Source organism: Hesperophylax consimilis, chromosome 3 (genome assembly GCF_061612785.1).
Source record: "Hesperophylax consimilis isolate HC1 chromosome 3, BYU_Hcon_1.0, whole genome shotgun sequence".
Lineage (NCBI taxonomy): Eukaryota > Metazoa > Arthropoda > Insecta > Trichoptera > Limnephilidae > Hesperophylax > Hesperophylax consimilis.
The window spans coordinates 31,398,269-31,459,216 of NC_142838.1; the positions used below are offsets into that span (position 1 = coordinate 31,398,269).

Consider the following 60,948-nt stretch of genomic DNA (forward strand, 5'->3'; position numbering starts at 1 on the left):
GTGATTAGATTATTTTATTAAATTTATTTTTTTGATTAATTGACTTTTATTAGTGTTTTGTGTAATAATTAGATATATTTACCTTATCATGACGGAAATATGTAAATTAGGTGTTCGCTTACATTTCTACTTCTTCTGTATAAATCTGCTCCTGCAGAGTGCAAAAAGGATACCATACTGTGAAATACAGATTTTTACTCAATGCAGAAGATGGAATTTAATAATTTAACGAAAATTAAATTTGAGTCTTTTTAAAAATGTGTTCACATTTATAAACAACTTGGTGTTTGATTTTGAAAAATCGATCAGAAATTTTCTTTGAATGTTTTATTATTTGGTAGATTTCATCGAGTATTAAACGTGGATTTTTTTATGTGTGAAACCGCACAAGAGTCTCAACTGCTCCCAACCGTTTGCAGCGACTGAGAATATGGCATCCCCAATCGGGGAAGGTATGTTTAGGGCTGAAGATTGTGAAGTTAAGAAGCAAGGTCATTTAGTGGATAAATTCCTTATTTGAAATTTTAAAAAAAATGTTTGTATTATTTATAATTAACAGCGAAGGTATTGGTATTATGGTACGAACCTACCTACATACAAATCTTATGATTTTAGAGAATTTTTTCGTTTTGATTTATTAAATAAGAGAAAATTAGAAACACACTTTTTTGGACGTGAAATCTAATGTTCAGAGAGTTCTCCAGTAATACAATCACACAATTTATTATCTTTATAGATAAATATATAATGAAACCAATACATGCCTACACTTTGTTTTGGAGTCGGAAACGTCTGCCTTATGCGTAGATTTATTTATTTTTTAAGAAAGTTATTACTCCCTTTTTTATTTATTTATCGAACACTTACATATTGTTAAGATTAACTAATATACCCACACTACACAGAACATAGTAAATGATTTGTTGTGGTATTTGCCGTTACAGCTGTCGGGTCTTCAAACGGCAATCAGTGTAGTGTTCTGTTTATATTCTACTGCAAGATTACTGCAAAAAATTACTATTAGATAAAATGATGCCGGAGAAAATGCGTAAGGTGGATCGGATGTTTCTTTGTATTTGACTTAAGATATCGAATTCAATTCTCACCTCGACAGGGATTTTCCATTTCTACTTGTATATGAGGACGCTGTCAAACTCAAATGTTGATTTTTAGGTTAGCTAGATCTTTTAGAAATAGCTTTTCAGCAGTCGCATGTCGTAAGACGTAAGACTCTCTAAAATACCCTTATTTGCTGTCCGATCGTAGTTCTGTTAGGTCCCTCGCAGAGTCGGCCCGAGGCAGCTCGGCGCCTGGGGAAACCACTGTACAATGCGCCCACATGATAAATGTCATTTTTCGTGTTCAATTTTTAAAAGGATTAAAATTGTTAAATCCGGCTTGTTCAAAATCACTGGCGAAAAACTAAACGTGACTGATGCTAGTGCAGGCAAAGCTGTTCCGGCCTGCAGCCTGTATGGTGAAGATTGCCCTCATGATAGCCAACCTCTGTGAAAATTAATGAACATCAATAATACAATAGAAATTACTGGATGAAAATTAGCGCTTAATTGAAAATTGAAAATCATAAATAGGTATCGAAACTGATGTTCTTAATTAAATAGCCATTTGAAAGGATGGTCATATTTGACAGTATCCATTGGGCGTACAAGAAAATATTTTATTACTTTTGATTGGCTATGGACAGATAATTTTTGCAAGGTTCAAATCATCGTCAAAATACTATTTTTACCGGGTACTTATTTATTAGTAACTACTTATTATCGGGTGTCCTGCGAACTCTGGTTCAATGTAGGTATTCTGGAACTCGCATTTGCTTTGAATTTAAGTGTAATTATCAAAATAGGAACTGATTCTGTAAAGAATTGAGATAAACGATAAAGCACTTTAGTACCTAACTGTAATGTAATATTATTTAAAAAAAAATAATTTGTGTTGTCATTTTCAAAATTCGAACTGATTTGTAAAGAATTCAGGCTATCCCGTGATTATTCACGGGTCTCCACTAGTATTATTGTTTTTAATTTTGAAACCCTTAATTCATTGTGGAATTCCATTTTAATAAATTTAGGATTTTTTTCACCTTTATCTCTCACCAGTCTTTCTCTTTTTTCGGTGGAAGAAAGTTATAAAGGTGTTTTAATCTATAAAAAAAATGTCCAAATATTATTATTATTTAATACCGTCCGGTTGACCTCCTGGCCCTGATCCAAAAGCATTCGAACTACTCCGAACCGAACCCTTTACCAAGTCAAGTGTCTGCCGCCACCCGCCACTTGCCACCAGGCAGTGGACAAACTATTTGTCATCTTTCCATCGCCAGACATTTCCTAAATCTTAATGGCCACAGGACCTCAAGGTTATAGGATGTCAGTGCAAGACACATATGGAACTGGCAAATACACTTTCAAGCAGAAGTAAATCTTACATTTATTTATTTTTGCTATTTCAACCTTAATTAGAGTGTTACCCGTGTTGCCAACCTTGACTTTTAACTGATTAACTGATTCGGTTGAAAACCATATTATTTTTTTTAAAATTTAACATAATTTATTATAATTTATGATGTCTACGTTAAAGAGACCTGGATGAGATTGAATTACGAGTATAATACATTCAGATATTAAAACGATATGAAAATTAAATATAATATATTCAGGTATTAAACATAATATAATTTATAATGTCTACGTTGAAGAGACCTGGGTGAGATTGAAATATAATACATTCTGGTATTAAAACGATTTGAAAATGAAATATAATACATTCAGGTATAAAACGATATGAAAATTAATTATAATATATTCAGGTATTAAACATAATATAATTTATGATGTCTACGTTGAAGAAACCAGGATGAGATTGAAATATAATACAAAACGATTGATTAATCATTAAAACGATTTGAAAATGAAATATAATACATTCAGGTATTAAACTATATGAAAAGACACTTTTCCTTTACGTTTTGTGTTTTAAAATAGCTTTCCTCACCCATATCTTGTCAAAAGTAGACATTTTAATAATGATAATAATAATTGGATGCTTTGTTTTAGTGAAAAGATCAATAGCGTTTTTCACAGAGTTTTTTTCTTGAAACATCGTTATTTAATGGTTAATGGGGTATCTAAATACAATGTACTAGTATTACCGTCCCAGTATTAAACACGAAGTGCGCAACAATCATTATTTCAACCAAAATTATAAAACAACAACTTAATATTCTTTTAAATTATCGTACCGTGGTGATTATAATGTTGCAATAATAATTTTTTGTAATATAATATATATTATCCATCTTACTATCTATTTATATAAAGAAGAGTTCCTGTGATAGGCGGCGCACGGAAAAAAATGAATATTGCTAATTTATTAAGAATCTCTTCGAATTATTTGTAATCCGGTTAAAATTGGGATGTAAGCCTACCCTATGAATAATTTATTAGGTTTCCTGTTAAACTTTTAGTAAAAGAGGAATGTATTATCACGACGACGAAACACGTTTTAATATTACCAAGCCTAATGTGAACACGTTTTTCGATATACGAGGAATTCACTAAAAGTATATCAGGGAACGGCCTGCAATTTAATTTTTTACCGGATGACGGATAATTTGAAGAGATTTTTAATAACCCAACTTTACATTTTTTCTCTTTGCAGTCATGGGGCGGGTGAATTGGATTTGATGTTAATACAAATATACATTTTTATTCCAAGAAGAAAGTCACTGACTACGTTTGATTTCCAAAAAACTCTGTGTAAAGTTCGGACAACGCCGGGGACTTCAGCTAGTTGTAAAATTATTATTGTAGCATTTGAATGTTCTTCTCTGAAGATATTTTACGAATCCTGGTATTATTATAAATTAAGAATGTAAATTTCGTAATCAAATTGCTAAAACACACAAAGGTCTGAAAACCATAATTCTCTTTGCTCGGTGCGATTTCTGTTTACCCAAAGGATTTATGAAAATTTCATCTAAATCCTATGATCCTGCCGGAGATATACGGCTTGATACACTGAAGAGAAAATCCATTTCAAGTGCGTTGTGGTAAGTATGTAAGCTCAATTTTTATTTCTTCTTGTCAAATTGATAAAACTTTTTTTAAATAAATCGTTTTATTGACCTATCTACGACATATAATATATAATAATAACACCAAACAACATATAATATATAATACGTTAACAATGATGTATAAACTTCAAAATAATATGCTCCCAAATTATCTGCAAAGAAATGTTATCATGAAAATGTTCACAATTATCCTACGAGAAGACGCAGAGATTTTAGGCTTCCCAAAACTAAACTTTCATGCACACAAAACAGCGCGTTTTATAAAGGGCAAAAACTTTATAATAACCTACCAAATGTCATAAAGGAAGCCCCAAGCCTTAGCACTTTTCGTAGGACATGTGCTTTATATGTAAAAAATAATTTTTGATTGTTGAACTCACCAATATTATTTTAGTCACCTAGATATCTTATATACTATAATTTTGTGTATTTATCTTTTTCTTTTAAAATGTAATTGTTATTTCTTGTATTTTTTTATATTTTCCTACTAGATGTATGAAAAAATTTGAATACATCTAAATAAAGATTCAAAAACAAACAAAAATATGCGTCGCGCCCCTGATCCTGCTAGGCATATTTTTTTTACATTAACCCCTCACAGGAGGCCCTGAGGAAAATAATTTCCCTCAGGGACTATGTCATCTTTTGGGATGCTGTGGAAGGAGGGGAAATTCTGGTATGTGAAGTGAATGTGATGGGTAGGAATCTAGAGGTCAGTGTGTGGAGTAACGGACATATGAACATATCCCTCCCACTGCGGCGCAAGGCGATGAGACCAGTTGGAGAGGTCAAAGGGTCTCACCAAACCAGCCTCTCCCCATTTGAAACACCATGTAGCCAGTGTGCAGGCGCATCATCCTGAACACACTCAACCACTTGTGGTAACCTATATCAGAGGTGTTAGTTATCCAATAAATGGTTCCCGGGGCGGCCGTACCCGCCTCCCAAATACGCATACCATTTCAGACCTGGGAATTTATAAATAATAATAAAAGTCAATCGCAAGTAAATCAAATTTGCTTAATTAAATTGAGAACTGTCTGTATTTTGTTTGTTTTTTTTTTTTAATTTTTCGTGATAAAGTATTAAAGGTTTTCCATTGCATTGCACTATTCCTCCATAGCATCAGAAATTAATTTTATGAAATTATTTGCTGGCATTTTTGTTCTTTATATCTTTTTTTACTATTATACATCTATTTTATTTTACTAAATTATAATATGAACTAAGCTTGTCAATTTGACTGGCCTAAAACAGGATCCATTCCTAGTTGGCTAGTCAAAGTTTCCGCATGTTTTATTGTATGATTTTTATGTGAAATAATTTTTTTTTTTATGCTTCCGATTTTGTTGTCCAGGTTAAATCTTCCCCAAATAAAAAACTAAACCCTTCCACTCACTTTTCCACAAATGATCAGCTAATCAATCAACACAATGCAAGTGCATTATATAAGTAAAATAAATACAAAACAATACAAGAACAACAACACGTCAACTCACCAGATATCAAATGGGAAAAAATTCACCGTCTCCAGATATTTTCAGAGGGTTCGGCTCGGTAGAACTTCTAACAGGGCCTATAAATCCTACTGATCCCTCAACATAAATATTTAAAAAATCTTTTGTTATCCTACATGTATTCAAAATGACCGACTTTTGCATCTTTATATATAAATTTTTTGATAGATCTAATACGCCTAAATTTTTAATTAGAGAGCTAGGTATAATGCCAGTAGCCGAAATAACGAATGGTAATATTTTTATAGTCTGAGAATGCCAAATTCTTTTTATTTCATTTCCTAAATCTGTGTATTTTCTTATTTTTTCGCTAACAGATTTTTGAATATTACAGGAATTTGGTATAGCGACATCAATGATATAAGTTATTTTTTTAATTTTGTCATGTAAAACTATATCGGGTCTATTATGACTAATCGCTCGGTCTGTTAGTATAGTTTTATCATAATATATTTTATAAAATTCGTTTTCTAAAAATGAATTTGGTTCGTATTCATAATATGGTACTATATTACGGCAGTCAATCAAGTTATGTTTAGTTACCAAATTTTGGTGAATTATTTTTAAAACTTGATTGTGCCTAAATGTATACTCGGACGGTGCTAATATAGAACATCCCGATATAATATGTTCTATAGTTTCCGGAAAAGCCAAACATTTTCTACACAAATCATCTATTTGATTTTTATCTTTGATTATATGCTTTCTATAATTTTTAGTTTTAATGACTCTATCCTGAATGGCAAGCATAAATCCTTCTATTTCTGCGCTCAACTCTCCAATACTCAACCATTTGTTTGACGAAAATTTGTCAACATACGTTTGGTTGAGATAATTGAAGTGTTTTGCGTGTAAAATTTTATTTGACCAGGAATCTAATAATTTCTGGTTGGGATTTACAAAAATGTTGGCATTCTCATCGTATAAATTTAAAGGTTTAATATTTCTATCTGCTTTGCAAATTATTTTGTGCATTTCTGAGCTATGAGCTTTCCTATGGAAAAAAGTTCTTAGCATTTCTACCTGATTATGTTTCAAAGAAGTTATTTTGACTATACCTCTACCTCCTAAATTTCTAGGTAAATTAACTCGTTCTATAGCTGAATTTGGATGATGGCAATTAAACTTTGTTAGCGTATTATTATTATTATTATTATTATCATTTTTTTAAATAATCTTTGATGTTTGAACGTTCTTCCCACGAACTGGAGTCAACCGCGCTGATCCCAAATCCCAATTGGGTAGAACGAACATTTATTTCGTATATTAACTGCTATTATGTCATCCAATTTCAAAACATCAACATCGAGTCTATCTGCCGAGTATCAGCTCTATCGGATCTCGGGAAGTGGGTTAATTTCTACTTCAAAGATTTTCATTAATTCATTAACGAAAAAAAACTAAATTCAAATAGATGTGTTTAAAAATGTTCTTCCGCTAAAAAAAATGGTAGAATTAACTGCGAAATATAAACAAAGAACCCAACATTTATAAATTATCTCGCCAGGGCCTATGGGGTGCGCTGCGGATATTTTATTCACGTAAATCTTACCACTGCCAATAGAAAATTCCCAAATGCCTCGAAGTTTCAACGAAAAGTTCGACAACTCTTTTTGTTTGGAGTTTTTCTTTTTGTTAATTTCGATAGTCATCGGAAAAAAGGTAGAGAAGTTTTTGAATCCAAAACATATTCGTAGAAAAATGATTTATGTGTCTACACACAATGTTTTGTTTTGTTTTGTCGATGGTAGTTAATTAAAGGCATCAGAAATTGTACAGTAATGTTATTAAATAATGTAGTTCAACAATAATCAAGAGTTCATTGGTTCCCAACCTCTGATTTATAAATAAATTGAAAGTGTGTTATTTATTTAAGAAAATATATTATTTTTGTATCCAATTCGATTTTACGACACGTTTTTGTGAACATAGGTTTTAAGGCGATGCACTACTTCATGTAATATTTTAAATTGAGCCGCTATCAATAACAACCCTTACGTAGATAGCGATAAGGTTTAAATTCCCGCTTAACACCATCCGCCTGTTTTGAATTATGCAAGAAAAAAACATGGCCAAAAAGTGCCTTTTATTTTATTTTGTGGATGTTCAGGCATAAATATTAAAAAATTTTAGATCATTTTATAAATAACTAAATTTTCCACATTATACAATAAAATCATAACTGAAAATGGGTTCGTAAGTAGGAGATTTTGAACTTTAAAGCAGTTTTCATAGGCCTTTAAATTATTTTTTTCTGGCCTTATAAAAAGACTTATATAAAAAATACTCGATTATTTCAAAGTCCAAGATGTATTCTACTCGCAGTATTTAATTAAAGCATCTGAAACATTTCTAGGCGACCAAATTTTCAAACCAAAAACACATGATTTTGAATTACTACGTATGGCATCGCCTTAAGGGAACTTATATTTGTTTACAAGTAATTCTAAAATAGCATATATTACTGAATATAATATTAATAATCTTTATTACGTTAAACGAGGTTTTATGAAATTACTGTATAAGAAAGTTTTTCAAATATATACTCGGAAAAAAATGAGCATTGCTGATTTACTAAAATCCTGTTAAAATATATCAGGGCATTTCCTAATAAACTACTTAATAAAGTACTCTCATAATATATCGGATTACGTGTTCATGCAGCTGCGTTTATTCGGTTATCAGGTGAAGTTTAATATACTAACGGCCTCCGTGGTCGAGGGGCTCAAGGCTCTCGACTAGCAAGCCTGAGGTCGCGGGTTCAAATCACGGAGTGCGCAAGTAAATTGGTCAGTAAATTTAATTAACAAATTACTAATTTAAAATAATATATAGCATATTTGCGGCACGTTCCAGAGAGGAAGATACTCTCAGTATCGCCTTTGTGTAAGACCGCCATTCAGAATAGAAATGTTGCTTGAAATAGCTTTAGCTGTATTTGGTGACCAGATCTGAATAATCAAGTATTCTCCCACCTTCATCTTCCCCATTTATTCTCTCCCCACTACCTCCAGCCTAACAGCGTACCCCGATTGGGGTGCCGTAGTCTCTCTGGCTAAACACGGTTAGGAGCAGTTGGGTCTTTTGTCAATTCATTATTTAAAGGCCTGTAGTCCCGTTTTTATATTACGAATACGAATAATTTTCAATATTTTATATCAGTAAGTTTCTGGTATAAACTGTCAGTAATGAAAAAAATTATATTGCTACATATAGTATATTTGACAGTGACTGGATAAATCATCACAATGATAATTCATCACATCTTTAAAAAGTTATATAAAGTCATGGAAAGTGATGAAACAAAAACTTTATTAACTGGGTTAAGTAGGTAAGGTTAGGTTAGGTTAGGTTAAGTTAGGTTTAAATTTTTTTTTCATCGTTTCTAATGACGTTATATCATTTTTAAAAGTGTGTTGAATTGTCACTATGTTGAGTTATCATGGAACCTATTTGACTACTGATGACCTGGCCAGTCTCCAAAATAAAGAAGCAACTTTATTATATTTTATTTATTAGATAAATTAACAGTATTCCTTTTTAATCCATATATTTTTCTTTTCAATATATTTATACTATGCATACCATAGACATCCACAATTTGAATGTCTATGATGCATACCAAATCGCTATGACACGATTCATCGCTAGGAAAGACCATAAAACTTTTGATTAAATCTCGGTTGCTGGATGGTTTTCTAATCTGCTTCAGAGTTGTTGGATCGCGTCCGAATTGGAGACCATCGCATAATTTCGTTCACCTTCCAGTTTCGCTACCTGCAAGTAGCTCATAAAAGTCTAATATTGTAAATGAAATAGTGCAGCCATTCCGGGAGCTTTACCAATCTTCCCAGCATCCCCTTAGTTTCGGATAAACTGGGTTATTTATCCGGGTATAGCGAGATTCACTTAAAATTCATAAGAGACTGCGAGATTCTAGTTAAATTATTAATACAAAGAAAAGCAAGTAATTTAATTGATTTCATTTTTACAATTGTGGATTTTTGCAATTCATTGGTTAAACGACACCTCCCCCATAGGTCACCCCAAGTAGTTTGCTACGTTTGGGGACTTAGCAGAGGTGCCCGTGTTCGTGGGGTGAGGTTCGACCAGGTTTTAGTGGCGGGCCGGATCGGGAGAAACCGGTTGAGGGATACCCTTTGACCTCTCCAGCCGGACTCGCCGGACACAACGCCCTGCACTGCAGTGGGAGAGATGGACACATACGTCACTCATGACACCCTGACCCCTAGACTCCTGCACACCTCTTATACACTTTTCCTTCTCAGAACTTACTCTTCTTCCTTCCCTTAAAAAGGCCCTCCCCACTGCACCCTCAAGGATGACATAGGCCCTGAGGAAAATTATTTTCGCCGGAGCCTCCTGTGTGGTGTCCATTTTGTGACACTAAGCTGTAAACTAAATATCTGATGTCGTTAAATTACCTATGAATATAAGGATTAACAGATTTAGTACGAATATGGTGAGTTATAGACTAGTGTAGTATAGTATAGTTTAGTATAGTATAGTATAGTTATAGAGTTATATAATACCTTCGGTATTCTTCTGAATTTCATTTTCTTTATCTTAAACTTTAAAGTCGTTTTATATAGCAGGGTTTGCGCTATAAACTTATTCGTGGCAATCGTGTTATACCGTTTCTGCATAGTACCTATCTATTTCGAACAGGTTGAGGGAGTCTTCTGTCCGCTTTCCTCGAACAATTGACTTTCATACTCGTATTTGGATACTCATATTATATATTACGACGGCGCTACATAAAGCATAGAATTTCTCCGAAGGACGAGTTTAACGTGAACTTCTGGCGAGTTTCGTTTTTAAGACCACGTCCGCGAACCGTACCGAGCAAACTTAAATAAAACCGGACAAAAAAGACGATTTTTGTTGTTTGTTTTTGGGGTGTTATGCCGTGTTGCGCTAACTCCTTCTTTAGCCGACGTTTTGGACAGCGTTGCAGTGTCCATCATCAGGGCAGATCCGGTAGATCCGAAGATGATGAAGACGAAACAAACAACAAAAATGCTTTTGGCCGTGAGAATCTAAAAACTTACCAAAAAAGACGATAGTTGGCAGTGGGGACTTCTCTTATATATTTTTATTTACCGTACGTCATTTTCCTTAAATGTCTACAGAATAGTAGATAGTTCACTCACCTGTGCTTGTCATTGAACGTAGGTGCCTAAAAGTATAAAGAACTGCCAGGGCCGGCCCTGTGCAGGCGCAATTGGAGCCGTCCGTTCCGGGCGCAGACTTGCCAAGGCGCTGGTAATACCTAACACCTAATTCAGGGCCTTTGAGGTTTTAACTAGCGCCAGGCGCCATACACAAACCACAATATTAAAGAAATGCAAAACATAAAAAAATATATAAATCTAAAAACAAAAGAACATGAATAGAATACAATTTAAATGCACAATGTCATTTAATACAATCTTAAAACCTGTTAATTCGGTTGAATACAACATTAAAACCTATTAATTTTGTTGAATAGAATATTAAAACCTGTTCATTTTGTTGGATACAATATTAACACCCGTTATTTTTTTAATACAATATTAAAACCTGTTAATTTTGTTGAATACAATATGAAAACCCGTTAATTTTGTTGAATACAGTATTAAAACCTGTTAATTTTTTTTAGTTTTCTGTCGGGATAAAAAAAAATTACCGTAAAAGGGGCTTAGGTATATAATGGAGCCAACTCAAATACGCAATAAAAAGTTGCTTTTGGAAGTTAATATTCTTGGTTCAAATCTATTTTTAGAAGTTAACATTCTTGGTTCAAATCTATTTTTAGAAGTTAACATTCTTGGTTCAAATCTATTTTTAAATATAACAAAACTAGCTGACGTGTACCCGCGTTGCTTGGGGTTATTCTTAGCAGATAGACATATACCTTCGCAGACTTTTCTGTGGACCTTTTGAAGGAATACAATTCTATTATGTTGATGTATCTCATAAGATTTAGCCAGCGTTAGCAATGTAAGTATTATTAAGTAATATTAAGTGCAAAAATATATGTTTTAGTACTTGGTACAAAACATCGACTTTTCTCCACTTTCTATAAATATGCATGTATTATATACATATACAAACTTTGCGGAAGAAAATCTCTAAATGATTGATGATAACCCTATCAAAATCAAAAATGCGTAGTTTAGAAAAACTAAGGGCCAAAAATAGACAGACGCGGATATGAACTTTGTTGTATACTATTTAATTAATTAATTAATAAAGATTCAGAATTATGATTCGCAACTCACACGATACTCCGCATTATTGAAATACGTACAGCGTAATAACAAATTAATATACTAAACGGTAAACTCCTAAGTGTTAAACCTTACTTTCATCCATAGTAGAACAGTATTTGAGACATATTAATTGAACTCTGAAATATATAATTTCCTGAATCTAACTGAATCCCTGGAAAGCCTTCAGGTTTCAATTCAATTCTCATATTACCGGCCCTATTTACTCGACGATCTGAAAGAAATTAAATCATAAAGATAATTGTTTCACAAGACGTGAACTCGCTAAATATATTTTCTTTACCGCCTTTTGGAACTTTTAACGTGACTTTAAATATGACATATCTAACCTGTCGATGATAATTATTTACCGGTAGGTACCTATTATTCATTGGGAAATTTAATTATTAAATCTTATTTTAAAAAACTAAAAAGTTAACGAAACTGATTCAATTTAAGCTACATACATCGTAAATAAAATGAAAATGCAGCTCTTACTAACTAACTACTAACTGCTACCCTAACAAAAAAAACATTTTTTTATCGATTTTCATTTTTTAATTTATATTCGTAAATAAAAAATTAAAAGGTTTATTCAACTGCATAATTTCAAATTCTCAAAAATCTAAACTCGTGCTTAGTTTAAAAGATTCATCGCAAACATTTATACAATCTTATATTTTGACTGAAAATCAGAATCTAATACTTCGCATAAAATTTCCAAGGGCAATTGCAATACATTTTAGGGACTGCTAAAAATTTATCAAATTCCCAACCCATTACTGGACTTCAAATTAAGCAGAGTATTAAATACATAGTCAAATATCACCCTGGAATTCCAATATCCCATGAATATTTTAATTATGAAAGCACCTTTAATTAATCAACTCCACGTTTTTTGTACAATATTTCGAATATTGCTTTATTTAATCCGACTTCACAAAAGGATCTCCCTTTCTGTCATCCCATTTTTTTGTGTATTGTGCCCATTCAATTCGTGGCGTTTTAAATGGGTAGGTAATTATTAAATTTACCATACTGACCAACCCTGTCCATAGCAAAATAATATGATGATAAAATTAACCGATGCCGTTTTTTCAATATCTATCGGAATTGCCATGCAGCAAGATATAAAATAATACCAAAACAAATTCAAACGACTTTCTTTTGTTGCATTATTTTGGTAAATCGATTCTTCCTGAATTACATAACTACAATATTTATATGCAATTACTTATATTACCCCCACACACGCAGCGCCTCTTTTATGTAGCTACTAAGAGTATTCAAAAATATATTTTTTTTAATGTAAAAGCTGTGGAAAAAAATGAAGGAATTAAAATAACTATCCTAGGTACTTACCTACAAGCCGAAAATTGCTAGCCGAGACCCGTGAAGAATCATGGGATGTACCAATTTTGATAATTCCAATTCTGAAAAAGTTTTAGTTTTTGACCGATATCGTGATTTTCAAGTTTACTAGTGGTGTTCATTCGATATGTAAATTTCTGATTTGTGTCACTAAATTTGTCAACAAAAAATATTATTAGGTATATTATAAAGAAAATTTACAATATTTGTCTTGAAAAGTAATAATTCCGGAGCAAATATTTTATAAACATTTTCAGTTTCACAAATTCTACAATTATATATTTTTTACGGGTTTACGCTAGTAACAATAATAACGATAAGAAAAAAAAATCAATAGCCGTCTTATTACTGCGCATCTCCTATTTTATTTTACCACCAAGAAAAACCATATTTTTCAGATCAAAATTGTGTCATTATCAAAAATATATAATTTGTTTAAATTCAGGCCGTCCAATCGAACAATCAGAAACGGGAATCGTATCCACAACAGATTGCAAAATTAGACGATTTTGGATACGTCAGGATGGCCGAGCGGTCTAAGGCGCTGCGTTCAGGTCGCAGTCCACTTCTGTGGGCGTGGGTTCGAATCCCACTTCTGACAAACGTTTTTTTTATTATTTTAATGGTTTTTTATATAAAAATTAATTCAGTTTCTTCAATGACCAACTTCATTTGATCAACTACATTTTTTAAACTTTTTTATACACCTTTTAGGAATGTTTTTTTGGTATGTGCCATCTTAATATATTTTTAATGCGATGGGTGCGCAGATTATCAACCTAGAATTATTATCATTTTATTCTGTCCAAAATGGCAACGATATATATACATACTAGTAAAAACTTACACTTCGTTGCCAGACGCAGACATCCTACGAATACATCTTACAACATTTACAAATAAATAAACGGGGTAAATTCAAAAATAAATCGGGGGCTCAGGATCACATGGGCTTAACTACAAAAAATTGTGTTTTGATAGCCAGGTACTTCTCCAATTTCCTCTACCCCATTTCCTTCCCCTCCCCATACCGAAATAGCCCAAACTCTTTTTTATCACAGCTGTATGAAATAATACCATTTAATTATAATACAACATAATTATACCGAAATATGCCAAATTTTAACATGGATAAAGAAGATACAAGTATTTTTTAATATTAACTCTACACGAGGAAATTAACGAAGAAAATAATTTCCCTCGGGGCGTCATCTTGGCGATACTGTATGGAGGGTCTTTTTGAGAAGATGAGGTTGTGAACATGGAGACGTATGTAGTTGGAGGGAGCAAACACGAAAATATTTCCAAAACCGAACTGTTGAACTCAAGTACGAGTCGTGGAAACGACCCGTCCTCGTGGGATAAATAATGTCGACCAAGTATAAATGTTGGGCGCATCTTTGGTCTGTTTCCTGACTATACACCATAGGCATAAATGACTAGTTCCTCGGAGCATCTTCCATTGTAATACCGCTAGAATAAGCCAGCATTCCCATCTGCCGCCTGTGCTCTAAAGATTGCAATTCGTTTGTTTCTGTCTTCGGGGGGATCCATCAGGGTTAAGGGTTGTTTCAAGTATTTTGGGGCTGCAGACCAGAGGCCTTCAACTTCAATAGTGGTTAAAAGTATGTAATGGTATGTACAAACCTACATAAGTTCCTGAATAGATATACCAAAAATAATATTCAATAGCTGACATGTACCCAGTATTGCTTTGGGTTATAAATGGTTTGTAGTAAAGTTTTGAGGTTGTGAATTGTAGTGTACCAGAAAACTAAGTGTAGTTTTATACTGAAAATAATATTACTCTTAAGAATTGAAAAAGATAATATTTTAAGTATTTGTTTTACTTGATCGCGCCATGTCTTCCTTGAACGTCCTCAACTTCTTCAATCATTTACTTCTACGGTAAACACACTCCTTACACTAGTGTTGGATAAGATACGATTTCAGAATGAGTTTTTATGATGTAGTCAAATACTGAAATGAGTGTTGAGGTGTCCCACCTCAAATGAAATGAGGTGTCATAATATTTTCGTACCTGAAGTGAGGGTTGGCTAGAGAGCGGTATTCGCATAATTAAAAAAAAAATCTGACCTCCCCCCCCACCTATCCACCACTCATTCCACTGGGCCTCAACACGCCCCCCCCCCCTTAGGAGCAGTTGGGACTCTTGTGTGGTGTTCACAAACTAAGTCGAGATTGGAATCATTCATAGAAACACAATACTTTGGTTTCAGAGAGAATGGTTTCAGGGAGAATAAAGGAACGAGTGATGCAGTGTATTGTCCAAAGTCACTATTGCTTTGGACTATGGGAACAAAGCTTTAGCTGTGGTCTTAAAATCTGTCAAAGGCATTTGATACGGTTCCCATGGATTACTCTTCAAAAAATTATCTTCCTTGGCATTAACCAAAGATATTAGAAGAACGAGATGTGTTATGCGCAGTTCGTACTGAGTGGAATTGTTTTGCCGAGTGTCGCCGGTTTTGTTCACCAATACTACTGCACACCTTCGCTTGCGCTAAGGTATCCGCACTAATACATAGAACAGATTTCTGTGCGTACACGTCCCGATACCGTTCAAAGTACCCTAATTTGGTAGTACTCCGGCTACGGTCCGGCGGCCAACATAGCATATATCGTTCTTCTAATATCTTTGGCATTAACAGTACAGAACTGTACTATCTAAGTGACACAACACAACAAGTAGAGATAAATAATCATTTAAGCAAGAGCAAATCAATCTCTTTTGGAGTTCCGCAAGGTTGTATGCTTGGACCAATATTGTTCTCTACATTAATGATTTGTATATTTAAAATACTCCAGGTAACATTGTTAGTTTCGCAGACGACACTCCTTTAACATTTCAGGGTAAAACCATGAGAAATATGATTTAGGATTAAAAGTAGTAAAGAGTTGCCTGAATAATAACATCTTAACTTTGAATACTGTATCAGGTATCTAGGTGTAAATACTAATACATATTTGAGATGGAATGACCATATCGAAATGTTAACAAAGACTACCAGGAGACTTACATACAAAGAGAAATTAAAAAATTTAACTTTTGCCTTAGTCCAATCTCGACTTTCTTATAAGATATGTTGGTGATCATGTCTAAAGTCCAATGTAGAGCCACTCGTATTACTCAAAAAGTTATGTACAAAAAAATCCGTTATCCATCCAACCTACTTTATAAGGAATGAAACGTTATGTGTATAAAACAGCTGTATATCACTCAAATACTTTTTATCAATAACAAATTTGCAAATAAAACACAACAAATCCGTGCTATTAGAATTGGCTCTACATTAAACTTTGTGGCGGTACATACTAAAATTTCTTCTGATCAAAGAAAATATTTATATGTGGTTCCACTTTTGATTAATATTCTTCCAAATCATATAAAGTCTATAAATTCCATGGATAAATTTTAAAAGTTACTCAACACATTCTTTGCGGGAAACGAGAAAACTCGTCATACGCCTTTTTACAGTAAGACGCGGGAGGCGAGTTTACTCGTTTTGTTGCGCAAAGCGGTAAGGAGAGGGAAACTTGTAAACAAGGGGTTCTAAATGGGTTCGGGGTCATGTGTTTTCTATTGTCGGCGTTACCCGATCTATCTACCTGTCAATACAATGAGTTTGAAACACAACAAAAAAATAAAATCGCTGTCGCGTATGTTCCGCTCACAAACTACGCATTGAAACGCGGTACATGTGCAAGTTTTGCAATGTGCCAATGCATAAAGAAAAGTGTTTCGAACGCTATCACACATTGAAGCACTATTAGGTTATAGTCTTTTTTTATATGTATTGAAAATTTCTAAATAATCTTGTATTTTTGTATGAATAAATTTCGACATGTTATTTCGATTGTGAAATACTGTTTTTTCTATGATTCCCAAGAAAGTAGAAAGTTTTTGTTCATAAAAAAAGGAATTACACATACATTGCTAAGTAAACAAATAGACACATCTTTTTAAAGTAAAACACTGAAAGTTTCATCGAAAAATGTCAAATAGATCATAAGATATGAATATTTTGCGGAAAGTCTAGTGTTTTGGCACTAAAATTTAAAAAAACACCCGCGCTTCGCCCCCAATTTGGCGGTAAAATGCCCGACCATATAGTTTTAAGATGTTTGTGTTGACAGAGGACAATATTTTTTTCATTCTTGTCCTTTCTGAAATTAAACAGTTTTTAAAGTCCCATTTGCTAAAAACTGAATGTAACCCTAGCTGTCTTTATTATTGATTTTTGTTTCTTCTTGGGAATGATGATTAATGATTAGTTATGGTTCAAATATTGTTACAATATACTGTCATTACAATATACATATTACCAGAGATGTGCTTTATTTCAAATAAATCCATTTCAAATGGAAATGCAAAATGCAAAATGGGTATTTTGCATTTTGCATTTTAAATGCTTTTCTAAAAACCATTTTGCATTTTGCATTTTAAATACTTTTCTCAATGCATTTTCCATTTTAAATGCTTTTTTGCAACATTCTTCCTGTTATCTCCACTCATCTTTTTATCATAGGCCCCGTATATCAGTCGGTCCTCAACCTCGCTATGAAAGATAATTTACGTCTGTCAAGTTGCTACTTGGTAGGAGCCCTGGCAATTAAGTGATACCATTAAAAAAATACAGATTCAAATAGTGAACACGGGGCCACGATGCTGTAATATTAAATTTTAGATAGCAGTTTCTATTTTTTACGTTGCCAATATTAGTCCCGAGCAAATTTTTTACTCTACTGTTAGGCACATGTTCATCAAATGCAATACTTGTCTTCCGAGTTCAGCACCAGTTGAATGTCTCTTTTCAAATGGAGGTATAATCATGAGACCTCATAGAAGAAAGATGAGTGATGATGTTTTTGAGAAGCTCGTTCTTCTAAAATCTAATAATTGCTAAGGCTACATAATACCTACATAATATAGAATATATATTGGTTTTCTCAAAGTTGTATTATATTATCTGTGGGTTTTTTAGTGCGCCTGCTTGGAGTTTTTTGTGACAAATCTATGGTCAAATAATGGGTGCGCACTAGAAAACAACATTTTATATTGTCTGATTGTCTCACTGTCCTGTATTTCTTTATTGTTCACTGGTGGATGTCCCCTCACTAGAGAGTTACTACACAAAAGATGATGGCCCTAAGAAAAAATCATTATAAATGACAATATTTAGTTAATAATAGATTCTATTATATTCCACTCAAATACAATTGTTTTTTACACAGGACATATCAGTATGTATGATTTGTTATTCCACAAGTAGTTCTACATTGATGTCCATTATTAAATGACAAAGTTGTTTAAAAATTCAATAATTATTTTGAACCTGAGAAACCATTTTGCATTTTCAATGCATTTTGAAAATAGGTATTTTGCATTTTGCATTTGAAATGCTTTTCTAAAAACCATTTTGCATTTTGCATTTTCAAATGGAAAAGTTTTGACCCATTTCCATTTTGCATTTCAAATGGTTTTGGGTACCCATTTTGCACATCTCTGCATATTACCCATCTGGCCACTCACGTAACATATTTTTTTCTTTCTTTTGAAATATTTTGTGTTTTTATGTAGTATTACTTTATGTATGTGATTAGTGATTACTCTATGTTTGCTTCACTCTAATGTAATTTGTTAGCCTCGATACAGGCTTAGTCCTAGTGAGGTTGATTTTTATGCGAAATAAGGGCCCGTTCCCACTTCCGTTTTAAAAACGGAGGCGGGTCCCGTTTTAAAAACGGAAAACCTAGTGGCTGTAGTGGATGTATGGAGCTGTTCACACTTGTCCGACACGATTTGAAAACGGATCCGACATTTTTTGTCGGATGGATCGCCAGCGCAGCGCGTCCATTTTCAAATCGTGTCGGAACACGCTCGCTCATAGTTTTGTATGGAGCTGTTCACACTTGTCGTCTAGTCGTTCCGGCAGAGTCCCCGCCACACCCCCACCCCTCCCCGCCCGCTCCCAGTCGCAAGGAAGCAGGCACGCTGCGTGCTTGTATTTGGTTATTTTGTTAAGTAAATAAATCAAAACTACAATAATGGAAAAGGAAATAAATCCAGAAAATTTAATACCACTGGTCGAAGAAAGAGTAGAGTAATATTTTATTTTTAACTAAATAAAAACAAAAAACTTGGTGTACTTAGACAACTTTTGTATATCAAAATTTATATTTTAATTTTTTTTTAATTTTAAAGCTTGAGATGCACGATGCACGGAAGAGTGTATTAGTTTAATAAACACATAAAAAAATATATTTGAGTTGTTATTGTTTTCTTACTTTAAAATATCGATAGCCTTTCTTCGGGACAAATGCACTCTCTCAATTTTGTATTTTGATATGTTAAGCTCTCTGAAACTCATTCCAGTAGATGGCATTCTCGTAAGCCATTAAGCGCCTTTGATGTGATTTTCTCACGGTGAAAACGGCGCTATATAAATAATCCAATCATTATTATTCTATAATTAAAGAACTTTAGTTCATCACTTCTCAACTCACCAATTAACACTTGGAAAATTCCTACAGAAAATCTTTGAGCTATGATTGGGTGTACCCAAAATTTTCTTTTCCCTTTTTTTTCTTTTTAATAAGTACCACATGACAACAAGAGCTTCATCGTCGTCCATTGCGTACCATTACTGAAGAATGAGCAAATAAAATGTTTTGGTTGAATCGACAATTATTTGTTTTCGTAGAGTATGATCCGGTTTTAAAACGGGTCCGTTTTTAAAACGGAAGTGTGAACAGGGCCGTAAAGCATCCGTTTTTAAAACGGGACTCGCCTCCGATTTGAAAACGGAAGTGGGAACGGGCCCTAACATGATTTATGTACAGTGAGATGCAATAAATAAATACATTTTTAAAAATCCCCCCTCCCTCCCTCCTCACCGCCTGTTTGACATCACTCCTCCCTGACTACCAGTCAACCCTCTGTGCCATATTATTTTAGGACTTATTTGAATTGTTTTAGTACCACAAGAGTAATATATTTTGTGTGACGTGTTTGAAGCCTCCATTCAAGATGCACTAATAATGTCCCATGCTGTACGGCCCTCCACCCACCTCACGGCTCTGCTACAAAAATTTCGCATTCACGAAATGTAGTGATGTAGTGCCAATACACCAGCCACCTCACCACTTCCCGACTCTGGTACAAAAATATCCCATACACGAAATGTAGTACCAATACATCAACCACCTCACCACCCCTCACCATGGGGCTTTTATATTGGGTACATGTAAAGGTTTACAATTATGTACATAAGAGTTATAAACAACGGTTGAAAAAAAAGTCTTACAGGATAAAATAAATATATTATTATTATAAAATGAAATTTTCAGAAATAATATCACGACATAAAAAATGTTTTAAACATCGAATTTGGTACATTAAAAATTTCGATATCATTGGTAATATTAATTTGCTAAACTAGGTAGGCGAGGAATTGGCGAGTTTGCTAAATAATTTGTTTGTGAATGATGACATTGAAATGGGTCGTTATGCCTAGTTTGTCGAATTGTTTTACGCCGATCCTCGAGTGTATTTTGTAGGGTGACGAAACATTTTGCGTGTTGTATGGGACATTTTTAGTTCATCTTGAATGAGGTTCTGAACACAACCTTACGCTCCTTTTTTCGTTCATCACATTCGCCTAATTTTAGTACACATAAGTATAAATTTAACTTAATCGCGCCATGTCTTCCTCGGGCGTCCCTGACATTTTCTACTGCATATTGTTTCATTACTGTATACCTCATTGTTACACTATTAAAATACCACATTTTATTGACTTTAATTCGACTGGTAAGTGCAAGGAAATGAACTTAGATTTACAAAGAAATAATATCATATTCCCAGTGAAAAGTGAAGGAGATCGTTCCTCTCGGATTCCAACTGGACTTCAAGCGGGCCCGATGCGTTTTTTTTCGAAAAGAACTTTAATAAGCGCAGCTTATTAAATATATTTTCTATGAACCTTAGCTTCCAGCGCCGACGATAGTTTTTTTGACCCCACATTATTCGTTTTCTCCCTGGTAAAACTTTAAAAAAGGCTAATGTAGGACATACCCACCCATGGTCACTGTAATGTATTATAGTGGAGTATTTAAGAACAAATATCAATTTATTGTATTTTTAATCCAAATAAACGAGTTAAAAGATTTTTTGCAAGTCAGCATTTATTTAGCGCTTCCTATTTTAATTGAATACAGCATCAATAGAAAACTTCAAATTTTAAAAAAAATGGCTTTCGAAACAGCACAATATTGTAAAAATATAATATATAAGTTTCGAAGTAATACATTTGATTTATACACTCGAAGCATCCAAAGGGGGCTAGTGTTGGATTGAGCATAAATATTTTTATGGCTGTCAACATTATTTTTGCGCGCTGACAGCATTATTTTTTATTTTCCTTAAACGTCAGTTTCGTGTGAAGAGACAGGAAAGCCATATTATTTTTATTATCAAATAAGATATTTCCGTTTAAACTGCATAGTGTTTTTGTTAATTTTAAAGATGACGCTTTCCTGGGACAGTTTATGTCGCCTTTGTGTGAACAGCCAAGGTGCTGATAACGTATTATTCAACATGGAAGGAGAAAGTAAAGCGATTCTCCAATTAATTGAAAAATATCTATCGATATACGTAAGTTGTTTGGATTATTGATCATAAAATAATGCATACATGATTATTTACCTACTTTCCTGTCAATTTGTGTATCTTGAACCTTTACTGAGATTGATTACAGGAAATAAAGATTTGCATTTCTCAAGTGTTACTCAATTAATTTATTGTTATTCCAGATTAATCCAGAAGATTCTTTCCCTAGCAGTGTTTGTCGTGAATGCACCGAAAAACTGATAGGATTTAATAATTTTGCAGCCCAGTGTGAAAAATATCAAGCATTCCTTGTTCAGATTAAAAGCATTAGCCTGCAGGATGACATACATTTACAATGCCTTAAATCTGAATTTGAACTGGGTGAAAATGAAATTAAAATTAAACATGAAAAAAGTGATGCAAGTACAACGACATCAAATATTAAAACAGATGGCTGTACATGGGTAAAAATAATTTAAATATTGTGTTTAACAGGTTCACTGCCAGCCTTGGACAGTGAAGCCTTGGAAAACTTCGATATGTAAACATGGCAAGCTCCGCCACCTACATTCAACACACTGTAACTTTAAAACTAGAGTAAATAGTCAAAAACCGCGTGCGAACAATCATTTCTGATTCATTCCAGCACAGGACCATAATATCAACTATACGTCGCAATAGTTGCTGGATTTTCATTGAGCATTGAATGTTATATTGACGCACACGTTAATTTTAGTTTCACGGTACATTCAAACTCCGTCTAATGGCGGAGTTTGCAGTGAACTTGTTAAATATATCTTATTTTAGACCTTAGTATTGCGGTAGTTAATAGTTTGGCATATGTTTTATATTGTTGGATAATTTTATACAGGATGTTGACACTCCAAATAATGAAGATGATGATTTAGATTACGTACCTCTGAGTAATCTTAGAATTAAAAAAAAGAGTTTAGTCGAGAAATCCTCAATCCGTAAAAAGAAAAGAGGAAGGCCTCGGAAAAGGAATGTTTCCGAAGACTTTGAAGATGCTAAAGTGTTCAGTGACTTAGAGAAATTAATGGATGGTGAGAACCTAATATATATTATTCTTCAAAATAGTTATTAAATCTATTCATTTAAGTTCTCTTTCAATTCATGTGCATCACCTGCAAATCTGGCAAGAACTCTTGCATGAAAACTATTTTCGATCTTTGACTGTTTTGTGGCCAAGTCTAAACTATAATTTTTCTTTTTTGATTAATTTTGGCCTAGCAGGCCATTAAAAATAACTCTACTTTATTGGCTATCTGCTTATCTTCATTGTATAATTCTGATGAGTTGTTATGTGGGCCGGACTTTGTAAACATGTTGTGAAAGAGTACCTAAATTTTTAGTAAAAATATTAACTCTAATTGAAATATTATGAATAACATTAATATATTGTTGTTCGTTATATCTTCTGAGTGATTGATCTTAGCAAAGTATGAAATTTGCTGGTTTAAATAAGTGCATGTTTAGTTTTCAAACGACCAGAATGTTTTTGGTAAAAATTCCATCTCCGCTTACGTCTCAATTTGCACAAATTATTTAAATAACACTTTGTTTCTACTAAATTACTATGTTCAAATATTTACTTTAGGGGAGATGGTAAAAGTTGCATGAAATTCTTTTCATTTGGATGCCACATTTGATGTTATTAGTATGATGTGAGGAAGGGTCCGGTTCAATCTGAATACGCACAAACTATTTAAATAACCCAAACTAAGAACCTATTTTGTACACGTTTTTCCATCTCCCCCTAGGTAAATAATGGTTTCTTGTACTAACGAAGTGTTATTTCAATAATTTGGGCATATTTGGAAGTGGAGTATGCAAATTTCGCCTCGTTTTGGTAGTATTTGTATGTCTAGAAGCCAACGATTCGAGGGTCAAAATTATCAGACTACTAAGTTTTTATGTTATGAATGAGTTAATTAAGCTTTGATGAATTTGCTGCTTTTTGATAAATCTCACTTTTGACGTGTTAAACTGTATGATTAGCAGTTCTCTTAACTTGTTGTCAGTGAGTCCTTTATTGATGTAGCAGTATTATGATTGACCAAATGCAATCAACCTAATGCATATAGTTCAACAACTGACAGATCAAACTTTTTTTTTTGTTACTTTTCTTTCTCTTTTATTGTTTCTACTATCAATTATTCATATCAGATATCTCAAAACTATGCATAGTAATTTTAATACCATTTTTTCTACTCATCCAACGTTTTCCAGCCAGTTTTTACCGTCTTTTTTATGCTGCCTTTTTTGTTTATTTTTTACGATTTCATAAATCAATAATTTTTTCATTTAAATATTATAATGTTTTCTGTCTTAGAATGTTCTGTATTATCATAATATTTGTGGAAAGTTGTCAAAGTATTAATAAGAGGAAAAAAATTACATTTGTATTAATATTTTATGTATTTATTTCTTTAGGAGAAATGATGAACAGCCCCGAGCTACTAACTATGAGAAAAAGAAAGGAAATTAAAGAAGAAATTTCTCATAGCGATAATGATAATGATGATAATTTATGTTTTGAAGACTTTGAAACGGAGACTGATAAAAGTTGGGAAAAACGTAAAAGAAAATGCAAATCCTCTAAGTTACCCAAAAAAAGAAAAGAAATTAAAGAAGAAATTTCGCATAGCGATAATGACAATGAAGATAATTTATGTTTTGATGATTTTGATACAGAAGCTGATAAAACTTGGGAAAAGCCTAAAAGAAAATGCAAATCCTCTAAGTTACCCAAAATACCTGATGTCGATAAAAAGCTGTATGCCAAAAGGACTAATTATTCAATGTTCAAGTATGTAACGTCAATAAACAAGTTAACATAGCCTGTCGTCCCATTGGGTCGGTAAGGGTAACGAATCAACGTAAACCGAAGAACATGCGCAGAAAAGAAAAGTTTACTATGGTTTGCAGCCCAGCCATTGTGGGTCTTTTCTATACAGGGTTTTCGGTTTATGTCATGGATTTGGTTTAGGTTTATTTTTGCAGTCCTGATATGTCGGGAGGGTCGTAGTTCAAACCTGCACAAACCATAATTAAGTGGGCTCTAAATTAAGTTTGTTTAAAAAATGCAACAATTCTTTAAATTATTGATATAATAATTTATCTTCTAATATAAATATTAGTGTCTGTGGCAGCATGGCTTTGTTTTCATACAAATCTAAAGTTTTATTCCGAGATTGATATAATTTTGCACACCTACCTTCAAAACAAGAACAAGGTCACTGTTTACGTATTTCTAAAAACCACCTCTATCCCCTTTTCTACCTCTTAAAGCAGAATTTCGGCACTTCTTGATGAAATTTTGCACACTTGACTCATTCCGATTGCACATTTTGATTCATTCCGATGAATTTGTAACAATAATAGTGTAAGGATGTAAGTTATTTATATTTATGATCAATAAAGATAAACAGTACCTTACCATTAAAATATTTAATGTAAAACTTTATAAAACATTTTTTTACTATAAAATTAGCAGTGAGCACTAGATTTTATTTTTCCAGACAGTGAAAAATCTGAGATTTTAGTAATAAGTTTATCAGAATTAATTAAAATAAACCCCACGGAAAGACCAATTTTCTATGCCTGCTAGGGTAAATTTGACTGTAGGTCTGTCCCATACACCAGGGCCGCGTGTCCATATTTTTGTACACGGCTTCTTCACTTACGTTGTTAAGATTCTGACTTTATTTTAGGGTATTGTGTCATTGTATAATATTTCATTTTAAAAGAGTTTAAATTAGGAACAAGGATCTTGCACACCCTCTTCTAATTAGCTATAATTAATACAAGATTCTTTACAAAAACACGTTTTAATAAATTCGGAACACATTTCCCTGTTTGCAGATTTGAATGCCACTTTTGTGAAAAGGAATTTTTAAACTGGAATGCATTGAAACTACATGTGAAGAAAGCTCACCAGAGTAAACCCAAAGTGATGTGTGTCTGTTTCAAGTACTTAACCACCAGAAGATCCCTTCAACTTCACATGGCCCAACATGACCCCTCCAAGTCCTTCAAGTAAGTTTCTGTTAATACCGTTTTGCCCAAATTTGACAATTGAGCAGTCACATAAAGTTGTTGACCTCTTTCAATGAAAATTTACTTCTATAACATCCATACCATAAATTTCAGCTCACATATTTTGTAAGAAAAAAGTATTTGGAAAAGAAGTTCTAAAAAATATATTTGAAGCAGTTCGGAAATTACAAGTATCAGAAGGTTGGGGACCCCGCTTTAAACCTGTGACAGACCACGCTATAGTCTCGTGGTTTGGCATATTTCAGCATATAGCTTGCCATATTTTCGTGATTGTATGGCGAGCGATATGCTGAAAGTCGTGCTGTCAGCCCCATTATGGATATTTACATACCACAAAAAGTCAATAAAAAAAATATTTTTATTTTATTGCACCATGAGGATTCTTTGATGATAGAGGTTTTGGATCTGCAAGTAACCTGATATGTATTTATGTTTGAAATTTTGACGTGCTTGAAATTCAGATTGATTCTGTTGAGAAGGTTGAAGATGTGTTCGGTGTTGATAAATCAGCCGTAAATACATTTTAACAATATTTTATATACCACACAAGTAATTAATCACAACAGAAACACCAAGATCATTTAAGTAATCGTGTTGCGAAATGATTAAGTTATCTTGATTAGCGCATTAAAAATATATAAGTAGTAGATTGTCTGTGAGGCGTACGTCACTGCCTTTTATATGTTGCCGCCCGTTACGCTAGAAGATTCTAGCGGTCGCCCAGTACCTGTAGGAATAGCGCAGTAGTTTCTAGTACCGTCTGACTTGACCTCTAAGCAACGGCCGAAGTGTCCACTAAGTGTCTACGACGGCCTAGATACCGTAGCACCTTAACGCTTGTTACTATGTACTACAGTAGTACCCGACACCGTCCGACTCGAGTAGTGGCATACCACTAAAATTCTATGAATAAGAGAATCCAACGCAGTACAATTAATGTTAATTTATTACATTATTATATTTTAAAATGTATTTTCTACAGTTGTGAATCCTGCGACAAAGTATTTGGATGCAAGGCATCTCTGGACACCCATGCCCTGTATCACCTACCCAAAAATGAGTTTCCGTTTGTATGTTGCAAGTGCGCCAAGCGTTTCACCACAGCTCGAATACTGAAGTCCCACGAACTAACTCATGTTCCCCGAGAGGAGCGATTTGTTATACCATGTGATTTATGCGATAGCAAGTAAGACACTATTATGTATTACTTATTTATTATTTATATGACTAGTATGAGCTGCTTAGAAGCTCATACTAGTCATATAAATAATAGGATTGAGAAGAGGAAGAATTGGGAAGAGGAAGGAGATGGGGAAGTTCCTGGCTATTCAGATCTGGTCACCAAACACAGCCAAAACCATTTCAAGCAATGTTTCAATTCTGAATGGTGGTCTTACACCAGGGCGATATTGAAAGTATTTTCCACTCTGGAACATACTGCAAAAATTCTGTCTATTATTGTAAATGAGTAAATTGTGAAATAATGCAAATTAATTGAATAAAATTTACTTGCGTGCCCAGGATTTGTACCCGCGCCCTCCAGCTTGCTAGTCGAGAGCCGACCCCGCGACCATAGAGCCCGTCAAATATCATTATGTATTGACATATTCTATTTAAGTTCCAATCTTTTGTCGTTGGTGATAAAAAACTATGCCTTAATGTTACAAGCTTACTATATATTTAGTTTACGATTTAGTAAGGATAATCTCAGTATAAATGTATTATTGATTTATTTCAGATTTGCTACAAAGGGAGCGCTTTTAACTCACACTCGTGTCATTCATGAAAAGCTCAAACCTTTTGTGTGTGACACATGTGGCCATGCATTTGCGCAAAAATCCAATTTAGACGAGCATGTAATGCGCCACGGTGATGCCAAGAATTTTGTTTGCCATGAATGTAATAAAAGGTGATATATGCTTTGAACGTTATATCGTTAGATCTTATCTTATGCTTTGAACGTCTTCACAAAATCAGATTATTCAACAAAGTACAGGTAAATCTTTTTAAACTGACACTTACTTCTTTACTGGTGTACTGGATGGATAAAAAAAATAACTATTTTGTTTCTATTAAGGCCGGTCTCCTGTGACATTTTCCAAAAACATTACCTCAAACATTACCACAAACGTTGGCTCAAATATTCGAAATGGGGGCATAAACGCCCACATTTTTGTTTACACACGCAATGTTCGTGTTTTCTGTGGCCGATGGAAAACATTCTCCGCGCAGGTGAAATGGAGAAGGCAGGGAAGAGGATTATTTGATTTTTTGACAAGCACCGCGGGGTGCGGTCAGTCACGGAGCATAAATCACACAAGGTTTTTGCAGTTATGTGCACTGAGCGAGCTTATTATTATGAGTTTATTAAATTGTAAATGAATAACGTCGTAATGGATGATTTTGTTTCCATCATGAGCTCACCTTTAAATAAAGTTCTTGGTCTAGAAATGGGAACTTTAAATCACATATTTTTGGGGGTTGTCCCTCTCTAAACAAATATCCCCTTTTCTATCAAGCCATATCTAAAATTGCCTCCCCAACTCCAATCTTCCATATTATTTTGAAATTTGTTTCCAAGTCTATTAATCGTATTGTTGAATTTTTTAAATTGAACATTTAGCTTGTGCACGAATCGCTAGTTGCCATAAATCGTAATGTAATGCCAATTCACATTTATGGTGAAATATTTTTTTGCACATTTTATTTAAAAAATAGTTCTTCGAAATCGATTTCAGAGACTAGGAAGAAATTGCCCAATCCGAATCGATATTCTATTCTTAATTCCTTAAACCAATAAAATATGGAGGAAATAAGTTCGGTCCTACTCGAAACCTGTGTTTCTCCCCGATATAGCATCTACAATCTTATCACTAAAACCGTATGCATCTCTTCCTCATCAAAACTCGTCTTGAAATTTTTTGACGCCCACATAATCATTTACGTAGACGTCAAGTGTGCGGTTCTAACCACAGACTTCAAAATAAAATGTATGTGGCAACACCCACTGCCCCTCAATGTTTCAACAAAGGGAGGAGACGGAATGTGGGCGCAAACAAATTGTGGTAATGTTTGAGGTATTGTATTTGTGGAAACGGTCGCAGGAGACCCCGCTTTAGGAAGCTGAAGAATGAAACCAAAAAAACATAAAAATGACATTGTCGAATTGAATCTAAATTTAAACGGAATTGATAAACGTCCACCCAGTATCTTTTTGACATTTGCGGAGTAAGTTGTGAGTAAGTGCAGGGGGTATTCCAAACTTATTCGAAAAAAAATTGAAATTTTCAATCCTATCGGTGTGCACAGATACATTTAAACATGTCCTCTCCTGTCGAGGCTAACAAGAAACTTCGATAAATAAAAAGATATTTTTTTGTTAAAGCCAACACATCATAGACATATGAATATTAGTAGACCTGCCCTAAGTGATTAAAAGCGTATTATCCCCACTCCCCATACCGGTTCCATTGGAACCGGCTGGGCTGGCGTATGGCCTCAAGTGAAATTTGAAAACGTGACGTCATCATTCTTGTGCGAACTATGGTCGAGGCATCATCGGTTCATTTTACGAAATAACATGGCAAAATGTTGACTTGTACTATGAAAACTTGTAAAAATAGATGTGAAAAAGAGAATAAACCCCTATTGTCGTATTACATTCCATATATAAGCATTATTTTACTTTATTTTAAGCATATTCACATCGTATAATATAGATCAGTTTTAGAAACATATTATACTATCATATCGAGAAACGTCTGGACGCGAAACACAAAGCTGGTTGGTTGCTGGGAAGTAAATTATGAACATTTATAAAAGTGTCTTAACTAAATACTTAAACGAAATATTCGACTCTGAAAATACAACCGAATTTTTTTGCCGAATTTGGACTTCGCAAATTTGTTCATAACGTGGCGAGTAATTTGCGCTCCCATGTAAAAATGTCTATTCATTCCAAAGCAGATTTTACTTTTAAGAAGTAAATGGTGATATTATAATGCGAGATGCCTATTTACTGTCAGATTGATTTATTGACGAATCACAGTCAGCCTTACGCCCTTCGTTCTTCAACAGTTGATTTTACCCCTCGCCATTATCTTCTCGTCTATTAATTCCTATGTCTGTGCAACACATAGACAATACCATACTCTAACTTTAACACTAACTAACCCAGTAGAGGTAATATCTGAAAGCAAAATTAATGTATGCGTTCGACACTGCAATTACAGTACTTCGTACCGTGTGTCGGCACGATTCTTCAAACGATTTGCCTGTATGAATTTTGGTACCGATCCCCTAACGCAATCTTTCTTTCTAGATTTAAGACCAAAGGATCCATGGTGCGACACCAGGACACCCACAAGGGCACGGCGTACCAGTGTCCGCAATGTCCTGTCATCCTGAATTCTCGAAGAACTCTACGGAATCACATGTATGTTCACGAAACTAAAGCGAGACACGCTTGCCCGTTCTGTGCAAAGGCTTTCAAAAGACGGAAAGATGTTAAGGTAAAAGCAATTTAATTTAAGTATTTGTCTCTTATTTTCTGTCTTCTCTCTGATAAGGAACATATCAACATATACAAGGACTTCTGCCTATCAGAAGGCGCCAATCAAAAGACCACCGATATTTTCAACGTCACGTACAGACAACTATCTTTTGATAGTTAATGTCACAAAATAGTAAAACTGCCAAATTGCTAATCTTCTCCATAATATATTGGCGCATAACCATTTTGTGGAGAACATGACTACATAAATAATATTCCAAAGACACAATCAGGCTCCACCACAATAATAAGTGCCTATCTTGCACAATTTAGCCATTATACTTTAAAATTTATTATTAACCCCTTGGGTAATTTTGTGAGGTATTCTTCACAGACAACAAAGAGCCATAAAGTCTTTTTGAAAAACATGTATCCCAGCCTGACACGGTTTCATAAAAGTTATGCTATCTCATTTTGTATTAAAACAGTATTTAAAAGAGAAAATACCGCGCTTTCAGTTTGCATTAAAAAATTTACCGTAAACACTTCCGAAAATATAAAAATAACAAAACAACATTTAGCATTTGAAAAATATTTGTCAAAGTTAGCAAATTTTTCAGTATATATTTTTCAGTATATAAAAAAAAAAAAAATATTAAACGAAAAAAGGAAAGTACAAATAACTTTTATAAAACCTTTGTCTAACTAAATGTTTTTTAGTTTTGTAGTAGTAATTAGAGTTTACACAATAAAAACCATCAGTAACCTGTAAAAACTTTATCTTTGTTTATTATTGTGAGGAATATTATTATTATGTATTATGAAAATCCCCTTTCTACTAATCCAAATATATTGACGTCAGTTTTAAGTCCCTGAGTCCAGGGGTGGCACAATGAGCTAGAGTGGTAAAATTATAAAATACCACTTTCGAACGGTTAGCCGAAAAAAATTATGAAATTCTTAGAGGTAAAATAAATAATAGCTGGGCTGTAGAAGATTCGTCAGCTTTAATGTTTCCTCCCTCCTGCAACATTCTGCAGGTCCTGGACCCGCTTCACTCTTATTTCCATGAAAAAACCCTCCACAAAACATAAACATAATATTAAAATTTGCCCTCACAGTGCCACATCAAACTGCACACGGGCGAGCGCTCCTACACGTGCCCATGGTGCACTCGCACCTTCACCAATGGCTCCAACTGCCGCATCCACAAGCGCCGCATGCACCCCACCGAGTTCCAGATTGCTGAGACCTTCAACCCTTTCGCTCCCTCAAATGGTAAATATCCCTTTTTTTTACATTATCTTCACAAAGGAGTCCCTGAGGAAAATAGCTTCCTTCATGGCCTATGTTATCTTTGGGTGCTGTTTGGAGGATCTTTTAAAGGAAAGGAAGGAGGAAGTTCTGGGAATTAAAATGATACTAGGGGTGGGTAGGAATATGGGGGTCAGTGGGTCCAGGGGTGACAAACATTGCAGTGGAAGGAATAGATTCATCGTGCAAGACGATGGGTCAAGAGAATCCTACTGGGGATGTCAAATGGTCTCCCTCAACCATTCTCTCACAATCTGGCCCACCACGCAGTAAGTGGGCAGACTCATCCGCCACCAAGACCTAGAAAAACCTCACTTCACGAGCCCCCGCTAAGTCATCAAACATAGTGAACCACTTGGGGTGACCTATGGCAGAGGTGTTCGTTAACCGAAAAATGGTTCTCGGGGCCAAATCCTAAATCTCCTGACTTGATAGTTGCGTAAACATGATTTCCGTGGCAGAGCGGTAAGTTTTTCGGCTCCGAACCTAGAGGCTGCGGGTTCAAATCCTTGCGTGGGCAAATAAATTAAAATTTAGAATATTTGCCCACTGAAGACACTCTCAGTATCTTTATTGTGGGAGACCATTAATCAGAAGCAAAATATTAATTCCATAGTTCCAGTGACTCCGGACGGACTCTTGCATGTTACTTAATAAAATAAATAGTTAATTATAATGTAATATATTTTTTTTTTCTTCAGAGCCAAAAACCGAGCCGATAAATGTCATTCACACCATCCTGAGAACACAACCTATTCCAAGTCCTCCCGGCCCTGAGAGCTTCAACCTCGGTGAATCCATCCCAGAAGATCGTACCTTCAAGAAAGAAGTCCTAGTGGACGGTTCCAGCGTGGTAGAAGAAATGAAATCTACAAGTTATCCTATTATATGTAAATAATAGTAATATGGTATGATTATTGATGGGGCTGCTTATCATGTGCAATATAAAACATCTACAAGAATCAATCTGCATTGTGTAAATAAAAATATTAAGGGGAAGTTACTGAAAGTAGCCTGATTGTGGACATAAATTATTTTATATTTATTATGATTTAATGATACTGTAAAAGCAATATATTTACACTGCCACCATTACAACTGGTGGTGTTGGAGAGTTGGTGTCTATTTAGTAACGAAAAATAAATAAAATAAAAATGTACATTGAGATTTGGGGTTTCGGATTTCACCAGAATTGTATTGATATCATAGACATTCAAATTAATAGACTTGCCCTAACATCAAATCTGGGCCATCATTTCGACGAGCTAAGAAAATGCTTTAAATAAACTATGGCATTAGTCGTATATTGACCACCAAAGAGCGCACATTGAAATAACCAGACCACGCGCAGAAAAGTAAAGTTAAGTAAGGCAAAGGTTTGCAGTGCTGTCCAATGTGTGGCTTTTATACGCAGGATCTGAACGTTCGTTTTAAACTAATTGCCTGACGTAACAGTGCTAAAATTGAATGAAGTGGCTAAATTATAACACTTTGTAAAAGCAGATTTTATTTTCGTGTACTGAATGGTGATATTACAATGCGAGTTGCCTGTATACTGTCAGATTAATTTATTGGCAAATCACCGAAAGTGGGACAGTCATGCCGCCTCCCACGCTCTGAGCAATTTGGTTCGGTCCTTTCATTTTCTTAAATCTGTTATAAAGCTCAGTCCATTTTTTAAATTGGCTGACATTTAAAAATTTCATTACAATAATAACTCAATTTATACCGAAAGTTAAATCAGTATTCTCATCATACATATGTTTAATTCCAGTAGAATATTAATAAGTAATGTGCGTGCAGAGATGTGTTCTGCCTTAGTGTTGCAATTCACTTTCTGTTGTGAAACTAAATTCATATCAAAACCTAAAATAGTTTTCAGATTTTAACCTCTCTATCATGCTTTGGTGACTGTCCCAGTAAGCAAGTGTCACATATGCAATTCCATGAAGTTTCACTAAAACAAAACGTGGTGCGTGTTGGGATAGATTGTGTTGAAAATGCCAGCATAATACAATTCATTCACCTACAAAATGTTCAGGAGATGTTATCTGAAATGCCGTGTAGGTTCATCTCATGTGCTCTCTTATGGGTACTTCTAGAGAACATCTTTCCACAGCATCTACAGGTGTGCCGGCGTACTTTTATATGAACAGAAAGGTGTTTGCTTCGACCGGCTGAGTTTGAGAAACTCATATCGCAGTAAGTGCAATGATAGTTTTTGCTATCGGAATGCCTGAAACACAAATAACAATTATTATAATATTTTCATTTGAATTGAATCTACTGTTAACCACTCAGAACATTAGAACGTCAAAAGACGTAAATATGATAATAGCGGTCAAGACATTAGAACGTCTTTTCACGTAAACGCGCGAGATTTTACAAAAATCGATATATTTCCATCACTAGTATACGGATTGCCATGATTTAAAAAAACAGAGTATCGATAATGAATAACGCTACGCGTCTGTATTCAAGAATATCTATGGAACGTAGAGGTGCATTATCTAAGCCGATTGGATCTGTCATCTTGTTCGTTCATAATTTATTGCGTTTCTAAATAATTTATTAAAAATATTTTAGTTTGGACGGTTAATATTTTAAGGTGACTAATAGTTTTTAATTATATTTCTTCAATATATAAAGTGTTATTTCTTTATAATACTCAGAAAAAAGTACATTTTTCACGGCTTTGAAATAATGGTAAGCGATTCTTACATATTTTTGACGTTTTCATAAAATGTATATTTAGAAACGCAAATATTTACTTATAGCAACACAATGCGATAGTGGATTTCATAATCTTTCCAAAACATATTTTAGAATGAGGCTACGTTTCCCAAAACGTGAGTTATGAAGCTTTTAGCAAAACTCATAAATAACACAAAAATTATCACGTTTTGACAGTTCTCAAAGGAACACTTAGTAAATAAATGTCTTTGTCTGAGAGGTTAAGGAGCTCTTAAACAAGCAAGATATATTGCCTATTTCCGAACAGTTGTCTTGCTGGGCATGGTATTGGCCGTCATATTGCCGTGTACCGCAAGAGTATAGACAAATTCACAAAACAAACAAAAAAGTATCCTGCAAACACCTCCAAAAAAACTTGTAAAATCTTTCAAGCAAATTGTGATATTGCCGTAAAAACTTGCTTATTTACGAGCCCAATTGGACAATTTTTTAAAACCAAAACCTATTGTGCCAAAGTTTTTTGAAATTATTCTCTAAGGACGGGTTGTTTCAGAGAATTTGAACAATTCATCCTATTTCAAAGTTGATTTTCAAGTTCTGTGAAGGTTCTATTCAAGTTCTTTCATCATTTCAGTTTAGTGAAACAACTGGCCAATAATGATATACATAATAACAGAACTTAAAAATCAACTTTGAAATTTGATGAATTGTTCAAATTCTGCAAAACAACCCGTCCTAAGGTGACTGGTATTCAATGAGAAAATAGCAGGTAATATAAAGTTTTATTTACGTCAGTTCGTGATTTTTTCTTGCCGATGAGGTTATGAAAGCTTTAGTACATTGACTGCATGGAAAAGGTCTCTCATTTGTATGTGATCGGATGTGGATTCCTAGTTGGTACTTATCAAAGAAGCCTTTGCTGCACAGATGACATATAAAATTTCTCTGGCCAGTGTGAGTGAGTCTAAAATAATAATTATCATACATATGAATGGTTCATTATAGATGGTTGACATTGAAAAGGTTAACTACTGGCTAGCTAAATTGAAAAGTCCATAGACCAAGTTGCTACTTGCCGATCAATTACATTAATAATAATTAGAATTTAAAAAGAAAAACTAATATGACAATCATTTCACAAAACCATAAAATTCTGACTTACTCGTGTCTTTCTAGACCTGCCACTTTATGAAAGGTTTTATTACATCCTTCCACACTGCATACAATCTTTTTTCTATCAGAAGAATGTGTTTTTAAGTGCGTGCCTAGAGTTTGCTTAAGGTTAAAAACCTTTTCACAAATTTCACATTTGAACTTTCCAAAGTTTACATTCTTATGCATTTTTACATGTTCCTTCTCATTTTTGTAATCTAAAAAAGGATTAAAATTATTGAACATCATATTTATTGTTTTGTCTTTTGATAATGATAAAATAAATGATATTGTACTTTTGTTACATATTTCACAAAAGTATCTTTTGATTCCTATGTGTGAAATCTCGTGGGCAAATAGGGAATGTTTCCACTTGAAGATCTTGGGGCAGAGAGAGCACGGCCATTGTTTCTTCAGAGATATCTTTGTCTCTTGGTTTTTTAGCTTTAATATAACCTTCTTTCCATCTTTTAGTTTCATTTCTGAAAAACAGGCATTAATATTATTTTCTTAATTAGGTCAACATTTCATGAAACCCACATAACATCGCTAATAGAAAGCCACTTGAATATAAAATTTAATAGTAGGTAGATACTTTTAATACATTAATCACATTCATTATGTAAGTTGCGCCATTGTCATTACTTTTTCTCTTGCCTTCTTTTTTATTCATTGTATTTATAAATTCTATTTGCAAAGAACTGGCTTGGTCCGAGTCTTCGGGAATGGGAGATGCTCTATCATCATCTAAATATTCATCCCCTTCGATAGAATCCTTCTCACTCTTGACGTGTCTCTCATTCAGTTTCATTCGGACCACATTAGATTCAAATATATGAAATTCATCTTTCTCCAACTTTGCTTCACTCATTGATTGGTCGATGACTTCACTCTTCTTTACAAAGTTGGCAATATATCCCAACATAATTTTAAATGAATTTTCACACAAACGGCGGAATTTATAAGCCAAACACAGCTGTTTGTGACATTCGCTGCAAATTTGACTAGGAAAACCATCTTTCTCAATCACCTGAAAAAAATATTTTAAAATTTATTTAATGTTTATATTAAATCACCAAAAGGAAGATTTGGTCATCGACAAGCAATGTTCACAACATGCTAATTTTAATAACTCACAGTTACTGTAGCACAAGCCAATATCATTTCAGTAAAAGAAATATAGCTTTCTCCAACTTGTTCTTGGGTACCAAAAATTGAAATCAGGATACCTTCTTCTAAACAAATCCGGCATATTTTGTCGAATTGCATTTTTTAAATTAAATTCTTATTGCTGGCCCTAAAACGAAACTAAGTACGGTACATATTAAATAAAAATTCAAGTTTTGTTGTTGATTGAAGGGTAATACTATGATACAGAAAATAGAGATGCACTTTTTTATAAATAAATAAACACTTTGTGGTAGTTGGATAATAACAAATGTATTGTTTATGTTTACTAATATCTGTCCTGTCAAAACCCATTGTCAACCTAACAACGCCAACATCCAGGGTTGCCAGTTCGTGGGTAATTCCCCAAACTATGGGAAATTTCTAGAAGTTTAGATACATTTTTTATTTATTTTAAAGAAAGACAAACATTCTCTTATTACGAATAACTTGATAACACACATTTAATTTTTGAGGTAAAGGAACAAATTGTGGGGAATCTATTTCTAGTGGTTATTTTAGAACAAATGCGTTGGCAACCCTCGAAACGTCAGCTATATGTCAGCTATTTACCAGTGCTGCCATCTCAGCTCCTTTATCAGCTCAAAAAAAAGTAATAGCTTCTTGCCCCGTTTTTTCAGAAAACTTTTTTTGAATTCCCATTTGGGTTACTTCCCGGAAAATCTTGGTGCAGTTTGCAGTTAGTGAAGAGCAAGGTGAGAGGTTTCACCAAGATACCAAGGAAATGGAGAGAAGGTATCAAGCAGTATCAAGGTCGATGGGATACAAATATGATGGGCGACTACTGCTGGATGCTGAATAGGGAAAATATAACGTCCCACAAACGAAAAAGCACAAAACGAAGCTTCCAAACTAAAAAAATCAGATTTTATAAAGATTTATTATTGTATATAGGGTAGGGTGGGGCAAAGATCCGCAGTGGGAAATGATCCGCACCGTCAATTTAAAATGATCGCTTAATATTGTCGTGGTTTTAGACACATTTTTATGCTGGCAACATTGATAGAAGACGACTCACAAAAGTTACATGTGATTGGTTTATTTATGTTACATGGCGTCCGACCGGCACAACAAAAACAATGAGGTTGGAATTCTTTTTACTTGTTTTGATGTAATAATCCGTAGGTCATCTTCAGTTGAAAATGTAATTTACTATACGCTTTGCTTACCTTTTTACTGGTTCAATGCCATAATTCAGGTTTTGAAAGGCGATCTATGGACAATAATTTGGCCAAATGCGCATTTCTTGTTTTTAGATTAGTTTGTGTTTACAAAATGACAAAATGGGGCAGAGGTCCGCATTTTGCATGGGGCAATGGTCCGCGCGCGGACGTTTGCCCCAAGATTTGTATTCATTGTTCTAATTGGAATTGTTGGACCTTCAAGGCTGCCTGATCCTGTTCTTTCAGCTCTCGACTTCCCTGTTCCTGGACCTTCAAGACTGCCTGATCCTGTTTTATCTACTGATTCTCCTGGACTTGTCTCCACGTCATCTCTTGTGTCAGTTGTGTCTCCAGCAGACAAACTACCTCTTCCCAAAGCAACACGACGTAAGCGGAGCGGAAGAAGTTTAAAGTCGACACTTCTAACATCTTCTCCGCACAAGAAAGCCCTTCGGGACAAAAAATTACAAGCTGAAAGGTTGGTCAAAGAAAGAGAAGATCGTAAAATTAAAAATGCAATGAAACGAAAAGACAAGCTCAAGATGGCAGCAAAGCAGAAGAAGAAGCCACCACGTAGACTTCAGTTTGATTCAGATGACTCATCTCAGTCTCAGTCTATTTCATCTGGAACTTCGGTCTACAACGACTCAGAATCTGACAGTGATCAGAAGATGGAGAATCGTCTGAGCGGATGGTGCCTCCAAAGAGGTGCATAGGCGAATTTTGTACCGTTCGATATGAAGAAAAACTGTTTCCAGGAGTTATTACTGGCGTTTCAGAAACCCATGCCACTGTATCATCAATGGTGAAAGCTGGAAAATTATGGAAATGGCCCGACTGGCCTGACATTCTCGATTATGAATGGGGATCAGTCGTTTCGAGTATAAAGGAGCCAAAAAAACCAGCACAACCCGAAATGTTTATTCAGTCAGTGAATGGTTTGGTTTTTGAACTGGAATGGTTTTACTCATAACTGTGAATAAATAAACTGATTAAAGTTAATTTTTCCGTGTATTTCATTTCAATGGGGCAAAGATCCGCAGCTGCGGACAATTGCCCCGCATCTGCGGACGTTTACCCCAAACAGTGGGGCAAAGGTCCGCAAAGGCAAGGTTGTCTACCTTTCCTTTTTTTTCCTAAATGGTGCTTATTTCGCTAGTAAAAAAATGGTATATTGTAGCACATAAATTAAGATTTCCAGTGAAGCCAAAACCTGCAGGACCTTTTACTTATTGGGTGAGAAAAAAGGTTGAAACCTAAAATTGCGGATCTTTGCCCCACCCTACCCTAATGTAAATAAAATATATTATGACTTAAAATTAATTAAATTTGTATAATTTTATGATTTTTTTCTTTTGAACATTCCCTACAGAAGTAGTGTAAAACGGGTTTTGCCTATATTTTAATTTCCACTTTGCGGAAAATCCTTACGTGATGGGTCGAAATGGATGGCATTCTCGAATTCAGCATACCGAAATACATATAATTCAACCATTACCATTTTTAAAAAAAATTTAAAATGTCAATTTGCAGACCTGTGTAATCTAACTCCATTAAGCTTTTACATACAAAGCGGATCAACGAAAAATGACAATTTGAATCATTTCTTTAGCAATCAGTTATTTTTGTGTTGAAATCTGTTTTTATACCTCAGATTTTTTTCTACCCGCACCTCATCGCCATCATTCACCATCAGGAGGGTGAATTTAAACTCACAACTTCAAGGTTTTAGCAATTTTTTAGCTCCTTTTCGGGTTACGCCTGGCTTTATTTTGTTTACTTGTGAGTTGGCCCCCCAACAGTTGGTCCCCCGGAACGTTGACCACACAGATAGTTGATCCCTCTGTCAGTTGATACGATAAAGTATTATTTATGCAGAAAGGTTATAGTCCAGTAGCCATGTACATCAGATCTAATAGTTTTGATTTTTGGTGAGTTGTTTACGATGCTGGCCCAATGATTAATCCTAAAAATTATAAGCAATAATTAGTCATTCGAAATACTAATACAAATTGAAAATATCTCCCGAGTAAAAATAAATGCCGCCAACGGGAATTGAACCCGTGCCTTCTGATGTCATTGGCGGGTTGGAAATAAGCCGACATAGCTCAGTGGATACAGAGCACCTGACCGGACATCAGAAGGCACGGGTTCAATTCCCGTTGGCAGCATTTATTTTTACTCGGGAGATATTTTCAATTTGTATTAGTATTTCGGATGACTAATTATTGCTTATAATTATTTGCAATCCTTTATGCTATGCATAAAACCTTGTCTTATAAACGTTAGTTTATCATTAAAAATAATAAGATTAATCCTAGTTTCCGACCTCAACTGCTGAACGCAACATTATCAAAAATAAAAAAAAACACGAAATTTTCTACCTTCTTCAGTTTTCGGTGATTTTAACCCTGAAGGACTCATCATAACTATCTAAATTTGCTACAATTTGAGCTTTGAACCGTCTCTGTGGACTTAATAGTTTCAAAAATACAGCTTTTCCAAATTTATCAATTTTTTCAAACTCAGAAATTTGTTTTTTTTTAATTTCGATCCTGTTGGCATATTTTCTTCTGGAAATGCCCCCCTCCCATATTTCAATAGACTCTGAAGAGGTTTGAGGAGACATTCAGATGAACCACTACCTAAATTTTTCTCATTTCTAGCCCTGTTCCTTGTGTTACATTATCGAATCCTTGTCTGAACGTTTGATCACTGTAACGGACGTAGTTGACCATATTATTTAATTTCATAAAAATTGTTTACTTTTATAAAATGTCCCTACTCCACGCCACTGGCAAAATCACCACTCCCCGCCACTGGTCATTTTGTCCAGTTTTCGGCCCAAGCGGCTTGAAAACTTTGACTCCGAATGGCTTCGATACCACATCGCCGGCTTACCTGCCGCGTGGATCAATGTCCAGCATTTTTTCTATGTAAATTTTACATAGAAAAATCAATTTTTAAACATTGCAAATATGTATATTTTACTTGTTCATCCCCTCGGCGGTAGTCAAATAAACACTATTTTCGATATACTACCGCTGAGGAGATATTAAAAAAGCTGTTTTTCACCCATATGTAAACCCATTTTTGAACAATATTTTTTACCTTTTTTGCGTGTACAAAAATCCAGGAACCTCGTAGCATAGTGAATCTTATCTCTTTCTGAGCGCTATGTTACGGGGGACCTCGGAAAAATACTAACTTAACATGTTTTACAAATTTGATCGCTTGAGATCATTTTTACACATTTATTTTACAAACATTTCTTATTTTTTGTCGTATCTTGGCAAACAAAAAATCTAGTTGTCAAGATACACATTCTCATAACTACTATGCTTTTAAACTATGTAATTGTCATTCATGTAAGCGTTCAAAATCTTTTCTAACTCGCAAATTTAAGCGACCACTATCACCATTGCTGCCGACAAAATGAATATGCAACAGTTTGTCGGAGGCTATAAACTCATTGTTGGCGCGGGTACAACCCCCCACCACTTTTGGGCTCCTAGCCCAATGTCGGGCGCGAGTCAGGCTAATTAAATATAAGCAGCCACATAATTCAAAATAAATCAGTTCATCTTTACCACCAAAACCAAGCGTTTTATTTATCAACAAGTGACTCCTGCTCAACATCTGCCTCACCTCGCCGAGTCTTCTGCTCCAAGATCTTCTGGTGTTACCTCTTCGAGACCAGCCGGCCCTCCTTTGGAAAACCGCCAACACCAGAAGCGAGCAGAGACGAAAGCACACCCAGTGCCCACCATTCACCAAGCCTGGGTGCGGGAGGCAGATTTCATCACCAATATCAACTACAATCATCATCATCGGCCGTAAAGGAGCATCTCATCGGTTGAAGACACGGTTTGGACCCGGCGCCTAAATCTACAGTCTTGTGCGGACTCCCGTCCAGTACAATCACCATAAACCCCTTCCCTTCCTCTCCATCCATGTCAAAAAATTTGAAATGGACAATATTTATCAAGAAATATTGTTTTGCTCCTTTTACTTATTGTGAGGGGGGGGGATCTTATGAAAGAAAATGAAAATTATTAATGTTTTCATTTTCAAAACATTATTAAAAATTAACTGACACTTTAAATTAAGTTAAGGAGCCGCACTAAATCTTCCGCAAGAGGTGTAGTGGAGCTGCGTCTTTGGCCATCATCTTGGGTTTGAGGCCTCGTGTGGTGGATATCAACCCCCAGGCGAGAGGTTTCAGTTCGGCACCTAATCATTTCTGTACCTGTAACAGGATTGTACATGTATAGTTGAAAAGAAAAATATGAAAGCGAATTTGTGTTTATAAATAAAATGTATTTCAGGACTATTTATCTGATGGTAAGTGGGCAAGGAGTGAAATAGAGCTGCGTTCTGTGTAGGAGGTAACCTGGCAAGATTGAAGCTCATTTTCACTGCAGCCCTCGCAAATGGACGATACCGCAGCTCATCAACGTTATCGGTGTCAGGATTGCCACCGTATAGAGCAATTATGATCCGCTCCCCTGCTGCTGCTATCTCTTCAGGTGTAGATGTGGTGTTGAAAAAAATGGCAGCATCCTTTTCGAGGTCTTGGTTTTTTTTACCATGGAAAATATTTTCATCTTCCCTTAGCTGAAGAAGCCGGATGTCGAGTCACCACCCACTGAAGGCATGGATGAAAAGGAAAGTCCAGAAATGATGGAATAGATAGCACATCTGTGCTGCGTGTTTAAAAACTATTAGGTCTGTAGAGACGGTTATGGGCTCAAATTGTAGTAAATTTAGGACGGGTTGTTTCGGAGAATTTGATCAATTCATCAAATTTCAACCTTCATTTACGGGTTCTGTGAAAGTTCTATTCAAGTTCTGTTATTATATCATTATAGGCAAGTTGCTTGACAGAACTGAAATAAAAACAGAAATTGAAAAATTCTTTCGCAGGACTTGAATAGGAATGTTGAAATTTGATGAATTGTTAAAATTCTCCGAAACAACCCGTCCTTAGTCTTCTTTGAAAACGTACAAAATGATTATATTCTAAAACTAGTCCTTCAGGATTAAAATTGCCAATACCTGAAGAGGGGTAGAAAATTTCGTGGTTTTTTTGATTTTTTTGACAATGTTGCGTTCGGCACTCGAGGTCGGAAACTTGGATTATTCATGGGCCAACATCATAAACAACTCGGCGAAAAATCAGAACTACCAGATCTGAAGCAAGGTACCTCCCTTCCAGGCGACAAGGTTACTGGACTAATATTCGGCTGCCTAACAAAAGTCGATATGCTTATATTTGCAGACGTCTGGAGTGGAAATCCGCTAGACAAATATTTTTGATTGGTCGCCGAAGGAGTATGCAGTGAGGCTATACAGCCGAATAACAAAATAAAATAACAGCATACTTGTATATACAGTCTGTTCAGGGAAATACGCCATATCTACTTAGATATAATATAACATACTGAGAACCAGGGCCGGCCCTGAGCTAACGTGGCGCCTGACGCGAGTTCAATTTTGACACCCCTTGTCAAAACCAGTAGACGCCTAGGTAGGTGATCACTGTAATCAATAATATTCGGATGATTTGTATTTTTGTATAGAGCCGTTAAAAATAATCTCAAGGGAGATATGTTAGGACTGTTATGTGTTATTATCAGCACCTTGGCAATTCGGCGCCCAGAGCAGACTGATCCAATTGCACCCGCATAGGGCCAGCCCTGGCCAAAACATGGCGACATAGTTCCCCTGACATTACACTGTATAGATAGGGGTGCTCTTGTGAGGTGTCACATAAAAAAAATACCCTTGTGCGATATTCATATTAAAAAAATAGTAGTATGACCAGTGACAACAAAAAAGATTACGTAAAACTTTTAAGAATACTTCCTGATCGCCGTGCGCCAGCTGATTCTATTTTCGTAATAACTTACTTGCTTTTTGCAAAATGATAAATTATACCGCCTTACCAGATAATTTGTTTACATAATATTTATAAAAATGGTAGATAATCTACCATAAGTAGTTGCCCCAGAATAGCCTGTTATATTCAATGTTTTTTTTAAGAATATGAGGTTAAAAAAATAATACACAGTCAGAAACAGTATTAAAATCTTTATTAAATATTTTAAGTTGGGAAGCGTAAAGGATCATTCTTTATATTAAAACTATACAATTTGAGAGGTTTTGTCATCAGAAACACCGTGCATCGCCATCTCATGTCGTTTCTTGTTGTCGTATCTGGAAAACTTCTTGCTGCAAAATCTGCAGGATTGGAGTTGTTCCTTGGAGTGAATGAGAAGATGTCTCTTGCGTCCAGATGAACACACAAAACTCTTATCACAATAATCACAGTGGTAGTTCTTGGTATTGGTATGCCTAAAAACAAATTAATACATTAATAGGTTGAATATTAGTAATAGTACCAGTTAGCAGGCGCTCTTATTAGACGAGGGTAATTTCGGGCATGTGCGCTATCAAATTTTTAATGAATTATTACATAATTTTATAGAATAAAAACAATTATTGAGCGCCTATTTTTGGGGTCTGGGCATGCGCTCTTGGTGTGGTATTGATACTCAATGCAAATCTTTTGCTTCAGTTTAGGGCACACATCATTTTTGCGTCAGTTTGACAAGGAATTTGTATCCAACACATGGCAATTCTCACGTATTTATTGGTTTAATTATTTTGCTGTCTCTAAATATGTATATGAAACGATGTTGCTTCCCCACTTTCAAGTATTACTGTAATATTAAATATAATTAAATAAATAACTACTATTTTTTATCGGGAGATGTTCCACTATCCTGACAATATGACGAATGGAATTCATAACTGAAAACAGTAATTTCATTTGATCATGAAAATCAAGAAAAAGCACCGCCGGCAAAAATTATCTACATACATTCAGATCAAACCACAAAATGTGGTGGTTTTTATAATTTGGAAGAAGTTTTAGGAAGTTTTTAGGTGGTTTTTATAATTTGGTAAAGAACATGTGGCAAATGACATAAGTAATTTTACCATCGCTCGTGTGAAATTCTCGCCGAAGACGTAATGAAGGTTTTACTACAAACACTGCATGGAAATGGCCTCTCATTTGTGTGTGATCGTATGTGAATTTCTAGTTGATACTTATCAATGAAACTCTTACTGCACAAATGACAAATAAAGTTTTTCAGACCGGTGTGAGAAAACCTGAAATGAAAACAATAAAATAATAACCTAAATTCAATGACAGAAAGTACATAATAACAACTATTTTTACTACCCGACTTTGCCTGAGATTTGGATTGGCAAACAAATAATATTATATTTAGTCGTACATTTAAATTAATTTTCACAGATCATGTTAATGACATGAGTTGAAAATAGAGAAATTCTAGAAATTTAAACTTCCAGAGGAGCCTTCACTGCAACTGCCCAAATTAAGTGTTAAAATGCCCTGTATAATTATAATATAGCAACCGCAAGTAAAAAGCCAAGGAATTACTTTATAGTTTCCCATAACAGATTATGGGAATTGGTAATGCTGGATGCCTGAACTTAAGGATACGCCAGCACATGAAGGGTACAAATCTCGTACATCTGACAGGCTATGCCGACATGTTAATGGTTAACATACCTATGTCGGTCCAGGCCTCCCAAACTAAGAAATGTTTTGTTACATCCCTCCACCGAGCAGACGATCCTCTCTCTATCAGAAGAGTGGGTGGCTATGTGTATTACTTGTTTTGCCTTGGTGTTAAAACATTTATCACACACTTCACATTTGAATGTGTTCCCGCGCCTGTGCATGTTCCTGTGGTCCTTTTCACTTCTATAAGCTAAACATTTCAAAAATAATTTACATGTATTATAAATGTAATTCTTAAGAGTTCATATGGTTAAATTATGTTTATAAAACCCATGCACTTTTAAATAGTAAGATACTCTCTGTATGGAAAGACCACTATTGATTACAATATCTATCCAAGTTCATCCGCCATGACACAGGGACATCCCTAGCATGGCAGGCGAAAAATCAACCCCTAAGTGTGCAGTAATCTTAATTTCAAAAAAATTATATTACTACTATTATTTATAGCCATATAATAGATCTGAATTGAAAGGTTTCTCCAACCTTCAATTTCTTTCCCCTTTCGGAGAGCAATAGAAAAAACCCACTGGGTTGAATTATTTTAAGATTTACCCGAACAAATTGTTTAAATTTAGAGTTTCAAATCCAACTTTTTGTATCAAAGGAGATTACTTCAATGATGAAATTTCTTTAATCTTTTATTCCATACAATATATAATATATTATTTTTCTTGAAAATAAAAATGAAAACATACATTTTCCGCACAGTTCACAAAAGTATCTTTTGATTCCAATATGTGAATCCTGGTGAGAAATTAGTAAATATCTCCACTTGAATGTTCTGGGGCAGAGACTGCATGTCAATTTTTCCACCTTTTCTGCTGCCGGTCTCTTTATCTTCAGTTTTAGGTTTTTATTTTTCGCTCGCTTCAATTCTGTGAAAAGGCACAATTATTTAATTCACAGGAATAATAAATGGAATCCTAAAATTACTCACCAAAAATACCTATAGAACCATCACAGTATTTCCACCAATCATCTGTGTTTTAAAGATCAAAATTCATCTGTTAAGATATTATGGTTTTTGTTCAGGTATCAGAGGGGTACCTGACTACAGTAGTATTGTAGTACCTATCTGCGAACCCAATGTTAAGTTAACTCAGCTTCTGAGAGGTTAACTTAACATTGGCTTCAATGTAACCCCGCGTATGAGCTCGTTAGAGCTTAGCTTATTGAATATGTAAATCAAAATCTTTTGGGGAAGAGTCAATTCCTCTTGGTCATAGTCTAACATGACAAAAATATACTCCCAAACTTCCTCCATTCCTTTTTCTTCGCATTTAAACAATATCCTTCAACTTCGGGATGTAACAGAACACTGTGTCAAATAAATAAACTACCAAATGATTTAAATAAATATATTATACTTACTTCTTTTTTCATGTGCTATTCCTCGTAATGACTTATTAGAATCCAATTTTACAGGGCTATCTAAGCTCTCATCAAAGGAAGAAGCTCTTTCATCTTCCATATCATCAAGTTCCTCCACCTTTATACAATCATCTTCGTCTTTGATATCTTTATCAGACAGTTTCATTTCAAATAAATTTGAATCAAATATAGGTGTTTCTTCTTTTTCCAGCTTTATTTCACCGTCTTTGATGATGTTAGCCACGTACTCCAGCATAATTTTAAATGAGTTTTCACATAATCTGCGAAATTTATAAGCTGAAGATAACTGCTTGCGACATTTAACACAAATCTGGCTAGGGAGTCCATCTTTCTCAGATACCTGAAAGAAAAGACATTATAATTATGAATGAAGACACACCAGCATAATTAAATTGATAACATTGTAAATAACTCACCGTTACCGTGGCACAAGCCAATAACATATCTGTACAAGGAATAGAAATGTCTCCAATATAATCTTCGATTTCAAAAATTGATGACATATTTCCTTCTCCTAAACAAATACGGCAAATCTTTTCGAAGTGCATTTTAAAAATTACTTTGATAAAAACCACAGAAAACAGAATACTTATTGCGAAACTTAACAGAAACTGGGACTTTGTTTTGGTCAAAGGAGTTATTCCACAAAACACAATTTGATAAGGAAGTTCAAAATAAGTATTTCTCCACTTATCACAGAATTCACAACATTATAAGTTATACCCAGAACTAAAAATAAAAACATTTAAAAGAAATGGTAGATACATATTCATTTACACTTGATAATAAACATGTTTTTACGAATCAATTCTAAATTAGGTTCATACTATTAAAATTAAAATAAGTCAAACATTTTTCACGTATCATTATTTGCTTTTGTTTTTCGACTTTTGACAGTTTTCATCTGGCCAAAGAAGAGCAAAAATAACGAGAAGGAAAGAGAAGTTTCGTAGGCTACTCAACACGAATACGGACGAATAGCGAGTTCATACAACTATATTGTGTTATTATTTTTAGGTACCTACCTTAACACTAGTGGTGGGCGTAATGCGTAATCGAATTTTGTGATAATATTTTACAAGTTCGTTTCCGGGATAAAATCTTCTCGCGGAAACATTGTGATAAACAAAGTTTTCGTTTCCGATGCAGTTATTATCGGATTATGTTTTTTATAATAATAAGTCGTCATTGAAATATTCTCAATGTCTTATGAGTGCTGGTAGACTGCTCGGCTTTTCCGGACGGTTTTCTTCAGCCGGTGCTGATAATTTATTTGTATGGCATTACATGCATACGCTGCAATGTATGCAATCACTCAATGCATCAAGACATCCAGACAACCAAACTTAGGATGACTTTAAACCGATAAATAATGCATCCAACTTATGGTAATTAATTCTTACGCAAGATTAACTCACTTTTATTTGCGATAAAATAAAATTTATGCGATTTTGTCAATAAAGACGAAAAGGCCCAAATAAAGTGTTAGAATAGAAGTTGGCTTGAGTTAAACAATTCTTCGCGGGCTTTTGTTCTTACAAAAGGTAAGAAAATTATTATTATTCAGTCCAAAGGTGAACAATTTATTTTATCAATGAGAGGAAGCTTACATTAATTTATTTGTAGCCAGTTTCTCATCGGCGGGGATCGATATTCCCATGCACGTAGTTTTTCCCTTTTAAGGTAACCGACTATTAGCCAGGGAACATGATATTATTGACAAAGAAATTCGCCCGGCAGCTGGCACATGTGTGGCACCTCGTTGAAATAACATACCGGATGTCGCCCGGCACCCGTCCGCAGTATTTTTTTGTACAAAATATGGGCTACGGCTGTGTGTGGAATTATCAGCGCTTTGGCTTTTGGCTACTTGGCTTCTTGGCAAGTCGGTGCCAAGAGCAGACTGCTCCAATTGTACCCGCACAGGGCCAGCCCTATGCTGGCGCAATTGGATCTATAATACCTAACACTTAACAGTCCTAACTCCGTGGTCCTAACACAGATTATTTTTTGCAAAAAATAGCGCTATATTTACAAATCATTCAAATATTAGTGATTATAGTGATCACCTAACTAGGCGTTTAATGTCTTTGACAATTTCTGCGCCATATTACGCTTACATTATTGCGCCAGGCACTGTTTCGCTTAGGGCCGGCTTCGATATAGCCCTGATATACAACCGGAACCTTCAACAATTAATAATGGTAGTTTTTAATCATTGACGCTATGATTTTGCTTGTATATCTGAAACTTAAAGATTTTTCTTAATATCTAATAAGGGCTATTATAATCTATTTTCATTACATTTGTCAACCAGAGGCTTATGAAAATGATATTGTTCCTTACAGAAATTAAGTATATGAGATATTAGAAGAAATGTCAAATGTGGGGATGTAAACGCCATTACAACGATGCTTTAACATTGAAACTGGCTGTACCTAAACCTGAAAGTTGCCAAAAAATAACAAAATGTAGTGGTATGAGAATATTAAAGACTTCTACGAAAAATTAGAATAGATTCTGAAAACCATTCCATGTTTTTGACCAGCCTGATGCAACTTATAACTTGTAACGAGACCGGCGTAATATTTGAAAATAAATCTTCCATCATGACAAGAAAAAAAAACAATCATCATAATCTTTGCTGAAAAAGGTGCGACGTATACATGAACGGTATATGCTGTAATGGAGCTGTAAAAGCACTTCCACTCTTATCACTGTATTATCTGTAAGAAATCACTATATTACCATATTATATGGTAATATAGTGATTATGATATGTTATGCTATGATATGTTATGATATGACATTAACGAAAAATCAGAAAATATTTTCAAAAATGAGATCCTAAATTGTATGACTGAATTAGATTTTAAATCATGCATAAACAAAAATACTAGAGAAATGCACGGACAAAAATCGTCTTGCTTAGATCATATTTGGATAAACATAAAATTACAAAACCTATATAAAATCAAAACAATGATTTGGCAAACGAATATTACTGACCACCACACTTGCTTATTATTGTATGATAATGAAATAAAATCACAAATTAAGGCTCCAATTACTATTAAAAAAACCACAAATATTGCCACTTTAGAGAAAAAATTGAAAGCAGAAACTTGGTGTACGATACTACAATCTAACGATGTCGAACAGTGCTCAAATATGTTTGAAAAACAAATTATGGATCATATTGAAACCTCCACAACAGAGGTCTCATTATACACGAATTCAAAATTCAGACGTATAAAACCTTGGATCACTTGTGGCCTAATAAAATCTATCAGAGAAAAAGAAAGGCTATATAAAAATACAATTAAAAATCCACACGATGAAAATGCTAAGATAGTTCTCAAAAAATATAGAAATAAATTAATAGCTTTAATTAAAAAAAGTAAAGACGACTACTTTAAAAAAATAATCTTTACTTCAGAAAACAATCTAAAAGTTATTTGGAAAACGGTAAATTATGCAATAGAAAATAAGAAAAAAAATAATTCTATAAAATATTTAAAACATGAAAATAATATAATAGATGTATCCAAAGACCCAAAACTAACAGCAAACATTTTTAATTCTTACTTCTCTAAAGTAGGAAACAATCTCGCTGATAAAATCACTAAATCTGTACACACACCAAAAACTATAACAACTAATACCCAAAAACAAAATACACTATCCACTTTTAAAAAAACTACCGAAACTGAAATACAACTTGTAATAGAAAGCATGAAAGACGGATCCTCTCCAGGTTTTGACCACATTTCTGTGAAAATTATTAAAGAAATGAAAATGTATCTACTGAAACCACTAAACCACCTTATCAATCTCAGTCTGACTAAGGGCATATTCCCAACAAATTATAAAAAATCTATAATATCCCCTATCTTTAAAACCGGCGACCCGCAAAATGTTTCAAATTATCGACCGATATCACTAATATCGAATATAGCAAAAATATTTGAAAAGATTGTGAAAAAAAGGGTTGTTGATTTTCTAGAAAACAATAAAATATTACATTCCAATCAATTCGGATTCTTAAAAACAAAAAGCACACAAGATGCAATAGCAAATGTAACATCATTTATATACTCTGCACTTGATGAAGGAAATAAATGCGCAGGAATATTCATAGACCTAAGAAAAGCATTCGATAGTATCTCACACGCAAAGCTTATCAAAAAACTGAAATTAAATAACATCAATGATAAAGCCGTCCAATGGATAGAAAGTTATTTGAACAATCGTGCACAATTTGTTAAAATAAATGACCAAACTAGCGACCAAGAAACATCAAATTTTGGTATCCCACAGGGCACCGTGCTTGGACCAATATTGTTCATTTTGTATGTAAACGACATATTTATTCAACCATTGCATGGCCAAATTATCTCTTACGCTGATGATACAGTCCTTATAATAAAAGAAAAAACTTGGGAAAAAATTAATCTAAAAGCTACAGAAGACATAAATAATCTAAAAATATGGTTTGACAATAACCTCTTGTCGTTAAATAGTGATAAAACATATGTCATTCCTTTCGAAATTAACACTAACATTGTACCTCCAAATCTTCAAATATTCTTACATAATCATTCTCTCGCACAACACGATACTAATCACTGCCAAAAAAATTTTTCACTTCTGAAAATAGCGGATAAAATTACATATCTTGGAATAATCATAGATAAAAACCTAAAATGGAAAGATCACATCGACCATACAATAAAAAGAGTTAGGAAGTTAATTCATATATTCTTACGGATACGAAACTTTTTATCAACGAAAAACCTATACTCAATATACTACGCATTAGTACAGTCTATTCTTCAGTATGCCATTATCAGTTGGGGAGCAGCTTACAAAACTAATCTGACCCCCATAGAAATTGTTCAAAAACTAATAATAAAAATTATACTAAAAAAACCTCCAGACTTCCCAACTGACAGCATATTCGAAGAATTCAAAGTTCCAACATTTAAAAACTTATTTATAAAAAATTCAATTATACAAATTATAAAAGAAAAAGATTAATACGCATTCATAACTGAAAATCGTACTAGACTTAAACATGTATTTGTGTGCCCCAAATTAAACACTTCTTTTGCACAACACCATTATACTCACCAAGGAAAATTCTTTTTCAATAACCTACCAATAGAAATCAGAAGCATTAGGAACAAAATTCAATTGTTGAACTCCATCAAAAAGTATTTTAGAGAATGTCACACTAAAAATCTTACTTGTTTTTCTTCTTACTGAATACATATATGTTTACATATTTTAGTTAACGGGTCTGATTGCCATGTGTCTATATTACCTACACATACATATATATTGAAATACATGATTATAGTAAATAGTAATTGTAATTATATGAAATGTATTAACTGTACCAACTGCATTGTATTAACTGTACACGTGACTTTATTTGTACATAATATGTGAAATGTTAACTCTTCTTCCATCCACAAGCTAAGGCTTTTAATGGAAGACCAGTAAAATTATAATATAATATTCCTGCATATTGTTTCATAAATAAAAAAATAAAAAAATAAAAAAATGAGATATGATATGTTATGCTACCCTATAGTTACCTTATATTTTACATAAATAGAAGGTAATGTAAAAATGTATCTAAATATTATTATTTTCATTTCTTCATATAATTAGGACGTCGATACAGCTGCAGGTACCCCTAAGGGCCCAGTCCATGTTGGCGCCAACTCGCCAACGTATGAACGCCGTCGCCAAAGTTGGCCAGTTAAAAACGGTCATGTCGTTTAGGCGACATATCGGAGATGGCATATTATAAATCATTATTAAAAATTTATTCGTCAACATAAAAATAAACTAAATATACGAGGCATATCCAGAAAGTAAGTGTACTGAATTTTTGTAGCTTACAATTTTTTTATTGAAACATAAAAATTACATGGTTACCGTAGTACATATGTAAGCTATTTTTCGACATAGTCGCCATTCCTCTCAATGCAGGTGGTGAAGCGGGGTAGCAACTTTTTGATGCCTTCCTCGAAGTAGTTTCCCGCCAACCCCTTCGTCCACTTCTCCACCTCCCCCTTTACCTCCTCGTCGGTTGAAAACCTTTTTCCACCCATGTACAGCTTCAGGGAGGTAAAGAGATAAAAATCTGAAGGTGCTAGGTCAGGGGAATGCGCGGGGTGGTTTAGGATATCCCATTTAAACAAAGCAAGCAGTTCCTTCGTTGCGTTGGCCGTGTGTGGTCTGGCATTGTCGTGCAGCAGGCTTACTCCTTTTTTTTTTTTTAAAAGAAAGACAAACATTCCCGGGTTACGAATAACCTGACAATATTTGAAAATCTCCTACTACCACCACAGTAAGCTGAAAATGTTGCTTGTGTTGTGATGGAGGACTTAGCCAGCCGAGGAATTGAACACACTACGCCCGAGTGAGACCCAAGCCCGATTTCAACTCGGCCACCGACCGGACGAGAGTGAAATTCTTTGTCAGAATGCCTCTCCTCTTGTTTTGAATCGCCTTCCGCAATGTTTTTAGGGTCTCACAGTATCTTGCAGATTTGATGGTCTCTCCTTGAGGCAGATATTCAATCAAAATGATGCCTTGACAGTCCCAAAACACGGATGCCATAATTTTCTTGGCTGAAATTGTGGTTTTGAACATTTTGGCGGAGGGTGAAGAGGTGAGAACCATTTTTAAACTCGCGATACCACTTGTACATACTCGTACAATTCATAGCTTTATCACCATATGCAGTTTTCACCAAATTATAAACCTCAAACGGAGGTTTTCCCTTCCAAACGAGATAACGGATGACGCCGCGTATTTCGCACTTGGCGGGAGATTGGATTGACATTTTTCACGGAACGTGTTGTTGCGTCGACACTTCTCAACGTACTGACCTTGAACCGGTCTCGTTGCGGAGGGGAAGAGTCAGCCTACACGTAAGTGTAGCCAACATGACGAAAGTAAAATTCATTCGGTCGTGAGAGCCTCAGTACACTTACTTTCTGGATACGCCTCGTACCTTAATCGTATTTTTTTCTCACTTTTTTCGGGAATGAAAAATACAATGAATATACCCTATTCTGCATTGACCATTTGATCTTCTTTTTTAATGGGAATACAGTAAAAGAGTCCCAATTGCTCCCAACCGTCTGGAGCTTTATTATCTTTGACTACGGCATTCTTAATTAAGGAATATTGTGAGGCTGAAGGTAGTGGAGAGTGGAAGGAGATGGGGAAGAGGAAGGTGGGGGACTACCTGGCTAGATCTTGTTACCTAACATGGTTAAATCCATTTAAAGCAACGTTTCAAATCAGAATGGTGGTCTCACACCAGAGCGATGCTAAGAGTATTTTCCACTCTGAAACATGCCACAAGTACCTGTACGACATATTATTTTTTTAAATGAATGAATGAAATGACACAAAATCGTCAAATAAAATTTACCCAGATTTGAACCCGTGACCTTCGGATTGCTAGTCAAGAGCATTACCCTTCGACCACGGATATGAAAATTATCACAGCCATGTGTCAATTTATTTGTACAGCACGTTAAATTATTAATCATCGTAATTCGTAAACGTAAATAATCAGCACGACTGTCTCTGATGAACGCGTAATGCGAGCTGAAGGCCGAGCCAACGTATGAACGCTCTTTGCGTGTTGGCCCTAAGATCTTTTGATGTGTGCACGAAAACCGACAACAATCGGGTTGATCGGCTAACGTTGGCGGCCAACGCATGCAACGTCCAAGTCATCGTGTACACGTTGGGCTAGCGCATTAGCCCAATGTATTGGGCCAATGCGCAGGAATACGTGAAAATGCTGGTTAGCATTTGTTAAAATGTAATGTAACGTGAGAAAATTTGAATTGTTTCCTTGATATCACTATATTACCTACCTTTATCCAATGAGGTAAATAGAAAAAGTCAACTTTGGCGTACGAAGTATGGGCCAAGCATATCGGATCATTGTCCGATGTGGGATATCGGTCGGTTACGAGGTGAGCGGTTTATTTATGGCTACGAGCGCTCGCCGGGCACAGGTCTCCGGTGATAACTTCAAAATTTCGACATGCACGCTGAGACAATGTACAAGTCATATTGGAAAATGTAGGGAAAGCAGTACCTTTTATCTGTAACTAGGGTTTTACCATAATCAGTAGTCGTGTAAATTGACTTGAGCATTTGTGTGGCGACGCGCGGCCGTCGGTCACTTTCGACACGTTCGTTGAGTTCATTCGCGGTCGGAAGGATTCGGGCGACATCGACAGTTGTCACACCTCCTTCCTACTTCCCGCGCGGGAACAATATTTCACACTGATATTGCAAGATCACACACTGAATGCAGACTATATTTATATATAACACAATGCCTTCACCCTATTTTTTTTCAGAGTCAGATGTTTCGGAAAAATCCATCGTTATTTCGAAATAAATATTTCGATTATACACATCGCTGTAAAGGTAGAAATTTTATAATCTTCTGTGGCCCGTCTGTCATTGAAAATGAGGGCAAAGTAAAGTGAGTAAGTGACAGCTTGGGTGACAGATCCACTCATGATCCACTTCATTTGCTCTACTTCTCTGAACGTCAAAATGAATAGTTTATTTATTTTATAATCCAATTATTGGAAACACAAAATAAAGCTTTCATATGAAGCATATTTATACATTTTCTCAATTATGGATTTCGACTTAATATGCAGAGTGTGTTTGAAAGAAGGTTCAATGAAATCAATTTTTTCAACCAGGAAATCTGATGGAGAACGAAAAGTTACCTGTTCAGACATGTTAACTTCTTGCGCTACAGTAACTGTAAGTTCCATCAAAAATGAAATATACAGTTTGCAATATTTATGAATAACTAATTTGTTACCAATAATGTACTTATTTTGTATGTTTGTTATCAGGTCTCTCAAGAAGATGGACTTCCTGGTCATATTTGTTCACCCTGTTTAAAAAATTTGTGGTCTGCTTATAAATTCAGGCAACTGTGTGAAAAGTCCTTCTCCTATTTACTAAACTACGCTCCAAAACCATCTGTGATAAATGAAATAAAAGTAGAAAAAGTGGACAATGTTCCTACGATTGACCCGTCGGAAGTTTTGAGGTCCATCAAATTAGAAATAGATTTGACAAATGAGAATTTGCTGAGCGGGGAATGTGTGAAAGACGAGGAATTACTTCCGAAAGACCGGGACGAGTTGATACATGAAGGTTTCGATAATGTCGATGAGAGTGATAACTCCGATAATGATTTTCTGTTGCCACCTAATTCTGAATACATTCGAAAATCCAAAGAAAAAAAGAAACGGAAAAAAAGTTAGTACTTATCAAATTTTTACCTGTGTTGAATTTTATTTTCTATATTTTCATGGCTGATGTATAATAATGCTTATTAACACACTTTGTACGGGAAAGGTAGTTCTACCCATTCAATCTACTGGTGCAAGGAAGCGGGAAGGGTAGATCTACATTTTACGCCAGTTCTAATAATGTAAAAGTTATTGCTATCCGATATTTGAGTCGTCGACTTTCAACAAAAAGTTCTTGAAGTAAGTTGAAAATAAATAAATAATGTATGAATATGTTGATATTTTGCAAAGTATATCATTTTATTTTCAAAATTTTCCAAACCTGACATTTTTCATGACATCAACAGATTTACGAAAAATTCCGGAGTAGGTTTTGCAAGTCGACGACTCATTTTAATATGAATGTTGTATACCAATCTCTTTGGAAAGTTCCCAACTACACTTTTATAACTGGGGTTTGTGAGTAATATGTAGAAATATTGATTCAAATATGTGCATTATTTTCAAAGATATAGCGATTTAAAGCAAAATCTATTTTTTCGTATTGTAACGTGTGCGAACTGCCCGCATAAAGTGCGTTAATATGAATTTCGTATTTTTTTACAGAAATAAAATTAGAGAAGAAAAGGTTATTACAAGAGCGAGAAGCAGTTGAAGAAGAACCAAGGCACATAAAAGGTAAAGGCTTTCCGTGTTCCTTCTGTCCCAAGATATTCGATAAAACGTCCCGCCTCGTCACTCATCAAGACTTCCACATGGGAATCAAGAGATATTATTGTGATATCTGCAGGAAATGTAAGTCATTTCAGTAATGTTAATACACACATATGTACTTAATTAGAATAAATCATATTATGAACCTTATTTATGATTAGCTTATAGATCCGAAATAGACCACAAGGGAATGCACAAGCGAGGATTAAAGTTTAAATGTGAAATTTGCACTAAATACTTCAACACCAAAGCTAAACTTACCATTCACACGGAAACACACAACGAAAATAGAGAGAAAATTATTTGCGGGTTAAATGGCTGCACTAAAGTTTTTATGACTCCTGGAGGAGTACAGAGACACAGGTAACCTAACTACCTCAACTAATTAGCATTATTATTTTTTTTTAAATATCTTGTATGATACGCTTTGCTTTTTCCCATTTCTACCCTTCCCAACTCTTAAAATTAGAATTCTTGTGCTATACCACATAAGAAAAATTGATTCTAAACATGTGGTAAGTATTTCCTTCACAAGAAACATACCTTGGGTTTGGGTCTGGGTTCTTCTATAAAAAAGGGTTTGGAAATGGCTTAAATGTTGAATCTAAAGTAGTGTTTATATATTTACTTTGCACTATGGAGATAGATAAGATTTTGCACTTGAAAAAATTGATACAGCATACATTTTTATGATTCTCTTTTCCTACATTCCTGAAAGTTTCTAATAAAAAAGCGACTAAGCATTTTATGTTTATTTTTATAGATCTTATCACGATGGTCTGAAAAACTTTATCTGCCACCTCTGCAGTAAAGGTTTCATCGATAAATACTTGCTAGAAATACATATCCGAAGCCACAACAATGATAGACGCTATCCCTGTTCATATTGCGATAAACGGTTTATCCAATCATCTGCCAGAATAGCGCACGAAAGAAGGTCAGTATTATGAAATCAAACATTCTTATTTTAAAACCAACCATTTTGAATTAACCATCTTGGTTATTATCAACCACAAGTTCCGCAGTAATTATGCAGAACTGTTCAACTACACGGATAATTACTTTAGTTGTAACTGGATTGAAGATGCAAGCCACAAAACCCATTATACTTAGTTTAAAAAAATTAAATCAATTCTTATTCATTATGCTACGGTAACTCCAATCAGCTGTTGAACAATGGTGCATTCAACACATGGCCCGGACACGGTAGACATGAAACAAATAATGGAAACATCATCATTTTTTTACATTACAAACTGGTATTCAAAGTTGTTTGTCTTGTATGATAGTAGATAGTAGTGACTTTCAAAATCTATAATCTATATAACCTGTCTTGAATTGTTTTTAGGCATACCAATACCAAAAATTACCACTGCAACCAATGCGAGAAGAGCTTTGTTTGTTCATCAGTTTTAAAGAGACATCTTTTGTGTCACAACAAAAGCAACCATGAATCCTGCAGATTTTGTGGCAAAAAGTTCTCAAGGCTCGACAATAGAAAAAGACATGAAGCTGTCATGCACGGAGTAACAGATAACGCAGATGAGAAAATAATATCATGATTCACCACAAGCTCCTTTTCATATGCACAAATATTTGATTGAAAGCATTTATAAAATTTTGTATATCTTTCCTCACTTTATAACGCGGGGTAATTATTACAACTAGGTAACTTCGAAATCAGCATTTTCGTGTTACACACAAAACCATAACTTCATTTCCTCGCCCATGTATGTCACAAATAGTTGTGGTTGTTGCTCGAAAACGCTGATTTTGGGGGTTACCTAGTTGTAGTGATATGATAAAGCTGTAAAACTAGGTCCGTCCCACGGGTCGGTAAGCAATCGACATTAATTGAATGCTGCAAGACCCTGCGCAGAAAAGTTCCTCATTACACTGTGCTGTAGACCATTATCTTACTACAGTGAACTTAATTTTCTGCCCAGGGTCTTGCAACATTCCGTTTATAACGATTGCTTACCGACACGTGGGACGATGGGATTAGTATCACTGTTTGAGAGTTTTCACTGCTTCATACAATCAAATTTGTGCTTTACAGTTAAAGTTTAAAATGTTTCAATTTCATTAATGTTGCTATGTAGTATTCAATAATTTAATTCATTTATTGCTTTTTGGCAATTATTACATATGTTTTGAACTCTAGACATGTAATTGAGCCCTTAGGAAAAACAGCATTATTGAAATAACACTGCTTTTGTACAGATGCATTCAGATAACGCGCTATATCTCCATATACGTTCACAACAAAAATTGTTTTAAAATCTCGACCACAGATGGCAGTACAAGACATGGTGACAGCCGGTGATGAAGTAAAGCCAAGCAGGCCATTACTTAATTGAATCTGACGGTTTGTGCGATCGGAGCCTGGCATATCTGTCAATATTATAGTAACAATGTTTTATTTCTGCAGTGTTATTTTTCAATATGTTGTAACATGTCTGGAATTTTAAAATTTTTATTAATAAAAAAAAAAATATATATATTTATGGAAAAATGGCATTATTTTTATTTTTTATGTTTATTGTATTCAACTTATGAATAAATTGATTGAAATACATAAAACGTGTTATTAGAAATACTTTATTACGTATAAATTTATTTGACTTTCAATGTGTATACGCTCACTACAAATCAAAACACAGTCAAATGAAATGTTTAATAGCCCATATCTCTGAACTTTTGACCTAATGCTTTTTTTCCAGGGCTCAATTTGATATCAAGGGTAATAGCGAAGTTCAATCGTAGAAGTCAGTAAACGCTTTAATAAAATATAAATAATTATAATAATTACACTTACCCGTTATTCAGGTTGCAGATTCTTTTGGTATCGCTTTGGTTAAATGACTAGCTAGCAAAGAAAAAATTTACACTTCTTCAATATTTGCTTGATTACTTTGTAGCGTCATTTTAATTATATGAAAATGAAATACTTTATATACAACACTTTTTCAATAATATTAAATTATTATTGGTTAAATGGTGTAAACCAAGTATTTCATTTGCATATAAAAAATTACAGACCAAAACAATTTTAGATATCAATTTTTATTGAAAAACTCATGAAAAGTCCAAAAATATATTTGCGATAACTTTATTTCAGAATGTTTGCTGCGCAATAATGTTCAATTTTTATTCAAATTTATTTTTAAATAAATATTTTGTATTTTGAGAGATTATAAGATAATTCATTAAATATTATTTGTTTTATTTTTATTTTATGTATTTTATGGGAATTTTCTACAGTAAGTACTACAGAAAATTCCCAAAATCGTCACACTAGAATTGCTCGAAGCTTTTGAGTATGTAATCTATTCCATTTTTTTAAAACACCCAAATATCCTCATGCACACAGATAAAAAAAAATTTCTGAACTGTATTTGGCTCGTTGAGTTGTAATGATTGGAATTTGTTTATTTATTTTCAGAATGATGGCATGATTTAATTTCACTGGAATCTAGGTGCTCCTATTTGTCTTACTACTGAAAAATTAATTAATTCTGTTACATATGTGGCAGATTATTCTGATGCTATCCATTGTTTTTATACAATGTAAATGATTTTAACCTTCCAGCGGGCGCGCTGTCATAAAATTTACGACAGACGCGCATTATCGCTTCCCCCACTCTAACCACTTAGTCGTAAGCATCGAGCTTCGAGCTATTCTAGAGTCAAATCAAATGTCAAACATTTACTGCAAGATATAAATGCTTCTCTCAAAGTGAATTACGGTCGGACAGTTGAACCGATAACAGAAGAAGAAAACAGAAGCTTTCCAAAACGCGGTGTTTGTCGGTTATGTGCACTGAATAAGAAAAGATCCTCAGCATCAATGAAGTGTTGCCGTTGCCAGTCCTTTACATGCAAGAACAATTCTTCAGTTGAGGTGGTTTGTAACAATTG

At 34.5% G+C, this 60,948-nt stretch overlaps 4 protein-coding genes and 1 non-coding gene across 10 annotated transcripts; 3 read left to right on the forward strand and 2 right to left on the reverse strand.

The window, feature by feature from the left end:
* The first annotated feature begins 13,773 nt into the window (after positions 1–13,773).
* On the forward strand, positions 13,774–13,857 carry TRNAL-CAG (transfer RNA leucine (anticodon CAG)). Its single transcript has one exon. It is a non-coding gene; the product is annotated as a tRNA-Leu (tRNA).
* A 7,856-nt stretch (positions 13,858–21,713) lies between these two features.
* LOC149425267 (uncharacterized) lies at positions 21,714–32,672 on the forward strand. 2 transcript variants are annotated; one of them, XM_089651045.1, is made up of 11 exons: positions 21,714–21,933; positions 22,092–22,352; positions 22,760–22,952; positions 24,343–24,486; positions 24,604–24,718; positions 25,774–25,947; positions 26,951–27,154; positions 27,707–27,877; positions 30,290–30,479; positions 31,582–31,738; positions 32,476–32,672. In XM_089651045.1, the coding sequence occupies exons 1-11, from the start codon at positions 21,805–21,807 to the stop codon at positions 32,670–32,672; spliced, it is 1,935 nt and encodes a 644-aa protein (XP_089507171.1). In that variant the 5' UTR covers positions 21,714–21,804. The 2 variants fall into 2 exon arrangements, with proteins under 2 accessions (XP_089507171.1, XP_089507170.1); XM_089651044.1 differs by having other exon boundaries at positions 24,343–24,718.
* A 1,139-nt stretch (positions 32,673–33,811) lies between these two features.
* LOC149425268 (uncharacterized) lies at positions 33,812–37,101 on the reverse strand. 4 transcript variants are annotated; one of them, XM_089651049.1, is made up of 6 exons: positions 36,758–37,101; positions 36,266–36,650; positions 35,917–36,102; positions 35,631–35,838; positions 35,259–35,432; positions 33,812–34,010 (listed from the first exon to the last, which is right to left on the reverse strand). In XM_089651049.1, the coding sequence occupies exons 1-6, from the start codon at positions 36,887–36,889 to the stop codon at positions 33,812–33,814; spliced, it is 1,284 nt and encodes a 427-aa protein (XP_089507175.1). In that variant the 5' UTR covers positions 36,890–37,101. The 4 variants fall into 4 exon arrangements, 3 of the variants coding, with proteins under 3 accessions (XP_089507175.1, XP_089507174.1, XP_089507173.1); XM_089651048.1 differs by having other exon boundaries at positions 35,631–36,102; positions 36,758–36,928; positions 37,013–37,037; XM_089651047.1 differs by having other exon boundaries at positions 35,631–36,102.
* A 6,956-nt stretch (positions 37,102–44,057) lies between these two features.
* Positions 44,058–47,914, reverse strand: LOC149425269 (uncharacterized). 2 transcript variants are annotated; one of them, XM_089651050.1, is made up of 6 exons: positions 47,401–47,911; positions 46,964–47,324; positions 46,288–46,467; positions 45,578–45,779; positions 44,977–45,150; positions 44,058–44,328 (listed from the first exon to the last, which is right to left on the reverse strand). In XM_089651050.1, the coding sequence occupies exons 1-6, from the start codon at positions 47,530–47,532 to the stop codon at positions 44,118–44,120; spliced, it is 1,260 nt and encodes a 419-aa protein (XP_089507176.1). In that variant the 5' UTR covers positions 47,533–47,911; the 3' UTR covers positions 44,058–44,117. The 2 variants fall into 2 exon arrangements, with proteins under 2 accessions (XP_089507176.1, XP_089507177.1); XM_089651051.1 differs by lacking the exon at positions 44,977–45,150 and having other exon boundaries at positions 47,401–47,914.
* Positions 47,915–55,532: 7,618 nt separating this feature from the next.
* LOC149425270 (uncharacterized) lies at positions 55,533–60,163 on the forward strand. Its single transcript, XM_089651052.1, has 6 exons — positions 55,533–55,813; positions 55,909–56,320; positions 56,920–57,108; positions 57,189–57,390; positions 57,791–57,964; positions 58,376–60,163. Exons 1-6 carry the CDS (start codon positions 55,682–55,684, stop codon positions 58,587–58,589), a joined length of 1,323 nt encoding a protein of 440 aa, XP_089507178.1. The 5' UTR covers positions 55,533–55,681; the 3' UTR covers positions 58,590–60,163.
* Positions 60,164–60,948: the final 785 nt, after the last annotated feature.

Bases quoted from the DNA above. Each gene is read 5' to 3' on its own strand.
- LOC149425269 (XM_089651050.1), bottom strand. From the start codon at position 47,532: ATGCACTTCGAAAAGATTTGCCGTATTTGTTTAGGAGAAGGAAATATG. The intron at 45,780-46,287 runs GTATGTTTTCAT...TGAAATGTTTAG, and splicing joins TTGTGAACTGTGCGGAAAAT to CTTATAGAAGTGAAAAGGAC. The intron at 44,329-44,976 runs GTAAAATTACTT...ATTTGTTTTTAG, and splicing joins AGAATTTCACACGAGCGATG to GCATACCAATACCAAGAACT.
- LOC149425267 (XM_089651044.1), top strand. From the start codon at position 21,805: ATGACGCTTTCCTGGGACAGTTTATGTCGCCTTTGTGTGAACAGCCAA. The intron at 27,155-27,706 runs GTAAGACACTAT...GATTTATTTCAG, and splicing joins TGTGATTTATGCGATAGCAA to ATTTGCTACAAAGGGAGCGC. The intron at 27,878-30,289 runs GTGATATATGCT...CTTTCTTTCTAG, and splicing joins TGCCATGAATGTAATAAAAG to ATTTAAGACCAAAGGATCCA.
- LOC149425268 (XM_089651047.1), bottom strand. From the start codon at position 36,889: ATGCAATTCGACAAAATATGCCGGATTTGTTTAGAAGAAGGTATCCTG. The intron at 36,103-36,265 runs GTAATGACAATG...CCTGTTTTTCAG, and splicing joins AAAAGAAGGCAAGAGAAAAA to AAATGAAACTAAAAGATGGA. The intron at 34,011-35,258 runs GTAAATAAAACT...TTTGTGTTTCAG, and splicing joins AGAAAAAATCACGAACTGAC to GCATTCCGATAGCAAAAACT.
- LOC149425270 (XM_089651052.1), top strand. From the start codon at position 55,682: ATGGATTTCGACTTAATATGCAGAGTGTGTTTGAAAGAAGGTTCAATG. The intron at 55,814-55,908 runs GTAAGTTCCATC...GTTTGTTATCAG, and splicing joins CTTCTTGCGCTACAGTAACT to GTCTCTCAAGAAGATGGACT. The intron at 56,321-56,919 runs GTTAGTACTTAT...ATTTTTTTACAG, and splicing joins AAAAAAGAAACGGAAAAAAA to AAATAAAATTAGAGAAGAAA.